The sequence below is a fragment of the Oreochromis niloticus genome, linkage group LG3, assembly GCF_001858045.2.
Source record: "Oreochromis niloticus isolate F11D_XX linkage group LG3, O_niloticus_UMD_NMBU, whole genome shotgun sequence".
Taxonomy (NCBI): domain Eukaryota; kingdom Metazoa; phylum Chordata; class Actinopteri; order Cichliformes; family Cichlidae; genus Oreochromis; species Oreochromis niloticus.
In genome coordinates, this window is record NC_031967.2 from 54,153,601 (window position 1) to 54,208,244 (window position 54,644).

The following is a 54,644-nucleotide window of genomic DNA, read 5'->3' on the forward strand; positions in this document are numbered from 1 at the left end:
GATTCAATTAGATTAGATTAGATTCGATTCAATTAAATTCAATTTGAATCTGGGAAATTTTGACAGTCAGAAATATTATAATTCAGATCAGTACATTTACATATTTTTATATCTATAAAAAGGAAGCTGACACACGCAAGACTTTATCAAAGGTGTGAGCGTCACATCAGATGCCTTTGTGTCAAAGTAGCTGAAGATAAAACACAGAAAAACATGAAGGTGGTTTTCCTGGCCTGGGATTTTATAAAAATATTCTGTAGTACATCAAAAACTGAAAGAAAACCATTAATGAACATATGAACGTTACCTCTGATGTTACAGTGGTTTTATTAGAGACACGGCTGAGTGTTTTGCATTTTGCATAATTTTAAAAAGTTTAAATTTGTTCAGTATTGAACGGCAGAAATTAGGTTTTCTTTTTGGAAGTATGTAAAACGAAAAAAAAAAAACAGCGGGCGACAGCGCTGTAAACAACATTAGACTTGTGCGTAACAAGCAAGCGAATAATGCAGAAAACGGATTTTTAGACGGGAAACTGTTCTTGAAGTACAGAGAGAGAGAGAGAGAGAGAGAGAGAGAGAGAGAGCTGTGCATGAAGTGTGATTTTTATCGTGGTGGAAGCAAAACAGTAAAAGTCAGAGTGATTTCATGACGATGTTTATGTGAAGCGTAGTTTGGATCTTCTTTTGCTGCTGGTTCGGTCAATATTGTTTGGAGAGAGATCAAACTAACAGCTTTAGAATCAGCGCAAAAAGGGCGTGAACACATAGCGCGGACCCGCTGAAACATCAGAATCAGCGAGCTGTCGGCTTTCAGCCCCTACCGTGTCCGTGCAGTTGTGCCAAAAAGTGATTGTCTGCCAGAAAGTGATTGCCGTCCGTGGGAGCGCGCGTAGCCGCTTAAAGCGGCAGCGCCCGTTGGGTGAGAAAGGCGACATTCTGATCCGCGGGCCGTGTGTTTACGTCCTTGTACAGAATCCGTGTACCTGCTCTCATTTACTGTCTTAGCTGTTTGGTGGTTGTTGAAATTGACTGACCACAAGCCGTTGATAGCCATAATCAAGAAAAACTTAAGTGAAATGTCTCCACGCATTCAAAGATTGATGATGAAGCTACAGCGCTATGATTTCAACTTGATCTACACACCAGGTAAACACATTGTGTTAGTAGATGCGCTCTCTAGGGCCACAACCCCAAACAAAGAGCAAAGCTCCACAGAGATGGATGTAAATATACATGTAAACCTGGTAGCAGAGTCACTTCCTATGTCAGACAGAAAATCACATCAGATCAAGGCTGAAACACAAAAGGACTTTAGTCTGCAAAGAGTTATAACACTGTTGAATGGGAAATGGCCAAGAGGTGAATGCAAAACATACTACAACATAAGAGCAGAACTAAGTGTTGTGAATGGACTTCTGCTAAAACAAAACAGAGCAGTAATTCCACACTCAGTTAGAGGAGACATCCTGAAAAGACTGCATGAGGGACATCTAGGCATAGAGAAATGCAAACGGAGAGCCAGAACAGCAGTCTATTGGCCAGGTATGAATGCAGACATTGAGAAAATGGTTTCAACTTGTGATACGTGTATCAAACACCAGGCCAAACAACCTCTGACCATAACAGACATACCGGAGGAGCCATGGTAGAAAGTCGGACATTTTCCACCTTGGAGAAAAAAAAACTACCTGCTGGTTATTGATTACTTGTCAAACTATCCAGAGATGGCATTATTGTCCAACATGTCAGCTACTTGTGTCATAACGCACATGAAATCAATATTTGCTAGACATGGGATACCACAGATTGTTCATAGTGACAATGGACCTTGCTATAGTTGTAGAGAATTCCAACTATTTGCTCAGGAATATGACTTTAAACATGTGACCTCAAGCCCCCTGCATCCACAGTCCAATGGGAAAGCAGAGAAAGGTGTGCACATTGTGGAACAATTACTAAAGAAAGCACAACATAGTAATGCAGATCCTTATTTGGCACTACTGAGCTACAGAGCATCACCACTGGAGCATGGCAAGTCACCAGCAGAAATATTAATGGGAAGAAAACTACGGACCACTCTTCCTTACACAGCAACCAGGAAACACAAACAAGTGAGAGACAAAATGAAACAGTTGCAGAAGAGACAAAAGGTCAACTTTGACAAGTCCTCAAAAAGTCTAAAACCACTCGCACCCAATGAAGCAGTCAGAGTGGGAGATGCAATCACCTGGACAAAGAGAGCAACTGTACTGGAGGAGGTAAACCCAAGAAAATCGGAGGAGTTTACTGTACACTCAAAAGACAATGGGACCATCGGAAGGACAGTGTGATGACAACAACACACCACCTGAACCAACAACACCTGTGAAGGACAGTGTGGAGCAAAGAGACCAGTCACCCATTGTCAGAAGATCAGCACGCTCTATCAAGCCACCTGATAGACTAAACCTTTAGGTATATATATAAACATATATATAAAAAAAGGAACTTTATTGTGTGTTCAGTAGTTTACACTGTCACAAATGTTTGTGATGTAATTCAAGCTATGCAATGTTAGGTATGTTTCCACAGTGTTGTTCAGTAGTTAACATCTAAAGAAAAGGGGATGTGTTGATAGGAGTTATGTCGGTTAGTTTAGCTTCACCACTAGGGGGCTGTCTAAACCAAATTGTGATTTATACTGTGTCGTAGAAGCAGCGGCAGGTTATGTTTACATGCATGGATGTGAGCCACGTTAAAATAAAGAAGCTTGCTCACAACTACCGATGTTTTATTAAAAAACACAATAACCAGTAGAACCACAACACAGACTGATTTAAGAAATAACACAATTAGAACAAGAGAGAAGAGTGATGGAGGGACACAGATGGAACCAGGAGGAGAGGTGGATGACATCGTGATATATATTTGTGCGTCATCTGCAGTGTTGGGACTAACGCGTTATTAAGTAACGCGTTACAGTAACTACGTTATTATTGTGGTAACGAGCACGGTAACTAGTTATTATGCCAAAACCAGGAACGCGTTACTCGTTACTGGGATTGAGATAGGCTCGTTACTCGTTACTTCGTGTGGTGGATATCGCGGAGCTTCCACAGATTCAGTAACATTAGCAAGTGGTGGAGGCCAGCAGGTGGATGAAGGAAAAGGGAGGCAAGAGGAGAGACCCGAAGCGGCCGCCGGTCCGCGTGTCAGGTGAACTGAACTTCAGGTAAGAAGTTATGACCTGCAGTCTATCTGGGTCAGATATAAACCAAGTTTAGGTGGAGTTTATTTTCGTTATACTGACTTTTTCGTACTGCGTACTAGCTAGCATGACAGAGTTTCAATACAGCTGGGTGGGTGCTATGTTACTGATGTTGAACTTTATTTTGTTCATACGGTTAATTATTAGAGTTGCCAACCGTCCCGTAAAAAACAGAATCGTCTCATATTCAGAGAAAATATTACGCGTTTCGTATTGAAGTGAAAAGGAACACAGTTTGTCCCGGACTTCAGCTACAATGAAAAAGACACAAAGGAGCTGCACAGCTGCCTCTTCTTCTCTCATTCTAGCCCCCTCCCTCTCCTGTTTCTACTTTAATTATGAAACTGATCAACGATCAGCTGATCGGCTTTTCTCTCTTTGCGCCAGAAAGAGGAAACCAGCGGATGTCGCGCTAAACAGCAGCACGTTTAAGCTTGATCAGCTGTTGTTAGAATTTATTTAATATTAATTTCTAGTATCAGCTGATGTTTGCTGGAGCCACAGCTGTAAAAGCTGCTGGTCATGATATCGGTTTGGTTATCTGGTGAGAGGGAAACATGAAGATGAAACCAGGAGATGTCCTTACTGAATCATCAGAGCTGAACAGGTGATGGAGAAACAGGTTTACCTTTTAGGTGACATGAATGAGTTGAAGGGAAGTTATAAACTGTTTCTGAGAGACAAATAACACCAGCATCCTTTTCTATGTAGCTGACAGCTGGTAACTGTGCAGGGGCGGATCTAGCAAAGTGTTGCCAGGGGTCCATGTGGGGCATTAACAGAGAAAGGGGGGCACAAGGAAATACCTTTCTTTATTATTCTCATTTAAAATGTCTCGCTTTTAAAAATTAATTATCTGAGTCTTACAACAAACGATTGATAGATTGATACATATATACCATCAGAACAGTGTACATCACTGTCACAACAGTGTTTATTTTCATTCAAAGGCTTTATGATTTTTCCTATAATGGTGGGCCGGTGTCTAGTCAAAATGCCCGGGACAATTTTTTTTGTCCCAGTCCAGCTCTGTATGCAGCTCATCTGCAGTCTGGTGTTACCTACATCTTCCTATTCAGAAGGCAGAATTTCCGAGTTCTGAGTACAATCGAAAGCACCACGACTGCAGTTTTTGTGTTGGATGTAAAAAGCAGGCTAGAATCATGCGGCGGTCAACGACGGTCCAGGCGTGGGATTTCTCTCGTGGAAATGTGCACATTATTTTTTTCCTTTCTATTGGTAGGTGGCACAGTGCACTTGTGGCAAGTAAGCAAGCTAGAAGACTGGCAATCTTGCTGGGTATCCAGTTACGGAAGCAACACAATGATATGAACACAGTAAGAATTCTGAGTAAAACCAAAGTTACTTTCCCTAGTAACTAGTTACTCTGAAAGTAACGAGTAACTTGAAGTAACTGAGTTACTTTTCATAGAAGTAACTAGTAATGTAACTAAGTTACTAATTTAAAGTAACTTACCCAACACTGGTCATCTGCATAGCTATGATAGTTTATTTTGTTGTTCTTTGTAATCTGTGCCAGTGGGAGCATGTAAGGGGTCCCAAGATGGAACCTTGGGGAACTCCGCATGTGATACTTGTCTGCTCAGATGTGAAGTTACCTATTGATACAAAGTATTTCCTGTTTTCTTATTATGTTTTGTTTGAGTGATATGTTGTGGTCGACTGTATCAAATGCTGCACTGAGATCCAGTAAAACTAAGATGAGATTGCGGGCACTCTAGTATAAACAGGTGTGAGTCACAGAGTGAAGAGACAGTTTCAGGAATTTTACATATGAGAAAATCCCTCAGACTGTACATGAAGGCAGCTCACTGATTTAAATTTAATCTAGTGTTGAGGTTTGATTTGATTAAGATTCATTAGAAACCCCAAATAGAAAAGCTGTGATCAGAAAAAGTACCTGTTTAGGATTAAAACTAATTCAACATTAGTCTTGGTGAAGTAAAATCTTACCAATTTGATTGACTTTACACAAATTGATACTCAACTCTTCAGACAAACAATTTCTTCGGAGTCATTTCAGCCACTGAATGATGTTCCTGCTGTTTTTAATCTGTGGTTGAGGTTAAGTTGTGTGTCTGTTCTTTCTTATCTGCTCTGAATAGAGGTGTGTATCAGTTAGAAACACAACTCACATTTTCCATCAGCAGTACTTCTGAAACCCACAGAACCACACGACAGGAACAACACGTGACAGCAAAGTTTATTGATGCTGCAGAGAAGGCAGGACACTGCTGTGCAGATGACATTTATATTTTAGTTATACTATATACACTCATACAAACACTGAGAGTGTATATTATAATGAGAAGACACTACAGAATATATGCAAATCAACATTGTGTGGCTGTGTGGACCAGTTAGAGACCAGCAGCTGGACGTCAGTGGTTGGACTGGTGGACTAGTTCAGTGAGGAGTAGACGACGTCTGGCTCTGGTTTAAAGTCTGAACACAAACACACACAGTTCAACATACGAAGAATAAACAGCTCTGCAAACAAATCTGCTATATTTATGTAAAGTAAATGAACACAACAGGAGAATCTTAGTGAAAGTATCAGAGCATCACAGTTAAAGTCTGAAGAAGAATAAAATAAAATCTTTATGTTAAGGAGAAGTTTATGTATCTGACATCTTCCAGACATAAACTCAGTTTCATGCTTTGCTGTTTCCTGAATCAATAATTGATCAGAAGAGCCACGTCAGCTGTCCCACTGCTCCCTGAAAAACATCAAACAGCGAACAGTTTGATGTTGTTCAGAACAACATTCAAATTAAAAGTGTTTAGTTTGGTAGTTTGTATCACAGAGAGTGTCAGCAGAATGAATTACAGTGACTTGGTAATAGAAAGAAACTTGTTGTTGAGTGTTTAGACAGTGAGACGGAGACATAAAATATAAGTATTTAGTTAGTGTTCAGGATGTGTGTTAAAAGAACAGTTATTGTTCTCATGTAGCACAAAGATGATGTGATCATCATCTTTTTTCTCACCCACTAGTTATATTTGGTCACTGCTTATTAACACTAGAAGAGGAAAAAAAAACTAATTTTACTACAAGGTACAAAACAGCCCCACACTTTGAAACACACGATCATCAGCACTGTGATGAGAGATCCCAGTTTAGCTTCAGTCCAGGTCTGAGGGCATGAATGTTAATGATTCGGCAAAGCACAGAGGCAAGCACAGACAATAAATACAGAAGGTCAACAGGGCAAAGAGGGAAAAGCAGGGAGACACAGCTGAGGATAATTACACATGATGAGAAAGGAGGACGCAAAACTGAGCACACTGATTATTAAGACTAGTGCACAGAGGAGCTGAGGGGGCAGATAAACATAACGGCACAAACATGAGGGTAAACACAGCACAAGAACTCACACAACAATGTACACACATGGAACCAAAACCTAAGAACTAGAACAGGAATACTTAAGACAGAAACCAAAACCAAGAGACTCACAATGAGACATGAAATCAAGGAATAATAATACAAACAGAAAACACTGGGTCACTGAGCCTGGACCATGACACAAAGAGCTCACTTCACTTGGAAAAAAAGAAAGAATGAAAGAAAGAGAGGGAGAGAAAGAAAAATAGAGGGGAGAAGAGATGGTGAGAAAGGGGGGAAGAAAGAAAGAAAAACTAACAAAACACCTGGATCATCTGTATGGAGAAAAAAAACAGAAGAGAAAACAAACAAACAAAAACAGCAACATAATAAATACAGCACCATCACAATAAACTAGCTAGCAGTAGATAACAGTAGATACTAAATATTAAATGTTATTGTGCAGCACGCAAGAGGTAGCAGCCAAGAAAGGTGTAGTTTGTGTGTGTGAACACCCGTGTGTATACCTGTGTGGATCAGCACGCTTGTATTCCAAAGGTTTCTCCATGTAACGGTCTGCTAGGGAGTGTGGGGAGCCATAGCCCCGTCCCCCAGGGCATGAAGCAGGCATGGAGGAGATCCAGGCCCCAGACATCCAGAGGCTCCAGAGTACGAGGACCCAAGGAGGACCACCAAAGGGGGGGAACCGTGCCACCCTCCTGGGAAGAGCTGAGTAGAGCCCTAAACGAGATGTCACCCAGCAGCCACAGAGCAGAGGCCAGAGGGGGTTGCAGTGGCGTGCCCGCGGGCTCTGCCGGCAGCCGGCTGTGCCAGAGAGGACCGAGCTTCAGGCCCAGAGGCCTGAGGGCACCCCAACCCCCGGAAGGGGCCCAGCCGGGCCACAGGCGCCAGGCCCCGCCAATCGGCCACTAGGAGTGAGCCGGTACATACATGAGCGCCCAGCCCCAGTCGACAAGAACCCCCAGCACACCAACGTCTGAGGGGATCAGCCACCGGCAGGGAGCGTGGTGAGGGGAGATAGGCCTCCGTACTTTGGAGGGCCTGAGATGTTCCCAGAGAGGTCGAGTCTAAGACCCAACCTGACATATAGACACAGACGAACAGGCGCACGCAGACTCAAACGTGCATTCCCACCCCCATATACACAACCAAATACTCAGCACTTACCCAACGTGTAGACAGACACAAATAGACACTGCACAGACAATCACACTCCCCAAACATACTCTGTATCCCAGGTCCAGGTACCCCCGCCCCCACAGGGGCAAGCCGCACCTAGACCTAGGAAGTGTAACCCTTCTCTCTGGGGTGGAGGCAAGCGGACCGCCTCCTTATCTGCAGTAGCAGGGAGGCCCCGCATCCCAGATCCCAATCTGACGGCCAGCACCTCCTCCCAGCCCCCCAGCCCTGACGGCTAACAGAACCGGGGTGAGTGAAGACCCCAAACCTCCCTCCGCCCGCTCATATGTAGTGTTGCTGTGTGCTGTTCTAAAGTGCATTTAAAACACAGGAGGGCATGGTGCTTCCTGCCAGAGAGCAGCACGGCTCCTCCCGAAAACCCTCAGTGTCTATATGCATTAAAATTGAGGGTAGGGCACCAGCGCCAGAGGTGGGTTGGAATACACCGACCATCCTCTGGATGCTGTAAAACGTGCCCATCCCCAAGGCCCTATATGTATGTGTTATGTGAGAGTGTGAGTAATGTGGATGTCTAGGTTGCAGAATAAAATTGAGGCACAGGTGGCCATCCCTCTGCATTTCTATATCACCTTCCTACTAAGCTACACACATACAAAAATATACTGGAAGCTGCTCAGAGACAGCTTTGAATGCACAACAGCTCCTGCGTCTCTGCCTCATCTGACTCTATGGAAAATTTACAATGACTCTAGACCAGAGAGCAACTGGAAGGTTGGTTCACATATTTTCAGATTAGGTCCTCTCATGTTCAGTGCTGCATCCCAGTAATTTGCCAGTGAATTTGTCTTTCACAGATATATATCCATGAGTAATATTTCTTATGTACGAAAGGCATGTAAAGAGATTTTATGTGTTTAAGTTTCTTATTTCCTATTCCCTTTCCACAGGAACATTTACTCAAATCAAAGGTAATTTTAATGACCGCTTTCTAATTCCAGTGCTGATTCACACACATTATATTGAGTCTGTTTTTTGATCAGGTGGAGAGCTGAGAACCAAAACATCAGCTTTCGCCTTCAGTAAGGAGATGGAAGAGCTTTTTCTCTTGCCTTGCCATCGCAACCAAATTCATTTCCAAAGCAGATTAGGGGGGCTTTGCCTGTGACACTGATATCTGTATTTGTAATTGTTAAGTTATGCAAATGTGTAATTTTCACATGTTCAGACTTGTGAAAATCTAAAACAAAGAGTGAAGGAGAATCTTAAAAATCCTTCATCAGATCTGTGGCAGCACACAGACACAGCACATGCTCAGAGCTGGGCTCAGAGATGCTCATTTTGTGCCCATGTGGTCTGTGTTTAACACGCTTTAAGGATCAAGAAGTCACGGCTTACTGCTGGTTTTCCAGACAAGAAAGAATAAATTTGTGTGTTGTACTCTTTCTTTGTGTAGTGTTCCCAGTGTGTAGAGGTCAGTGTCTGTCAAAAGTGGTTCGAGAAGCAACAGTGATGAATCAGCAACAGGGTCATCAAGGCTCACTGATGCATGTGGGGAGCAAATGTTGGCCTGTGTAGTCTGATCCAACACATGAGCTGCTGCAGCTCAGATTGGAAAATAATAATTTTTCAATCTGAGCTCATGTACTGAACCATGTGTCTGTTCATCTCAGCCACTATGATGCCTGACATCGTAGCTTCCAGGTTATTAGCCGGTTGTTGGATTGGACCGTTCCCTTCTAGCAATCTGTGGGGATTAGGACTGTCCGGCCTTCAGTTAGCCAATTTAGACGTGCCCCATTTATTAGCTGCTGGTTCATTTGTGCTAAAATGTTGGAACACTAATTTACTAGTTTTTTCACCATTAGTCTATACAGGGGTCACTAACAGGTGGACCGGGGTCCAAGTCTGGACCCAGACGCCATCCTATATGGACAAAATATTAAATTATATTTAATTTTGATGGGGCGATTCAATATTAAGCGGTAACATTACATTATGTTAGACCAGGGAACATACAAACCAATTGTGTGCGAGTTAAGCCACCCACGTGACACTATTTAGCCAATCAAATCTGTGCATTCAAGGCAATCGTGATGCTGAATGGAGACACAGACAGACAGAGGAAAGAGACGGTGAGCGGCGAATGACAGCGAGACGATTAACAATACAGGGAGACAAGACGTGAGTGGGAGTCACAAGAGGTAAAACAACTATGGAGCTTTCAAAAAAGAGAAAAGTAGACACTGAAAATAGAACTTTCAAGACTGAATGGAACGACGCATATATGTTCATTCTTCCGGCCGCAAGCAGCAAACCAGTGTGTCTCATATGTTCAGAAACCGTGGCACTGATTAAAAGTGGCAATGTCAAACGCCACTATGAGACAAAGCACAAAGCCTTTGAACAATCATACCCACCCAAGTCTGAACTCAGGTCCAAGAAAATTAGCAGACTCAGAGCCCAATATGATCAATCCACAAGGATCTGAACCAGTTCTTTCACCGCCCAACAACGTGCTCATGAATGTTCCCTCAGAGTTGCTTGGATTTTAGGTCAACACAAAAACCCATTCACAGATGCAGGTGTTGTCAAAGAGTGCATGAGTGCAGTAGCAGAAACATTACTTGAGGGTAAACAAAAGAGCTTTGTGACAAAATAAAGCAAATACCTATGTCAGCATCAACAGCCACAAAGAGAAGTGAAATATTAGCTCAGGATGTCCCAGCTGGAAGAAGCTATTCATAAGACACCATGTGTAGGTTTGGCTGTAGATGAGTCCACTGATGTGTCTGACAATGCTCAGCTGTTAGTTTATGTAAGGTTCTTCAATAATGATAACAAAGAGTACTTTGATGACCTGCTAGGTGTAACTTCCCTTCACAGCACTACAAGAGTATATTTATTGGTCATTGAGGAAATGTTAACAAAGCGAGGAATAGAGCCAAACCAAGTGGTTTCAATAACCACAGATGGAGCCCCTGCTATGATGGGGAGAGAGAAAGGAGCTGTAGCAAGAATGAAAGAGGACAATCCTGAGCTAATCTCTTACCATTGCATTATTCATCAGTCTGTCTTATGCTGCACCCTGTCAGATGAGTATGCTGAGGTGATGAAAACAATGAAAATGATACATTTTTATCAGGGCATCTTCTTCTTGTCAGCATCGCATGCTCAGGGAATTCCTCAGAGAAGTTGATGCACACGCTGATGATCTTCTGCTTCACAACAATGTGAGATGGCTCAGCAAAGGCAGGGCATTGGAGTGATTTTGGTCCATCAGAAGTAAAGTAGCAGCTTTCTTGGAAGAGCTGGAAAGTCAGAAAGCAACAAACTTTTCTCTCTTTTTAAATGATGGGAAAAACATGGATATTATGGCCTTTTTGGTTGATATCACTTCACACCTGAATGAACTGAAGCTGCAGGTCAAGGACAATTCAATTTGTGATCTGATGACAGCTGTCTGCTCCTTTCAGAGGAAACTTGAAGTGTTCAAAGAAGACGTGCAAGGAGACTATGCACACTTCCCAACAGTGAAGGAACAGGTTCAGGGACAGAGAGATGTGTCCTCTTTTGTTGACTTTGTTGATAAGCTGATTGAAAACTTCAGCAAACGTTTTGATAGCTTCAGCTTTGGACAGCAGCTCACCATGTTCATAAAGAACCCATTTCTCATCACTGATGTCAGAGGGTTCTCAAAGGAAGTCACACAGCACTTCAAGTGGGCAAATGCTGGGCCTCTTCAAATGCAACAGGTTGATCTCCAAACAGATGTGGCCCTGAAAGAGCAGTTTGGAAGAACTGAACCTGCCACTTTCTGGCTCCAAATGGTCTCTGAGACAGCTTTCCCAAATCTGAGGAAAGTAGCCCTGTACATCTTGACCATGTTAGGCTCCACATACAGCTGTGAGGCAGCTTTCTCCACAATGAACATAATAAAAACTACATATCATTCCAGGCTCACCAATGAGCACCTGTGTATGAGAATGGCCCTGACACCATTCCAGCACAGATTTAAAATCCTAGTAGAGCAAACTAAAGCTCAGTTATCTCACTGAAAAACAGAAAGTGGTGAAGTGGAATATAAGAGGGTGAAAGAAAGAGAAACTGTAAAAACTTTTTAAACGTTTTCATGTTATCTGTTGAAAATGTATTGAGACTGTTAAGTCGAGATGTTAAAGGTAAAGAAAAAGGGAAACTCAAGCTGCTGCTATTTTTTTCTGAAATTAAGCACTTTATTTTAAGATGCACAATTTAGCCATTTTATTTATTTTCTCTAATTCATTTTAAACAGCAGCCCTGTATCTAATGTAGGCCTACTGTGTGTTTCAGTGTTAACAATAAATTTTGTTGAAATGTTTTTAACTTGTATTTTCATTGATTTGACAGTTTATTTTTCATACGTTCAGATATTAATTAAAAAAAGGCTGCTTCTCTATCACAATCATAACATAAGTTAGACATTATGATGTCCTGGACCTCTGTTTGAGAAGATTTTCTCCTACTGGACCTCCTCAAATTTTAGTTTAATACCTCTGGTCTAGATGTTGAGTATCAAAGATTCCATAGATCCTCACATTCTTCATGTAACACCTTCCTTTGGGATTTTCTGTGTAGTAGCACCCAACAAGTGTCCCATTCTCATCCCTTGCCCACTTGTGCCTTCTTGTTCCAGTAACCTACTTTTCATCAGTGCTTCCTTGTACCTCAGTGGCTTCAGTTATAAGTCTCTCACTAACTGAGGTAGGCTTGATTTGTGTGGGATACCTATCCTGGGGATACAGACTGGATATTTATATTTTATTGTTTTCATCTAATATCTCAGCAGCTAAAATAAATAAATATGACATAACTGGAATAAAAACTTGTGAAACTCACTGGGATCTCATCGCCTGGCTCCACCTCACACCTCTAAGGCCTCAAGCCTCAGTATACTGGCTGTAATGGTCACTGCAGCAAACTTGTTTCACATACGTTTATCGTTATGGTGCAGGAAGCCATGTTCTCCTAAACAATGGGTGTTGCCATTAAGACAATATCGCCACTTTAGCGCTGCTTTAGGAGAAGATGTTTTCTTCCCATTTTCAAACTTTTGTATGTCTGCATGTCTCTGATCCCCTGTAGTGTAATATCATAAAACATTATGGTAAACACATACATGGTTGCACACTTGTGAGTAAAACACAGCTGTGGCGACCGCGGCTCAACATGCCAAGTTATAAAAATCCAGAAGTGACAACCAGCCAATGTGCCACAAAGATTGTGTTACTTGATGTAGGATGTGACGTCAAAATTGGCTTGCGACATCCACGACACAAGCGACTCGTCCAGCATAATGGCACCGTCAGCACGCAGCCATGTTTAAAGAACAATGTCATGCCAAGCAACTTTCCACTAGTGGGCACTTTAGCACAAACAGGTGTGACTCACAGAGTGAGGAGACAGTTTCAGCAATTTTACATATGAGAAAATCCCTCAGACTGTACATGAAGGCAGCTCACTGATTAAAATTTAATCTACTGTTGAGGTTTTGATTTGATTAACATTCATTAGAAACCCCAAATAGAAAAGCTGTGAACAGGAAAAGTGCCTGTTTAGGATTAAAACTAATTCAACATTAGTCTTGGTGAAGTAAAATCGTACCAATTTGATTGACTTTACACAAATTGATACTCAACTCTTCAGACAAACACTTTTTCTGAGTGATTTCAGCCACTCAATGATGTTCCTGCTGTTTTTACTCTGTGGTTGAGGTTAAGCTGTTTGTCTGTTCTTTGTTATCTGCTCTGAATAGAGGTGTGTATCAGTTAGAAACACAGTTCACATTTTCCATCAGCAATACTTCTGAAACCCACAGAACCACACGACAGGAACAACACGTGACAGCAAAGTTTATTGATGCTGCAGAGAAGGCAGGACAACGCTGTACAGATGACATTCATATTTTAGTTATACAACATACACTCATACAAACACTGAGAGTGTATATTATAATGAGAAGACACTACAGAATGTATGCAAATCAACATTGTGTGGCTGTGTGGACCAGTTAGAGACCAGCAGCTGGACGTCAGTGGTTGGACTGGTGGACTACTTCAGTGAGGAGTAGACGACGTCTGGCTCTGTTTTAAAGTCTGAACACAAACACACACAGTTCAACATGAGAAGAATAAGCAGCTCTGTAAACTCATGTTTATGTAAAGTAAATGAAGACAACAGGAGAATCTTAGTGAAAGTATCAGAGCATCACAGTTAAAGTCTGAAGAAGAATAGAATCAAATCTTTATGTTAAGGAGAAGTTTATGTATCTGACATCTTCCAGACATAAACTCAGTTTCATGCTTTGCTGTTTCCTGAATCAATAATTGATCAGAAGAGCCACGTCAGCTGTCCCACTGCTCCCTGAAAAACATCAAACAGCGAACAGTTTGATGTTGTTCAGAACAACATTCAAATTAAAAGTGTTTAGTTTGGTAGTTTGTATCACAGAGAGTGTCAGCAGAATGAATTACAGTGACTTGGTAATAGAAAGAAACTTGTTGTTGAGTGTTTAGACAGTGAGACGGAGACATAAAATATAAGTATTTAGTTAGTGTTCAGGATGTGTGTTAAAAGAACAGTTATTGTTCTCATGTAGCACAAAGATGATGTGATCATCATCTTTTTTCTCACCCACTAGTTATATTTGGTCACTGCTTATTAACACTAGAAGAGGAAAAAAAAACTAATTTTACCACAAGGTACAAAACAGCCCCACACTTTGAAACACACTATCATCAGCACTGTGATGAGAGATCCCAGTTTAGCTTCATATGTCAGCTCACTGAAAACAACAGGAGGAAGTAGCTGATGTTGGTGAGGATGCAGATAAATTAAATGTTTACAGACAACATCAGCACCATTTATTATTAATACATAAAATCAAAAATCTAAATAATAATCTGTACCAAACTGCCCATAAGTTGTGGTTGATATTTCAGCTTCTGGCTAGTGCAGGGGTGGGCAATCTCAGTCCACGAGGGCCGGTGTCCCTGCAGGTTTTAGATCTCACCTTGGGTCAACACACCTGAATCACATGATTAGTTCGTTACCAGACCTCTGGAGAACTTCAGGACATGTTGAGGAGCTAATTTAGCCATTTAAATCAGCTGTGTTGGTTCGAGGACACATCTAAAACCTGCAGGGACACCGGCCCTCGTGGACTGAGATTGCCCACCCCTGGGTTAGTGTGACTGAAGAGGTGTGAAAAAAAAGAGAGTAGGATTTTTTTAAATGACAAGTACTTTCTAATGTAACGTTTCAACAAACGTTCAACACTCAACGATCATCAAACACACAAACAGTTTGTCTCACAGTGTTGTAGCTAAAGGTTCAGCTGCTGTATTTGACAGGGAGAGAAATGAAAGTGTTATGACCGTGTGCAGGCAGGCATAAGTCAAAAACAGAACAAACTAGGAGGGCTAGAAACTGAACTAGAACCAAAACACAGGCAGGTCTGAGGGCAAGACTGTTAATGATGCGGCAAAGCACAGACAATAAATACAGGAGGTCAACAGGGCAAAGAGGGAGAAGCAGGGAGACACGGCTGAGGATAATTACACATGACGAGAAAGGAGGACACAAAACTGAGCACACTGATTATTAAGACTAGTGCACAGAGGAGCTGGGGGGCAGATAAACATAACAGCACGAGGGTAAACACGGCACAAGAACTCACACAACAATGTACACACATGGAACTCAATAAAAACTAAAGAACTAAGGAGCTAGGAATACTTAAGACAGAAAGCAAAACCAAGAGACTCACAATGACACATGAAATCAAGGAATAACAATACAAACAGAAAACACTGGGTCACTGAGCCAGGACCGTTTCTTAACTCAGAAAAACCAGAACAGGAGAGGAAGAGAGGTTAGATTGAAAGGAAGAAATTGAGGATGGACAAACTCAAATAATGTTCACTGTTTAAAGAATTAAAAATAAACCAGTGTAGGCAACAGGAAGTAAGATGATCTGTGTCTGTGTATTTTCATGGTAAAAAGCTGTTAAAGTGGAAATTCGGCATCCAATTTATGTTGCTCTGGATCACAAACTGTCAAAATATAAATGAATGAATCTAAATTAGATTCAGATGTTTCCACAGTTCTGGGGAGGGGCAGAATAAAAGTAATATATTTAAATTGTTTATGAAAAGCTGTGTGTGAGGGAAAGTGTTTTGGGCTCAAGTTAAACCAACTCAAAGAGTTATTCTTCAGTCTTTAACAAATGTTAAAGACTAAACCTGAAAGAGAAACGTCTCAGACTCACTTTCAGTTTTCCTTTGAACTTGTCGTCTCACCAGCAGAACCAGTAACACCAGTAGAACCAAAACACAGACTGAACTAATAACTGACACAGTGAGGACAAGAGAAAAGAGTGATAGAGGGACACAGGAGAAGTCAGGAGGAGGTGTGGATGTAGGTGGAGGTGTGGATGTAGGTGGAGGTGTGGTGGTGTTTCTCTCTAAAATAAAGCAAACACAGTCATTAAGTTGTCACATTGTGAATGTTGAAACCTGCAGAAACACAGACAGGTGAGTGTGTCACCTGTGACAGTGATCCAGCTGGATGGAGACTCTCCATGACCGCTGATGTCACACTTGTAGAGGCCTTCATCAGACCTGGAAACATGGTGGATGGTCATGTGACCTGTAGGCTGCTTCCTGATGAGGGAGCCATCTTTATAGAAAGCAGCTGGGAGGTTGGAGGGAGTGGTCTTTGTTTTACAGAGCAGAGTGACGTCATCTCCCTCCATCACAGGGAGGACAGGACTCTGCAGGATCACTGATCCACCTCAACACAGAGACAAACTACAGCATTTCATCCATTTACACACAGCTTCATCAACACTAACTCCACACACTCAGCTTACCAGTGACTGTCAGGTTAACCATGTTACTGATGGGACCCTCTCTGGACTCACACCAGTAAACTCCACTGTCCAATGGGAACACATTGATGTCACAGGAAGAACCAGCTGGTTTCCCCCACCCATCTCCACACTGAGTCCTCTGTTGTTTGCTTGTGTTTCTCCTCAGAGTCCATCCAGCAGAGCTGTCGTCCTCCTCACAGCTCAGAGACACAAAGTCTCTGATAAAGAACTGAGAGCTGCTGGGACTCACAGTCAGACGAGCTGTGAGGGTTAAAAGGAAAAACTGATGATCTGTTGTACTTTACATTGTGAAACATGAACACAATCAGGTCATATCAGTGAACATTTATCAGGTTTAAACTGTGACAGAAGAAGGTTACTGACCTTGGTGTGTTGTGCAGCTCAGCAGTGAGATCAGAACTAAAGAGAAAAGGTTGGTTTGAGTTTTCACAAACAAATCAATTTGTCATCAATCAGTCAATTAGTGACATCATAAGTCATATTTTCTTCTGTACTGCTGTGTCCAATAAAGAGATTCTTTGGTGTCAGTGTTGCTTAAAATGTTCCTCTAAAGTCTGATTTATGTTTCATGTCAAAATTTGAAACTTGTGATTTGTCAAATGTGATGACTGCAGTCAGACATGAATCACGTCCACAGACATAAACACAAACAGTGATAGAAAAAAAAACTTCACATAAAACATGTTTATTTTCAAGATCAGACAAAGTCTTTAACTTCAATTATTTTTATAACAAAGACAACAGAAACAAGCAGTCTTGATCTTAATCTGAGGATGGAGGAATTTTTGTATTATTGTCAAACAGGCAAACAAGCAATTTTTCATTTTTTTAATATCGTTCCACTTTGTTTTCGTGCTGTAGACTTTCTGCATGCATTGTCAAAAAGACATCACAAGTAATAGTAAATGTATGTCCACAGTACAGTTCTGTTTTTAAAATCACTAAATTGCTAAATTCAGTTTTTCACATCCTTTTTTGTGTAAGATGCTCAAACTTCCTCTTCACAGCTGAAATGTGTCTTCTTTGTGTTTTAAACTTTCTTGAAATACTGTTTCATTTGTTGTTGTCATTTTCTTTCATCTGTCATCAATCAACAATCAAAAAATCTGTAAAAATAAACTTTAGGTAACCTTAAGAGGTTTTTACTTACTCAGCAGACATTGCAGAGATGTTTCCTTCATCGTTCCTCTCAGTGATGTGACGTCTTCTTCATTTACGGGAAATGAATCCCCGCCCTCTTTCTCTGTGCACTCTAGCTATTTCTTTTGGGCTTTTTTTTTGTTTGTTTTTTTTAAAAAATCTTGAAACTACCTGTGCAAACACGTTTTCATAACAAAACCAACATTTTAAAATCAAATGATCTCTAGCAGTCATGCACCAAAAGAGATGTGAATAACGTGTTCTTCAGGATGTTTGGAAATCTGGATTTTCTCCACTCTGTTTTAGTCACTTTGTGTCAAATGAAACATGAAACAACATGTGCAGCTTTCTTCAGGACATTTTGAAAAATATCTCTTGGTGACACTGTACGATTGGAGGGGGGACTCCCAGCAGCTGGAAACCATCAGCAAGCTGGAAGCAGCAATTCTAAGAAGCCATATCTATAGGCTCCTCCTGAATTTGAGTGTGGTACTATAATAGTTTACCCAAGTCCATGATTAACTGAAAAGTGGAAGTGGAGGAGCCACAGCAACAAAGACCACATAAAGTTTCACAGCAGGGATGCGAAACGCTGATGCACATAGTGTGTGAAAGTTGCCAACGCTCAAGAACGGTTCCAGACTTCCTCTAGCATTAACATTATCAGGAAAAATGGGAGCCATGACTTAAAAATAACATTTTCTTTAGATGTAATACAGTGTTGGACACTAATTTTGCTTGTTTATCAGTATATTTGGTCAGTAAAACACTGTGATGATCCAACATTAAAATACACACACACAAACACACGTATATATATATATATATATATATATATATATATATATATATAAACTCTCTTATTACTTTAGGTCTCTTGGCTGCTGTTTCGCATCTCAATGGTTCAGCTCCCTCCACAGAATTTCTACAGCACTGAGGTTGGGAGACTGGCTACTTCATGACCTAAAAGTGTTTCTCCTTAACCAAGCCTTTATTGCCATTATGTTTTTGGACTTCCTCAGTCAGGAGCTCGATGCAAGAGATCTTGCATCGAGCTCCTGACTGAGGGTGACTGATGTCTGTTACCACCACGTCACAATGTGCGTAAAGTTAAAAGATTCAAACTAATAAAACACATTTTAAAAAGAGAATTTTTCCATTTAATTACATTTTATATGATGGATTATGCATAAAATCCCTGGCTCCGACAGTCTCGGCCGTTGTGTCCTTGGGCAAGACACTTCACCCGTTGCCTACTGGTGGTGGTCAGAGGGCCCGGTGGCGCCAGTGTCCGGCAGCCTCGCCTCTGTCAGTGCGCCCCAGGGTGGCTGTGGCTACAACGTAGGTTGCCATCACCAGTGTGTGAATGTGTGTGTGAATGGGTGAATGACTGAATATAGTGTAAAGCGCTTTGGGGTCCTTAGGGACTAAGTAAAGCGCTATACAAATACAGGCCATTTACCATTTCCAAGTTTCTTATTGTGATACAAATCTGCAGCTCTGCCGTAGTACACCTGCATTACCAGTAGACGGTAGCAGATTTCCACTGTGAATCAAAGTCACGTAAAGGTTCACTGAGAGTTTTCAAACTCTGTGGGTTTGTGCTGATTCAGGTACAGGTGAGAAAATAATGATCCAGAAATCCAGTCTGACTCACATGTTTATGAGTTTGTAGTTTTTCAAACAGCAAAACACCTCAACTCTCTGTTTTAATGATAAAGTATTGAGTGACACACTGAAGACAGACAGCAGTCAAACACTAATCATCTGATTAATTCAAATTTGGTTGTGAATGAATGTAACACAAACAATAATAAATGAACATTTAAAAAGCATGTGAGCAGTTATGTGTGTGTCACTTCCTGTGCTGCTGCTAAAGTCTGTGGATTCAGTTCTGCTGCTGAAGCTCAGAGAGCTGCACGCTGTCCTTGGTGCTGAAACACCCGAGCTGGACAAAGAGCTCCAGAGAAGCCTCGTCTGACCAGCAGCCCAGTAAAGTACCTGCAGAGTGTCAGGAGACATTTGTATCAGCTCACTCTGTGTGTCATAAAAGTCATAAACAGTCATACATGCACGCTGCTACTAATGATTTCAGCTGTAATGACTCATGTTGTGTTCATTTAACCAGGAGAGTGACGGAGGGCTCTGTGATTGGTATAAATATGAGTTATTGATCTGAATAAAATTATTTTCGGTTAGGAGTTTGAATAAGTGTTAAGAGATTAATATATTTAACTCGATATATTTCATCTCATTCTTAACATGCTAATCTTAGGTTACCTTATATATTCATTTGATATACAAGATTTAATTTCAGTCAACATAATATGGAGTGGAAAAGCTGTTGTGTGTCTTTTGAGTGTAACTGTGTGAAATGAATGAGCTGTATACTGTCTATACTGGCCCCAGCACTGTAGACAGAATATATGTAATACAACATAAAAGTCAGTGAGGAAAGAAGACACAAGGAGCAGGGAGTAGGCACCTCTGAGAAGAGATGCTGTGAAGGTCAAAGGTCAGATGAAAACCATCACTTGTTGTGCAAACTGAAGCTCCTCTGCTGCCACCTACTGGCTCTTATTGTTTTGTGACTGATGCCTTTATACACCATGCAAACACCAAGCGGCCACTATATTAGGAACACCTTGCTAGTACTGGGTTGCACCTACCTCAGCACCTGTGTAGCTCAGCAGAGAGATCAGAACTAAAGGAGAAAAACAAAGTTGAAAAATGAAGTACTGAACCAGAGGACTACTAAAAGACACATAAACAAAACTTAGTTAAAATTTGTTGATCAAAGTTACCAAGATAAATCAAAACCATCACCAAAGCCTCAGTGCTGATGAAAACATTAAAGAGCAGCTGAGAGAAAAACCATCTGCGGTTGGCACAGTACTGCAACCTCATAAATTCTCCCTGCATCAAATAATTACACGTGAGAGCATAAAGAGATGTTAGCAGATTGTCGAGTGGACTTTGGATAAAAATGTAAATGTAAATGGACTGGTTCTTATATAGCGCTTTTCTACTCATCTGAACACTCAAAGTGCTTTACACAACTTGTGCATTTACCCATTCACACCCATTCGCACAAGCACATCTTTCTAAGTGCTTCATAGCTAACATTCACACACATTAATACTCCGATGGATGCATCGGAGAGCAATTTGGGGTGAGTATCTTGCCCAAGGATATTTGGCATGGAGACTAGGGGAAGCCAGGAATGTCTGTGAAGGTTCTCAGTCATCCAGGTCATCGTAGACTAAGGAGCTTGGAAAGAAAAGCGTCTGGACTTCTTTGAATTGCTTGAAGACCCTTGGAGAAGAAGCTTCTTCAGTTCTAAGGGTCAATTGGTGGGGAGTCCCAGATGGACAGAGAGGGACAAAGGACCCCCTGATGATCCTCTACCTAATCACATGAGCCAAGGTGTGAAAGCGGGTGTGGGACCTAATCAGCCAGGGTTTCGGGTGAGCTCGTTGTTAAACCTGGCCCCACCCTATCATGTGATTTCCTGAGGTCAGATGGCCCAGGATGTGAGTGGGCGTTAAGGCGTCTGGGGAGGGATCTCAAAACTGGATTATAGATGGCAGACAGTTGGTGTCGTAAACCACCGCCTCTGTTCAAAGATGGTCGCTCAGAGTGGACATAGATGGCCTCTTTCACTCCTCTTTCAAACCATCTGTCCTCTCTGTCCAAAATGTGAACGTTGGCATCCTCGAAAGAGTGACCTTTGTCCTTTAGATGCAGATGAACTGCTGAGTCTTGTCCCGTGGAGGTGGCTCTTCTATGTTGTGCCATGCGCTTGTGAAGTGGCTGTTTGGTCTCTCCAATGTAGAGGTCTGGGCATTCCTCGCTGCACTGTACAGCATACACCACGTTGTTCAGTCTGTGTTTTGGAGTTTTGTCTTTCGGGTGAAACAAGTTTGTGTCTGAGTGTGTTGCTGGGTCTGAAGTACACTGGGATGTCGTGCTTGGAGAAAACTCTCCTGAGTTTCTCTGATACACCGGCCACATAGGGGATGACAACGTTGTTGCGTCTGTCTTTCTTATCCTCCCTCGCTGGTGTCTGATCTTCTTTTCTGTGCCTCTTTGCTGACTTTATAAATGCCCAATTAGGATAACTGCATGTTTTAAGTGCTTCCTTTACGTGTGTGTTCCTTCTTTTTCCCTTCAGGCTTAGAGGGAACATGTTCTGCCCGGTGGTGTAGGGTCCTAATTACTCCAAGTTTGTGTTCCAGAGGGTGATGGGAGTCAAAGAGGAGGTACTGGTCCGTGTGTGTGGGCTTCCGGTAAACTTCAATTTTGAGGTTGTCATTCTCTTCAATGTTCACAGCCAGTCCAGGAAAGGCAAACAGTTATCCTTTGTGTCTTCCCTGGTGAACTTGATGTTTTTATCCACGGCGTTAATGTGCGCAGTGAAGGATTCCACTAGGGGGATACTCCCACTGGGTTTAAATCTGGGACTCCCCACCAATTGACCCTTAGAACTGAAGAAGCTTCTCGGATGAGAGGCGAAACGTCTTCAAGCAACTCAAAGAAGTCCAGAAGCCAGGAATCGAACCACCAACCTTCCGATCAGTGGATGACCTGCTCTACCACCTGAGCGATGTGAATGAAATGTGAATCCTAAAGATTCATCATTCACAGATAAAATACAACTCTCTCACTTACTCTGAAACATCAAAACATAAAATGGTATTGAAAAAAAATGGAAACTGTTGTGTGAAAAAGATGATGAATAATTGACTAATCACATTATTTCAATAATTTCAGTTAAAACAAAGTGTGAGATAAAGGCTCGAGGCATGTTTAAATCCTTAAAATAAAGTGCACTCAGTGAAGCCCATAAATTACCTGAATATGATCCTTGAAAGGCTTACCATAGCTGCACATCTACAGTCTAACTGCACCTACACTATAACATCCTCATGATTTTAATACGAGTAAATAAATGAACATATTCATATAAAGAGAAAACACAGATGCTGTTGAGTGGTTGCATTCCTTACGTGTGTGCAGGTGATGTTTGGCTGTAAAAGATCTTGTCACGGTTCTGGGTCCGTTGGACCCAGTATTTTGAGTTTATCATATTTTGGTTTACTTTTGCATCATGGATTATTCTTTATGTTTCTCTGGTACTTTGTGTTTCAGTTATGTTGGTGTTTTGGATTGTTTTCTCATTCTATGATGTTGATGATGATTAGTATTATTAGGGTTTCATGTTTCTGTTATCCATGTTTTAGGAATTGTGGTTTCACTTATAGTTCAGTTCCATGTGTCCTTTTCTGCTCCGTCTCTAAGTGTCAAGTCTGCGTTCTTGTTTAGTAATTCTTGTTTCCTGTTTTACTTTGGAGGTTCATGTTCCTGTCTAATGTCTGTGTGTCTAGCTTCGCTCCCTCTGTCTCGTTAGCCCTGACTTCTCCCTGGTGTGTTGCCCTCCTGTCTCTCATCCCCTGATTGCGGCTGTGTGTATTTAAACCCTGTGTGTTCTCCTGCTTGTTGCCGGTTCGTCTGTGTTCCATGGTGTTTCGTTCCTCTTGCTGCGTCTCTCTGCCTCGCACCCCGTTTCGTATGTCCTCAGGTTTGTTACTTAGTTTTCCCAGTTTAGGTTTCTCGAGTCATTTGTCATTCCTCACTGCCTGTTCTGTCACTGCCACTTCTGTAAATAAAACGTCACTCTCATCACAAGTCAACTGCCTGCATTTTGGGTCCTTTTCCTGCTTCACCACACGGCTCGCCCCGGCGGCCGTGACAGATCTTCTGTTTGTCTGCTGTGACAGAGAACGACCTGCCTTTATGTATGATCAGTGGGATTGCGAAATCAACACGGGGTTGTGGTTTTCTCAGGAAATTTGAACGAGGATAATGAAAATGGTATCCACCCTCCGAATTTGATTTCTATTTTAGTCTATTTTCATACACAGAATGTTGTGTTTACCTCGGACTGGCGATCCTGGCGGTCGTCCTGCATGGGGTGGGGATCGGTAAATGTGTTCGTTTCTGCGTGTGGTGTTTTTGTTGTCTCCCTCCTTTTTCTCACATTCCTGTGTGTGTTTATGTTTGTTCAGATGTGTGCTGCACTGCAGGCTGCCACACCTTCCGTTCATCAGCCGTCACCAGCTGCAGCGGGTCTTTTCCCAGCTTCCACTCTCTCCGTCTTTCTCTTTCCCATTCCTGTCTGTTCTGACTGTAAGAACTTAAATATTAACAAATAAATAAATAATAAAGAATAAAAAAAACTATGACAATCAAGTGGCTCGGCGTAGCAAAAACCATATTCACTATTCACTTGGGGAAATAAATGTGTTGGGCATTTTTCTTGGCCTTCAGAAAATAATTCTGACGTCTTCTGTCAGGATCCTGGGTCTCTCGACCCAGTGTTTTGAGTTTTCTTGTGTCTCTGTGATTTTGTATTATGTTTTTTGTATAAAGTTCTCTTTGTTAGTCTTCAGTTAATGTCTTAGAGTATAGTTATGCCGTTTTGAGTTTCTTGTGTTCCTTAGTTCCTCGGTTATTTAGTAGCTCCCCTCCTCTCCAGTATGTGTCTGTGTATTTCCTGTTTTATTGTGAAAGTCTGTGTTTTATGTCAGTGTGTTCAGGTTGCATTTCCCTTGTCTTGTCAGGTCAGTTAGGTTCCGCTGTGTCTCCCTCTGTGTGTATTTTTAGTGTGTGTCCTCTTGTGCTCGTGGCTGGACTGTCTGTGTTATCTCCCTGTGTTCTTGATGGCTGTTTTCTCTGCTCGTTGTCTTTTGTGTTACCACTCATGTTCAGGTCTTAGTTTTCCCAGTGTAGATTATTTCTAAGTTCTGTTTCTCACCACCCTCGCCTTTTGCTTTTAAGTCACCCAGTCTCAATAAAGCCCACTCACTTCACTGCAGTATCCACATCTGGGGTCCTTTATTAAATTCCACACAGCTCGCCTCGCTCGCCGTTAGGGATGCAACGATACCAATTTTTTCAAACCGATCCGATACCGATACTTGGATCTAAGTACTTGCCGATACCGAGTACAAAAACCGATACTTCTACCACACACAAGATAAACTTAACCGGTAGTAAAGAAACGACCCCAGACAACTCTTTAACACAAACGAAACGTTTTCTGAACGTAAGGGCAGAGACAAATACTGTACAACACATCCCTTTTTTATGATATTGATATTCCACTTCCTTAACCAAATGAAATACACTGTATAAATGAAATAATTCCCTTTCAAATTATATTAAACAACCCAACTTATGTTATCACCTTTTGGTAAGTGACTCACTAATATACACTCCAAAACACATTATATAAATCCACTAAACATACAATATTCACACATGGGCCCCACACACACTCACATTCACACTTGTTGCAGGCCTGTTTGCTGCTCACGCCGGACGATGGAGAAAAATCCTCTTCTCCCCAGTAAGAGCACAAAAGTCTGACTTACAGTTCCGTTGCTCGGTAGGTCGCCGTTCACCAGTCCCACACTAAATCCACTCCCTGCGGACCCGATGCTGTCTCTGCTACAGCGCGTTAGCCAGTCACTGTCCAGCTCTCCGACAGTCCATAGCAGCTGCCTCCGTGGCGCAGCCAAGCAGTCCGGGCTAGCCTTTAGCCTCGGCGGTCATGGCTGGAAACACAGTTTTCCACGGACGGTGGTGCGACCGTTGAAACAAAAAGTCACTTCACCCACACTCTGTTGCGAAGCTCTCACACGGTTAGCTTTCTAGTCACACACTCTTTTGTGCAAGTTAACCTCAGTAAAACTAGCCGAGTCTCTCACTTTGGTTCAGCTAACCTCGTGCATCTCTCCATGCCGTTCTCTTCTGTGAACTGTGAACACCTTATGTGGCGTTCAAGTCCATGGGAATTATGAGTATCTACTCCCAAATTCCCATCCGGGCTACATAAGTATCGGTTCATGGTATCGGTTAACTTTTACGAGTACGAGTACCCACACATTTTACAGTATCGGCCCCGATACCCGATACCAGTATCGGGTATCGGTGCATCCCTACTCGCCGTGACAGCTACAGTGCTGGACAGGAGAAAAAAACAACACAAATATAAATGATGGTAATAACTGCATAAATGCTTCTGTATTCTTTGTAATATATGAACTAAACACACAGTGAGCTCAGGTTTCTGCTAAATGAAGTCATGTATTAATCCTTCTGAGCTCACTTTATTCTGTTAACAACTATCAGATGAAGCTTTGACACAAGACACAGAGATATTTCAGATGCTAAAGAGACTTTATTGAAACAGAGACAATCATCAGAATAAAGTGAAACAGAGCTAATCGAACAGATTGTAGGATCAATCAAATGTTTCACTCTGTTCTCACACACTTCTCTGCATTTAATTATTAGTTATTATTATTAATACTTGTTTCACTTACACACAGTCTTTGTCTTGTCTTCCTCTCCTCACCACCAACCAGTTGCCGTTTTTCTCACTTTCTTTGAATCTACACCCACTACGCCATATTGACAAAGTCTAATATATCGTGCGGTTGATTAATCATTCACTAATTTGACTTTAGAGATACCTGAAACTTTAGAGACATTATAGGTACATGTTTATATGATGTGCAAGAAACAGCACAGTTTGTGTATTTGTGTTTCAGGCCTTTTGCCTGGAATCAATACTGTCAGGTCTTAATGAACTCTATATGTCTGTAAGCGTGTGCAATCCTTCAATAACTCAGGTCATTCTCACAGTAGATTGGCTAATCATAACGTTAACCAAAAGTTTATGACCCTCAAGAGACGACTCTCTGAGCCACAACTCCGTCAAAGGCACAAAAATGCAATGTGTATGAAAAATCATTTCTACATATATAATCTCCAATATTATTCATTTGAGTCAGCGAGACTTTTAACATCCTCATAAAAAGCTCTCCTCTACCCTAAAAATAAATCTATTTACTATCTGTTTCTAAAGCCTACATTATAACAACATTCTAGCATTATGTCACTGTTACAACTTATCCTAAAAATCAAAAAGAAATCCCACATTTTCTACTCATAAAATCTTCACTATTTTCCCCAAAGCATATCCTTTATTCCCACAGTTTCCCCTTTAAATTTGGTGTACAACTTCTTATTAACCCCAGCAATTTATCTTCTAAACAGAATTCAGTTCATTTTAATCCTTTCTTTTAACAAGTCCTCAGTTTTACTATATCTAGATTATCAAACAACCCCAATCGTTATAAAATCCTAGTAAAACCCCTTTCAAATTAAACAAATTAAATCTTAAATCCCTCTCTTTTTTGACACATCTCATGTGGCAAAAAACTCAAAATGCTCCACCCAAGCTTAACAAATTAAAAGGAAAAAAGGTTAGTCATTTCATTTCTCAGAACAGCTCAGCAATTCTCCTCTCCGGTGTTTTGCTCCAGCCCTGAAAACCTGTGTTTAAGGAACAAAATCAATTTAATCATCATGTCAAATCTCCTCCAACTCGTTGCTCCATGCAAAGTCTGGATCCTTGGAACTTCCTAGAAACAAAACCTGTACTTTACATTTCATACTCTCCCTCTATGATCCAGTCTGTGTCATGACAAAAACAAACTTAAACAAAACAGTTATTAATCATGAGTTACCTCAGTTAATGGTAACTTGAATCTCATCAAACAATGTTTCCCTTTTAGCATTTTGCATTCTATAATGTAATAACATGGTCTAACCCAAATCAACAAAGCAGAAATTCACCCAAAGGAACATCAGCATCCCCAGATTTAGGTCTTCCACTTCTCCTGTTTGTCAACCTTTTATTTATTTCCCCCCTTGGTCCAACCACTCACATTCACTCCCATGCATTCACACATGATATTTTTCGTTTTCCTTTTTAGGAAAATAGTTCTCTATACTTTTGACTGGATTGAATCGATACAATCCATTTTTAGACAGAGACTTGCCGCCAATCAGTCACTGATTGTAATCAATTATAATTCTGTAAAGCCCACCTGATCTTCGTACTTGGTAATTTTGTCAGCGCCGTCCGTTCACTCTCTTCCAGGCCTGCTTAGAACAAAAATGAAAAAGAGAGCTGATTATTAGCTCATCAAAGTACAAAACAAAATCACCTGACAGGTTTTTTCCTGAGTGCACTACTACAAAAAATTTTTGGGGCCCCTCTCAGACATATCCATGTCTTAATTAAACACCCTCTCTGGAAATAAAACAACAGCCTCAAAATCTGAAACAATCTTAAATTTCACCCGTTCAACACACCGAAAACCTCGTCAAAAGATCAAAGACCGTTTGCACAATGTCTCCCTTCCTCACTTTACCATGTGTTCATTCAGCACAAGATAAAAACCAATTTCAACCACATATCATCCTTAAATTATAAATTTCCTGTCCAAATCTGCCCCTCTGAACAGACCTGACCACCGTAATCAAATATCCTGATACTTTACCATTATATATTTCTCCAAATACTCTTCAACAGCCCCTGCTCTCTCTTGAACTGAACAGAAAGCCTCCAACACACACACACACAGGAAGTGTCTTTGTCACTCACTCACTCCAGCTAATTTGCATAAACCCACAGCTCAACAGCCAACTTAACAAGAGGAATACATGTTTAAACCTTATCACATTATTGAATTATTTTCATTTTCTTTCTATACTAATCACTTACTTTGATAAATCAGTGCAAGAGCACTCCTGAGTCACTCTTATAGACACTTTTCTTTTGTTTTTTTTTGTTTTTTTCCATAACTCACTCCCTTGTCATACAGCTTCGTTTGAGTTATTCCACAACAACTCTATTTTATCCAAGTGTGTTTTAAGTGTATTTTCTTCAACATTCACACCATTTTAACCCTCATGAAATTAACAGGCTGATTTAATTACATATGTTTGTGTTCTTAGCCAAGTTTTAATCACTATCCATGCATTACTCTTCATGAGCTTATCTCTGTAAGGTTAGTGCATTTTCTGTTTGTATGTGTGATTTTTATAAATGTTTCTTTATGATCTTTGTGATCTTGTAAATGTTTCTTTTGCAGTGTTTCAAACTCCTTTAGACAGGGTGTGTTTTCTCTCTCTGGCTCATCACTGGTCATTGTTAATGACCTTTCCCCTCGCCTGTGCCCAGTGGCCTTACCTGTTAAATCCCGTCTCCTCCAGTGACTCCAAGGTCACTCCGGGACTTAGGTTCGAGCAATCGTGACTGCGCCTTGCCTTAGGTTGTCCCAGGGTTTCGAGGTGGGATCTTACCCGTCATGGGCTGTCCAGCCTTCCATGCCCGCCTACTACAGGAGCCAACTGGGCAAGGGTGTTATCAGATCTAGGGGACACACTGGTTCTGGAAATTAAAGGAGTGTAAACTGCTTTCTTTATTAAACTTTCCAACAATAATTTCACATGTAACAGTTTGTGTATGTGCATTTTCAATTCATTAATGTAATTGTTAGTTCCTGTATTTATTTCTCTCAGTCTGTCTCTTTTCTAAAACCTGTAATTAATATAATTTTATTACCTTATTACTTTTTCTTAAAACATGCATCCGCTTCATCTTCTTAGAATTTAACTCTGTCTATTTCTCTGGGTGCTCCCCTGACATCATCAGTCACACACACCTTCCTCTCACACACACTTTTAAATATTCTAACCTCTTTCAGACGCCATGACTCGTCTCACACACACTGCCTTCTCTCTCTCAAACTTCCATTTTCCACTCACTCAGACAAATCATGCAGAGTCACTCAAATCAAATACTGACAGCATTCACACAGTTAAAATCACACAAAATACGCTTTCATACGAGTATTTTGGACATGCCTTCCATGATCAGAAAGAGCAAGTCAAAAGAAAAAGAAAAAGAAAACTGAAACCTCTCATCGTCTCGCAGCTTCTCCCCACACACACATAACTGAAAAATAAAACACACCAACATTTATGGCTCACGAAATATACATCTATCAAAATTCAGTCATTTTCTAATCATCCACACTAATATATTCACACTGTATTTACACTCTCATAATAAGCAAAACCAACCTCTTATATACAGGCATTTAGCAAAGCGCTCAGTCCTCTCGAGAACTGAAACCACCCTCTCTGCGCGTCACTGCTGCTCATTTGCATTTACACACCATCCGTGCACATCCGGCTGTGCATTACTGACACAGAGACTGATCTTACTCATAGATCTCATATTTTACATTACAGACGTCTTATTAATTACAACTGCACAGATTTTTTAGGCCTTTTCAACTCCTATGTAATTTCGATAATAGAACATAACGGCTCCAACCGATCAGTCCCAGACTTTTTGTGCTCAATTCACCAGGGCGGTCCCAGACTGTCCTGTCCAGATCTCTAAACCTAACTTAATTTGCCAGCATACCCAATAAGCGCAAAAATAGGAGACTCTAACTCCTAGCAATTTTGAAGATTCCCCAGTCCTTCCCGGCTCGTCGTGCCGTACTAACCCTACTCTTCAGGGTAGGTCAAGGATAAACGTCTTTATCCAGGAGGGAGCGTTACCTCCGAGAAAATGCGCTTCTTAACAGACGCCGCTGTCGTCCTAGAAAAATTTATAATAATTTGAAACAACAATCTACACCCGAAGCAGGATTAAGATTGAGGACAACCCTCAACAGTTTTAGAGATTCCCCAGTCCTCTTCGGATGTTGCCCGAAACTATCCCTACTCTTCAGGGTAGGTGAAGGATAAACGTCTTTACCCAGCAGGGAGCGTCACCTCCGAGAAAGTTCTTAAGGGTTGCATAACCAATGGGACTTGAACCCACAAAATGACCAAATTCCCTATCCTTCTAAAAGTTCACTTCGCAGTCCAACTGCTTTAATTCTCTTTTCATTCCTTTATTCTCATTACTCAGTACTGTCACTTATAAACTTCCATTTCATAATCATTACTTCAACCTTCAACTTTTCACCAAAATCAAAACAGACATCTACCAGTAGTTTCAGTGAGTAGACTTTCAATTTACACAGCCCAATTTGACACACTTTGGTTCATAAGATCAACAGGTGGTGCCTACCTTTTGTTATATGCCGGCTTGTCACTCACTTTGACCACTGACCAATGCCTGAGCGCCTGACGCCTCGGACCTTTCTCCATCCTGTCTCACTTCCCCCCTCGGACGAAGCCCCCAAATGTTAAGGGTCAAAAATATAGGGAAGGAAACACAGGAGGAATGCAAGTAATCACACTGGTCCAAAGGGTAAAGACGATGATTTTAATGAAATGACACGCGTGGGAGAATGAGCGGACTCCGTAAGCAGACAGCCCCACAATCTCATCCTCCTAACATCAAAATACAGTTTTATATGCATCAGAGTATATTTAGTGACGCCCCCTCATTGCGTCATCACATACATCAGCTTCAAAACCACAAATGTTCTATTTGACAACTTAAGGCACAATTAAAAGTACACTGGCTTCCATCTTCTCCCCGGTGGTTTCCCGTAAGCCAGCTCAGCTCTCGCATCGTGCATCTACTGCTTCATCAGTCAACTCTCACCTACACCCTAACAGTGTGTGTGTGTATGTGTGTCTGTGCGTACACGTGCGAGGGCGCGTGCATGCTGTGTACTGCATGACCTCTCACTATTTGTCTGTCTGTGCGTGCAGAGTTTGCATCTGCTTTTCTGAACCTTAGTTGACCTTAAACTGAACTTTCCCCTATCAGTGATTCCTCTAACTAAGTGTGCGTGTGGTTACGTGTATGTCCGAACCAAGACTATATATGTGTACTCTACTGAATTAATGTTTTGATCAAAAGCCTCTACTAAAAGCTTAAATCAAAGATAAATGCATACTAACTCTTTGGCTCTTTGGCTTGCACTCGCTCTGCTTTCGGTTTCGCTTCTGCAAAAGCACACCGTTTCCTGTCAGCCTGCAACTCAGCTTCTCCCCCACTGAAGACTATGTATAAGAATATAAAACATTCGAAAACCTTTAAATTATAGATTCAACCTGTAATAAACCTGTTAATATTTGATTATGATAACCCCTGTAATACAAATTATAACCTAATGCCAGCACTTCAATAAATGCTTGGATGAAATGATAATTAATGCAATGATAAAGATGATGGTTATGAACAGTAACCCTAAAATAATTCCTATAATTCTACACTTCCCCCTCTTGACCTCTTGACCACAAGAGGTCACCATACTGTGTGTTGGGTCACTCCTTGGCCCATTCAGCTGCTCCCCTGTCCATCCCAGACATCATGGACATTAGGATCACTGTCCTTAGCTCTGACCCTCTCTTGGCATCCTGTGACTTAACAAATCAGACAACCTCATGTCATCTAGGTGGTCTTAGTTATAAAATGCCCGCTCCCACTTGAGAACACTTCATGCTTAAGTGGTCTCCGCTCCTCTTCTGGGTCCCACTCTAGTGGAAATCTGGCCACCTGCAAAGGAAACAAAACACTTTCTCCCTAGTACGGCTTCCCTGCCTTATGTCCCTCAGTTGTCTTCTTTATCCAAACCTAATGTTACTCAACCTAATGTTACTCAAAACATGAACCTAATTTCATATTTGGTTTTTGACTTTTATTTTCAAATCTTAATCAACCGTACTCAGCATTTGTAAAACTCTTCAAGCACTGCCTTCAAGAGAATCGAAGGAAGCACGTCTCTGCATATGCTTCCTCTTTGCTCCTTATCTGATCATCAACATCCTGTGCACAAACTGTCACTGCTGCAAGTGCCTCTCATCTAAAGTCACCTTTCACAAGAAAAATCATCATAAAATCATTATAAGGGCTTATTCTACTAAAAGGATCAAAGAAAAACAATCACTTTAATCACTCAGTGTAAGCACATAGTTAATTGCTCCTAGATAAACTTCATCATAGCTAAAAGCTGAACTCTAACAGTATTTTGAACTCCCATTTCCTGGGTGATAACCTGTTTGAATCTATCATTTTATTTCATTTTGCTGCTTTTAATGTAATGGTACATTCTAATTATATTTTATCAGTCATTATATTTTATCAGTTTTAACCAAAATACATAAGCTTTTCCCCCCTTGGACCTGGTTTAAAGCAAAAACTTGATCCCTTCAACAAGTATTTGTTATCCTGTAACTGCATTTTATATAAGAGGACTAATTTAGAACTGCATGTGTTATCTCCATATTTTACATGTCACCCAATTTAGTTACAAACGAAACTCCTATTCAGTTAAATGCTAAATGGAAAAGAAGTGTAGAATTATAGGAATTATTTTAGGGTTACTGTTCATAACCATCATCTTTATCATTGCATTAATTATCATTTCATCCAAGCATTTATTGAAGTGCTGGCATTAGGTTATAATTTGTATTACAGGGGTTATCATAATCAAATATTAACAGGTTTATTACAGGTTGAATCTATAATTTAAAGGTTTTCGAATGTTTTATATTCTTATACATAGTCTTCAGTGGGGGAGAAGCTGAGTTGCAGGCTGACAGGAAACGGTGTGCTTTTGCAGAAGCGAAACCGAAAGCAGAGCGAGTGCAAGCCAAAGAGCCAAAGAGTTAGTATGCATTTATCTTTGATTTAAGCTTTTAGTAGAGGCTTTTGATCAAAACATTAATTCAGTAGAGTACACATATATAGTCTTGGTTCGGACATACACGTAACCACACGCACACTTAGTTAGAGGAATCACTGATAGGGGAAAGTTCAGTTTAAGGTCAACTAAGGTTCAGAAAAGCAGATGCAAACTCTGCACGCACAGACAGACAAATAGTGAGAGGTCATGCAGTACACAGCATGCACGCGCCCTCGCACGTGTACGCACAGACACACATACACACACACACTGTTAGGGTGTAGGTGAGAGTTGACTGATGAAGCAGTAGATGCACGATGCGAGAGCTGAGCTGGCTTACGGGAAACCACCGGGGAGAAGATGGAAGCCAGTGTACTTTTAATTGTGCCTTAAGTTGTCAAATAGAACATTTGTGGTTTTGAAGCTGATGTATGTGATGACGCAATGAGGGGGCGTCACTAAATATACTCTGATGCATATAAAACTGTATTTTGATGTTAGGAGGATGAGATTGTGGGGCTGTCTGCTTACGGAGTCCGCTCATTCTCCCACGCGTGTCATTTCATTAAAATCATCGTCTTTACCCTTTGGACCAGTGTGGTTACTTGCATTCCTCCTGTGTTTCCTTCCCTATATTTTTGAACCTTAACAATATCCATGAGTAATATTTCATATGTACGAAAGGCATGTAAAGAGATTTTATGTGTTTACGTTTCTTATTCACCTTTCCACAGGAACATTTACTCAAATCAAAGGTAATTTTAATAACCGCTTTAGAATTCCAGTGCTGATTCACACACATTATATTGAGTCTGTTTTTTGATCAGGTGTAGAGGTGAGAACCAAAACATCAGCTTTCGCCTTCAGTAAGGAGATGGAAGAGCTTTTTCTCTTGCCTTGCCATCGCAACCAAATTCATTTCCAAAGCAGATTAGGGGGGCTTTGCCTGTGACACTGATATCTGTATTTGTAATTGTTAAGTTATGCAAATGTGTAATTTTCACATGTTCAGACTTGTAAAAATCTAAAACAAAGAGTGAAGGAGAATCGTATAATCCTTCATCAGAGCTGTGATAGCACACAGACACAGCACATGCTCAGAGATGCTCATTTCGTGCCCATGTAGTCTGTGTTTAACAAGCTTAAAGGATTAGGACTGTCTGGCATTCAGTTAGCCAGTTTAGGCGTGCCCCATTTATTAGCTGCTGGTTCATTTGTGCTGAAATGTTGGAACACTGAATTACTAGTTTTTTCACCATTAGTCTAGATCAGGGGTCACTAACAGGCGGACCGGGGTCCGAGTCCGGACCCAGTCGCCATCCTATATGGACCCGGACCTATGGTTAACAAAATATTAAATTGTATTTCATTTTGACGGGGCGATTCAATATTAAGCGGTAACGTTACATTATGTTAGACCAGGGAACATACAAACCAATTGTGTGCGAGTTAAGCCACCCACGTGACACTATTTAGCCAATCAAATCTGTGCATTCAAGGCGATCGCGACGCTGAATCCAGACACTGACAGACAGAGGAAAGAGACGGTGAGAGGCGGATGACAAGCCAGACGCTTAACGATACAGGGAGACAAGACGTGAGTGGGAGTCACAAGAGGTAAAACAACTATGGAGCTTTCAAAAAAGAGAAAAGTAGACACTGAAAATAGAACTTTCAAGACTGAATGGACCGACGCATATATGTTCATTCTTCCGGCCGCAAGCAGCAAACCAGTGTGTCTCATATGTTCAGAAACCGTGGCACTGATTAAAAGTGGCAATGTCAAACGCCACTATGAGACAAAGCACAAAGCCTTTGAACAATCATACACACCCAAGTCTGAACTCAGGTCCCAGAAAATTAGCAGACTCAGAGCCCAATGTGATCAATCCACAAGGATCTGAACGAGTTCTTTCACCGCCCAACAACGTGCTCATGAATGTTCCCTCAGAGTTGCTTGGATTTTAGGTCAACACAAAAACCCATTCACAGATGCAGGTGTTGTCAAAGAGTGCATGAGTGCAGTAGCAGAAACATTACTTGAGGGTAAACAAAAAGAAGAGCTTTGTGACAAAATAAAGCAAATACCTATGTCAGCATCGTATGCTCAGGGAATTCCTCAGAGAAGTTGATGCACATGCTGATGATCTTCTGCTTCACAACAATGTGAGATGGCTCAGCAAAGGCAGGGCATTGGAGAGATTTTGGTCCATCAGAAGTGAAGCAGCAGAAAGTCAGAAAGCAACAAACTTTTCTCTCTTTTTAAATGATGGAAAAACATGGATATTGTGGCCTTTGTGGTTGATATCACTTCACACCTGAATGAACTGAAGCTGCTGGTCAAGGACAATTCAATTTGTGATCTGATGACAGCTGTCTGCTCCTTTCAGAGGAAACTTGAAGTGTTCAAAGAAGATCTGCAAGGAGACTATGCACACTTCCCAACAGTGAAGGAACAGGTTCAGGGACAGAGAGATGTGTCCTCTTTTGTTGACTTTGTTGATAAGCTGATTGAAAACTTCAGCAAACGTTTTGATAGCTTCAGCTTTGGACAGCAGCTCACCATGTTCATAAAGAACCCATTTCTCATCACTGATGTCAGAGGGTTCTCAAAGGAAGTCACACAGCACTTCAAGTGGGCAAATGCTGGGCCTCTTCAAATGCAACAGGTTGATCTCCAAGCAGATGTGGCCCTGAAAGAGCAGTTTGGAAGATCATCAGTGCTTCCTTGTACCTCAACGCCAGGTGACTCCAAAGATTCAGTGGCTTCAGTTATAAGTCTCTCACTAACTGAGGTAGGTTTGTTTTGTGTGGGATACCTATCTTGGGAATACAGACTGGATATTTATATTTTATTGTTTTCATCTAATATCTCAGCAGCTAAAATAAATAAATATGGCATAACTGGAATAAAAACTTGTGAAACTCACCGGGATCTCATCGCCTGCCTCCACCTCACACCTCTAAGGTCTCAAGCCTCAGTATACTCGCTGTAATGGTCACTGCAGCAAACTTGTTTCACATACGTTTATCGTTATGGTGCAGGAAACCATGTTCTCCTAAACAATGGGTGTTGCCATTAAGACAATATCGCCACTTTAGCGCTGCTTTAGGAGAAGATGTTTTCTTCCCATTTTCAAACTTTTGTATGTCTGCATGTCTCTGACCCCCTGTAGTGGAATATCATAAAAATTATGGTAAACACTGACATGGTTGCACACTTGTGAGTAAAACACAGTTGTGGCGACCGCGGCTCAACATGCCAAGTTATAAAAATCCAGAAGTAACAACCAGCCAATGTGCCACAAAGATTGTGTTACACGACGCAGGATGTGACGTCAAAATTGGCTTGCGACATCCACGACACAAGCGACTCGTCCAGCATAATGGCACCGTCAGCACGCAGCCATGTTTAAAGAACAATGTCATGCAAAGCAACTTTCCACTAGTGGGCACTTTAGCACAAACAGGTGTGACTCAGAGTGAGGAGACAGTTTCAGCAATTTTACATGTGAGAAAATCCCTCAGACTGTACATGAAGGCAGCTCACTGATTTAAATCTAATCTACTGTTGAGGTTTTGATTTGATTAACATTCATTAGAAACCCCAAATAGAAAAGCTGTGAACAGAAAAAGTGCCTGTTTAGGATTAAAACTAATTCAACATTAGTCTTAATGAAGTAAAATCTTACCAATTTGATTGACTTTACACAAATTGATACACAACTCTTCAGACAAACACTTTTTCTGAATCATTTCAGCCACTGAAAGATGTTCCTGCTGTTTTTAGTCTGTGGTTGAGATTAAGTTGTTTGTCTGTTCTTTGTTATCTGCTCTGAATAGAGGTGTGTATCAGTTAGAAAAACAGTTCACATTTTCCATCAGCAATACTTCTGAAACCCACAGAACCACACGACAGGAACAACATGTGACAGCAAAGTTTATTGATGTTGCACAGATGACATTGATATTTTAGTTATACTATATACACTCATACAAACACTGAGTGTGTATATTATAATGAGAAGACACTACAGAATATATGCAAATCAATATTGTGTGGCTCTGTGGACCAGTTAGAGACCAGCAGATGGACGTCAGTGGTTGGACTGGTGGACTACTTCAGTGAGGAGTAGACGACGTCTGGCTCTGCTTTAAAGTCTGAACACAAACACACAAAGTTCAACATGAGAAGAATAAGCAGCTCTGTAAACTCATGTTTATGTAAAGTAAATGAAGACAACAGGAGAATCTTAGTGAAAGTATCAGAGCATCACAGTTAAAGTCTGAAGAAGAATAAAATAAATCTTTATGTTAAGGAGAAGTTTATGTATCTGACATCTTCCAGACATAAACTCAGTTTCATTAAAACACACACAGAGGACATCACTGCAAATACCACAGCTTATAAATGCACTGTTCGTGTTCAGGATGTGTGTTAAAAGAACAGAGTTATTGTTCCTCATGTAGCACAAAAATGATGTGATCATCATCTTTTTTCTACTTTGGAAAATCACCCTCTGGTTATATTTGGTCACTGATTATTAACACTAGATGAAGAAAAAAAACACACCTTTTACCACAAGGAACAAAACAGACCCACACTTTGAAACACACGATCATCAGCACTGTGATGAGAGATCCCAGTTTAGCTTCATATGTCAGCTCACTGAAAACAACAGGAGGAAGTAGCTGATGTTGGTGAGGATGCAGATAAATTAAATGTTTACAGACAGCATCAGCACCATTTATTATTAATACATAAAATCAAAAATCAAAATAATAATCTGTACCAAACTGCCCATAAGTTGTGGTTGATATTTCAGCATCTGGCTAGAGTGACTGAAGAGGTGTGAGCATAAAGGGAGTAGCATTTTTTAAATGACAAGTTCTTTCAAATGTAACGTTTCAACAAACGTTCAACGCTCAAAGATCATCAAACACACAAACAGTTTGTCTCACAGTGTGTTGTAGCTAAAGGTCCAGCTGCTGTATTTGACAGGGAGAGAAAGTGTTATGGCAGGGTGCAGGCAGGCAGGAAAAAGACCCAACTTGCAGACTCCTGGAGGCAGAACTTAAACTCAAGGACCACTGCTTTACTGCAGGCATAAGTCAAAAACAGAACCAACTAGGAGGGCTAGAAACTGAACAAGAACCAAAACACACAGGCAGGTCTGAGGGCAAGAATGTTAATGATGCGGCAAAGCACAGAGGCAAGCACAGACAATAAATACAGAAGGTCAACAGGGCAAAGAGGGAAAAGCTGAGAGACACAGCTGAGGATAATTACACATGATGAGAAAGGAGGACGCAAAACTGAGCACACTGATTATTAAGACTAGTGCACAGAGGAGCTGGGGGGCAGATAAACATAACAGCACAAGGGTAAACATGGCACAAGAACTCACACAACAATGTACACACATGGAACCAAAACCTAAGAACTAGAACTCAGTAAAACTAAAGAACTAAGGAGCTAGGAATACTTAAGACAGAAACCAAAACCAAGAGACTCACAATGACACATGAAATCAAGGAACAACAATACAAACAGAAAACACTGGGTCACTGAGCCAGGACCGTTTCTTAACTCAGAAAAACCAGAACAGGAGAAGAAGAGAGGTTAGATTTAAAGGAAGAAATCGAGGAAGGAAAAACTCAAATAATCTTCACCATGTAAAGAATTAAAATTAAAAACTACCTCTGCTTCCTCTGATTGGCTGTTGTTGATGACTTGAGCCTTTGCTGTACGTGATGTCATCATCTCCAACTCCTCCCCTGTCAGATAAAAGAAACCAGAATGAACAGCAAAGTAATTCATTCAAGTTTCATAACACAGTAGGAAACTGTTTAAACAATTTGTGAGTATGATGTTAAAATAATTTACAGAACTTTACTCTGAGAAACTAAAGCTGAAAGAGAAACGTCTCAGACTCACATTCAGTTTTCCTTTGAACTTGTCGTCTCACCAGCAGAACCAGTAACACCAGTAGAACCAAAACACAGACTGAACTAATAACTGACACAGTGAGGACAAGAGAAAAGAGTGATAGAGGGACACAGGAGAAATCAGGAGGAGAGGTGGATGTAGGTGGAGGTGTGGATGTAGGTGGAGGTGTGGATGTAGGTGGAGGTGTGGTGGTGTGTTTGTCTAAAATAAAGCAAACACAGTCATTAAGTTGTCGTCACATTGTGAATGTTGAAAGCTGCAGAAACACAGACAGGTGAGTGTGTCACCTGTGACAGTGATCCAGCTGGATGGAGACTCTCCATGACCGCTGATGTCACACTTGTAGAGGCCTTCATCAGACCTGGAAACATGCTGGATGGTCATGTGACCTGTAGGCTGCTTCCTGATGAGGGAGCCATCTTTATAGAAAGCAGCTGGGAGGTTGGAGGGAGTGGTCTTTGTTTTACAGAGCAGAGTGACGTCATCTCCCTCCATCACAGGGAGGACAGGACTCTGCAGGATCACTGATCCACCTCAACACAGAGACAAACTACAGCATTTCATCCATTTACACACAGCTTCATCAACACTAACTCCACACACTCAGCTTACCAGTGACTGTCAGGTTAACCATGTTACTGATGGGACCCTCTCTGGACTCACACCAGTAAACTCCACTGTCCAATAGCAAGATGGCACTGATGTTACAGGAAGAACCAGCTGATTCTCCCCACTCCTCACATTCAGCTCTGGTGTCTCTGCTTGTGTTTCTCCTCAGAGTCCATCCAGCAGAGCTGTCGTCCTCCTCACAGCTCAGAGACACAAAGTCTCCTTCAAAGAACTGAGAGCTGCTGGGACTCACAGTCAGACGAGCTGTGAGGGTTAAAAGGAAAAATTGATGATCTGTTGTACTTTCCATTGTGAAACATGAACACAATCAGGTCATATCAGTGAACATTTATCAGGTTTAAACTGTGACAGAAGAAGGTTACTGACCTTGGTGTGTTGTGCAGCTCAGCAGTGAGATCAGAACTAAAGAGGAAAGGTTGGTTTGACTTTTCACAAACACATCAATTCTTCATCAATCAGTCAATCAATCAAGTGATAAGTCATATTTTCTTCTGTACTGCTGTGTCCAATAAAGAGATTCTGTGGTGTCAGTGTTGCTTAAAATGTTCCTCTAAAGTCTGATTTATGTTTCATGTCAAAATTTGAAACTTGTGATTTGTCAAATGTGATGACTGCAGTCAGACATGAATCACGTCCACAGACATAAACACAAACACTGATAGAAAAAAACTCCACATAAAACATGTTTATTTTCAAGATCAGACAAAGTCTTTAACTTCAATTATTTTTATAACAAAGACAACAGAAACAAGCAGTCTTGATCTTAATCTGAGGATGGAGGAATTTTTGTATTATTGTCAAACAGGCAAACAAGCAATTTTTCAGTTTTTTAATATCGTTCTACTTTGTTTTCGTGCTGTAGACTTTCTGTATGCATTGTCAAAAAGACATCACAAGTAATAGTAAATGTATGTCCACAGTACAGTTCTGTTTTTAAAATCACTAAATTGCTAAATTCAGTTTTTCACATCCTTTTTTGTGTAAGATGCTCAAACTTCCTCTTCACAGCTGAAATGTGTCTTCTTTGTGTTTTAAACTTTCTTGAAATACTGTTTCATTTGTTTATGTCATTTTCTTTCATCTGTCATCAATCAACATTCAAAAAATCTGTCAAAATAAACTTTAGGTAACCTTAAGAGGTTTTTACTTACTGAGCAGACATTGCAGAGATGTTTCCTTCATCGTTCCTCTCAGTGATGTGACGTCTTCTTCATTTACGGAAAATGAATCCCCGCCCTCTTTCTCTGTGCACTCCTGCTATTTCTTTTGGACTTTTTTTTTCTTGTTTAAAAAAAAAAAAAATCTTGAAACTACCTGTGCAAACACGTTTTCATAACAAAACCAACATTTTAAAATCAAATGATCTCTAGCAGTCAAGCACCAAAAGAGATGTGAATAACGTGTTCTTCAGGATGTTTGGAAATCTGGATTTTCTCCACTCTGTTTTAGTCACTTTGTGTCAAATGAAACATGAAACAACATGTGCAGCTTTCTTCAGGACATTTTGAAGAATATCTCTTGGTGACACTCTACGATTGGAGGGGGGACTCCCAGCAGCTGGAAACCACCAGAAAGCTGGAAGCAGCAATTCTAAGAAGCCATATCTATAGGCTCCTCACTGAATTTGAGTGTGGTACTTTCATAGTTTACCCAAGTCCACGATTAACTGCAAAGTGGAAGTGTTTAGGAGCCACAGCAACAAAGACCACATAAAGTTTCACAGCAGGGTTGCGAAACGCTGATGCACATAGTGTGTGAAAGTTGCCAACGCTCAAGAACGGTTCCACACTTCCTCTAGCATTAACATTATTACGAAAAATGGGAGCCATGACTTAAAAATAACATTTTCTTTAGATGTAATACAGTGTTGGACACTAATTTTGCTTGTTTATCAGTATTTTTGGTCAGTAAAACACTGTGATGATCCAACATTAATATATATATATATATATATATATTAATGTTGGATATTTTCTGCAGTTATTTTGGTTTCAAATATGATGCATTTTTTTACGTTTTGGTTTTGATATTTGTTTTTATGTTGACTCTTGGTCAACAGAAAACTCTGAGATAGATATCACGATAAGGGAACAAGTCGAAACAAAGACAGTGGAATCTTACAAAGCTCAAATGTTTTCCAGAAGACATTCGATAAAAAAAGAAAGTGAAAGAGTTGCATTACTAATATTTGTTGAGAATGAAGTCTGCAGGTGGGGATTTTTATTGCTGAAAGCTCCCCTTTCGTGCAATGTTAAACTCAGAGACAGATGAAAAAGAAGGAGTGAGTTGAATGATGGACACAAAAATGTAAAAAAAAAAAATAACTACATGAACTCATTTTCATGTGTGTTAGGCTTAGCAACAAAGAGACGGTGCTTCACATGCACATACTTATAATTAATTTTAAATTCATTCTGGAAGAACTCTGGTACTAGGTTTTGGTTAGATTTAGAAAAACATTGTTTAGGTTAAAACAAACTTCTTCACAACAGTAATGCTGCTCACTGATAGATGACATGTTTAAATCCAACTCACTACCACTCACTAACAGTATAACCCACTCGGTCAGGTCACGGATCTCAAAAGCTTCCTTAATGAGCCAGCCTACTCTCTTCATGCACTAAAGGAAGAGAGCAGGCTGGAACCATTTAATACAGAATTGTAAACATATGCCAACACAGATCTTAAGCTTTCATTCAGTGTGAATAAAAGAAAAGGAAAATTATAAGATTTTTTTTATTTGCAAAAGTTTTCCCACTAAATATAACGGACTTAAAATAAGAACCTTAATTTAACTTTATAAAGATAAAGTCTGTACACCAGAACATTCATGTTGTTACATGCCTTAAGCAAGAAAATAAAGATAAGGTAATCACATTTTGGTTCCTAAATTCATTCTTTAAACTGAGTCAAATATGTGCATTTTCTTTTATTTGAATTTATTAGAAATTAAATTAGAAATAATACATATTAAAATTAGAGTCAAAAGTTAAATAGGTGAAAGTTATTCATGGATTTTAGGATACTTTCAAATTTCTTTTGCGCAACTTTTGGTTTAATGAATGACATCCCTGCGCAGACACAACTTTAAGCCAGTTCAGAGCATTTGTCATGTCATGTCTTTCTCAGCCCCCACTTAAACTTTGAATGCACTTGCAAATCACAGGTGCTTGACTGCAGCATTTACATGTTTTTGCCGTGTATAATAATATTTGGCTTAATGCTGTGGACCAACATTTCCTTTGGGAGACTCTGTAGATACACATGTGATCATGAATGAACAAAAATTAGGTGCAGGACATATTACAAAGTGATTCTGGAAGAGTAGGGGATGGTGAGAAAACAGCTTATAAGGACAAAAGCAAAAGAGAAGCTGACTGCTGACTGAAATGATAGATGGTGGACGATGGGAACAGTTTTTCAGTGCTGCAGAAGAACTAATTAAAAGAGAAGCCAATTCCCCATCTGATGAAGTGGAAGATGCTGGTGCAGCACAATTACAGGTAAACATGCTAAAACAGTAGAGTCTTTATTACAAAAACAACTGGAGGTGACTGCTGTTGGACCTGGTGTTTTTAAATCAAACTGAATTAAATGTTTGTCTCTTTTATTCTCTCTGTTCATCAGTGTAGGAGCCATTTTGGGGGGTTGGTACCTTATGTATGCTGCTATGGGTCACTTTTTGTGTTTTACGATATGGTGTGTCTATGGGAAGCTATTTAAGGTACACGCAAGACATTAGCAGCAGGTGCTGTTGTTTGGGAGGAAGCAAACAGTCTGGAATTATTAATATTGAAAAAGCATACTGATGGAATAAAGATTTTAAACAGAAAAGATAAGTGCAGGTGAAGTTACTGGACTGTAACAAGTTTAACAAGTTCATTCATACCAGTGGCATCTCCTCACCCCTGCCAATGAACACCAGTCTCGGCTTAGACTCTACAATCAGTTTGTTTGTAAGCTTGAAAAACTTGTAATCTGTGTTTGCAGTCACTATTATCGACTCTTTATCTTGCAATATGAAGCACTGTGATGGATAAAGCTGGGTATCACCTGCATAGTACTGAAAATGTATGAAATCCCATTTAATGATACTCCCCAGGGGAAGCATATATAGTGTAAACTGAATTTACAACAGAAAGTATGAACTAAACCAAAATCTAAACTACTTAAATGCAAAATCATGCTGTTTAATTTAATTGTGCAACTGTGTTCATATTTCTTTTTTTTCTTTGCAGGACATCAGGACATCCAACTCTGAGCACCAACGCTTAGTAGAGGAATTTTAAGCCTGACAAGATAAATTTATGAACAAGTTATTGTTTTCACTTTTTCTTTTTTCCCCCTGTTCATGTTTAGAAATGTACCATCAAGATAATATTACTGGAGCATGACCCAAATGCTTTAGCGCAATAGGCAGGGTACATGATGGACAGGTTATCACTCTGTTTCAGGCCAAACACAGCCAGACAAAAAAATCATACCTACAATCAACCACTGATGCCAAAGGGAGAACTATGCAGACCCCACACAGAAAGACCTCAGCCAGCCACTGGATTTAAAACAAGGACTTTCTTCCTGTGAAGCAAAGCCATTAACTGCCACATGACTGTGTATAGCTTTGCACTGTTTTAATCATTTTTTTCATGTTCAGCTGTCATTTGACTTCAAACTGTATAAGCTCACAAACACATGCGTGCAGATGTAAACACTGGTTTCTTTCCACTAACTGCAACTTAATATTCTGTACTCATCCCAGCACCTGTTTAATTTAGATATTAGTGTATAGATTTATTCATTTAATATAATTTATTTTGTAATGACAATATTGGTATAAAAGCTATTATTCTTATGGCAATTATTATCATATTTATAATTATAGGTACCGGTTATAGTACTACAAGCATTAAACATCAGGTTATATATTATGTTTAATGCTTGTAGTACTATTAGTGGATACTTCTGCCTCTTCTGAATAAATAATCAGTAAATTTAGAAATTTAATTCAAAAAAACTAAAAAAGGGAATACAAATGAAATTTTCGTTCTCCTTCCTACTCTCTCATTCATGTGTTTATACAAATGTGCCCTTATACTGTATACAGTGGGGGGAATAATTATTTGATCCTCTTTGTATTTTTGCTCACTTGCAGTGAGAAATCCAAGAAAAAAGAAGAAAAACAATTGAGTCATTGAGTGAATTAAGAATTTGTTCTTCAAGCAGATGGTGAGGCATTTCTTAGACCCACTTCTCTTTATAAAAACTGTTTTACTTCTTTAGGTTTCTTGGCTGCTGTTTGGCATCTCAATGGTTCAGCTCCCTCAACAGATTTTTTTACAGCAGTGAGGTCTGGGGACTGGCCACTCCATGACCTTAAAGTGTTTCTCCTTAACCATTACTTCACCGTCATTATGTTTTTGGTTGTGTTTGTTTGACTGTGGTCCTAATTGCCTTCATATCAAATGCAAACCTACCCATGAGTCAAGATCTTGCATCAAGCTCCTGACTGAGAGTGATCCATGTACGTTTTATACTTAAAAAAAAAAACAAACAAACAAAAAAACAGCTTGTGAACAAGTCGTAATTACACTGCAATTAAATGTCATTTCAAGGCAATTCACTTGACATTACAAGTATATTACTTGAAAGGAGATGCACCATAAGTAATATAATAAGTAGTTTTAAGTACAATGTAATGTCATGGTAATTAGAACAATAATATTTCCCTACGGTTCCGTATTTCCCTATTACCTTAAGTATGCTATACGTTTTGGTGTAAAATAATAATAGCAGATAATAAATAAAAATATAATAATAAGGATCAATAATATCTAACATTATTAGTAACTTTAATTTCATTTAATGATTACCCTTTTATATTATATTTTGGACACTTTTAAGTCATTTCCAAGTTTCTTATTGTCATACAAATCTGCAGCTCTGCTGTAGTACACCTGCATTACCAGTAGATGGCAGCAGACTTCCACTCGATATATTTTATCTCATTCTTAACATGCTAATCTTAGGTTACCTTATATGTTCATTTAATATACAAGATTTAATTTCAGTCAACATAATTTTGAGTGGAAAAGCTGTTGTGTGTCTATTGAGTGAAACTGTGTGAACTAAATGAGCTGTGCTTTCTGGCTCAAGGAATGTACACAGAATATATGTAATACTAGATAAAAGTCAGCAAGGAAAGAAGACACAAGCAGCAGGCATATCAAGCAGGGAGTAGTCAATCCTGAGAGGAGATGCTGTGAAGGTCAAAGGTCAGATGAAAATCATCACATGTTGGGCAAACTGAGGCTACATCCACACGTACACGGGTATTTTTGAAAACGGAGATTTTCCGTTTTCGTTTTAAAAAATAATCCCGTCCACACGTAAAGACAGAAATGAAGGAAAACGCTGCTAGGAGCATGCCAAAGCAGCAGGTGGCGCTATATTCCTAACCGTGTAGAAATGTTGGCCAATCAGAAGTCTAGAAGCCTCGGTGGGAAATAGTAAACAAAGCTGGGGCATAGAAGCAGAACCGAGTCGTATGTGTGGAGGGACAGTAACTGTGTGTGTATATGTAAGCATTTAAACACTGCAGAGAGTACAATTAACAGTAACAGTACTGTAAAAATTCATTTCACCGAAACAACAACGTGGCGCACACTGTGACGTCAGAAAAGGCGCACACCTTTGACGCTGCGTTTTCTCCGTTTTTCTCGTCTACACGTAAATGCAAAAACGGAGTTTTAGAAAATATCCACCCTGGCCGGAGTTTTTAGAAATCTCCGTTTTCAGTGACCGAAAACGCCGTTTACGTGTGGACGAAAGGTGCAAACGCATAGAAAAATCTGCGTTTTCAAAAATACCCGGGTACGTGTGGACGTAGCCTGAAGCTTTTCTGCTGCCACCTACTGGCTCTTATTGTGACTGATGTCTTTATAAACCATGCAAACACCAGCTGGCCGCTGTATTAGGAACACCTTGCTGGTACTGGGTTGCACCTGCCTCAGCACCTGTGTAGCTCAGCAGAGAGTTTAGGACTATCAGAACCAGAGGATTTCTAAAAGACACATAAACAAAACCTAGTTAAACTTTGTTCATCAAAGTTGTTGAGCTTAATCAACACCATCAACAAATCCTGAGTAATGATGAAAGCATTAACGAGCAGCTGAAAGAAAAACCATCTGCAGCTGACACAGTACTGCACACTTACAAATGGAAAGACCAGGCAGGTCTGCTACTAATATTAAACTTTAACTTCAATTATTTTTAGAACAATGTGTCTGAAATCAATGATTCCAGTCTTACATTTAATGTTCTGGTTCTGATTATTATTCTATAATTATTCTATAATTATTATTATTATTATTATTAATAATAATAATAATAATAATAATAATATAATAAATGCTCATAAACTTGGGTGTCCTGCCCAACACCTGACCACCTGGTGAGCTGACAACCAAGCTTTTCAGGCTAAGTGGTTAGAATTCAAAGTAAATAACTGATGTTGAATTAAAATCAGTGTATGAAGTGAGTTTGTCTGATTGTGCTAAAGTCTAACGTCTCAGCTTCTCTCTCCTTTTGTTTCTTCATTACTTTCTCTGGTTGTATCTCTGGTGGGAGGAACTAAGACACAAGGAAAAGAGGCAAGGAAGGACAAACTGGAAAAATGAAAAGCCGTATATAAGGGAAAGTGGTTTGGGTTGAAGCTAAACGGACTCAATATTTAACAAACGTGAAAGTGGACAATACATATTTTACAAGGAATATTGAAGGAATTTTAATTGTGTTTAACATATTAGTTTAAGCTCAGTGAGTTCTGTTTTACATTTCCTCTGAATATCAACATGAACCCTCAACACACATCACATTAAAATTATCTCTGCTTCTTCTCATTGGCTGTTGTTGGCTTCAACTTTTTCTGTCACTGTACGTGATGTCATCATCTCCAACTCCTCCCCTGTCAGATAAAAAGAACCAGAATGAACAGGAAAATAATTCACTGTTTCATAATCATACTGTGAGAATGTGTTTAAATGATTTATGAATATCACATTAAATAAATATCACTTTAAGGTCATGGAGTAGCCAGACCTCACTGCTGTAAAAAATCTGTTGAGGGAGCTGAACCATTGAGATGCCAAACGGCAGCCAAGAAACCTAAAGAAGTAAATATCACATAATTTCACTCTGGGAAACAAAAACCTGAAAGAGAAAGGACTCAGTCTCACCTTCAGATTTCCTTTTAACTTGTCGTCTCACCAGCAGAACCAGTAACACCAGTAGAACCAAAACACAGACTGATTTAAGAAATGACACAGTGAGAACAAGAGAGAAGAGTGATGGAGAGACACAGGTGGAACCAGGAGGAGAGGTGGATGTAGGTGGAGGTGTGGTGGTGTGTTTGTCTAAAATAAAGCAAACACAGTCATTAAGTTGTCGTCACATTGTGAATGTTGAAAGCTGCAGAAACACAGACAGGTGAGTGTGTCACCTGTGACAGTGATCCAGCTGGATGGAGACTCTCCATGACCGCTGATGTCACACTTGTAGAGGCCTTCATCAGACCTGGAAACATGCTGGATGGTCATGTGACCTGTAGGCTGCTTCCTGATGAGGGAGCCATCTTTATAGAAAGCAGCTGGGAGGTTGGAGGGAGTGGTCTTTGTTTTACAGAGCAGAGTGACGTCATCTCCCTCCATCACAGGGAGGACAGGACTCTGCAGGATCACTGATCCACCTCAACACAGAGACAAACTACAGCATTTCATCCATTTACACACAGCTTCATCAACACTAACTCCACACACTCAGCTTACCAGTGACTGTCAGGTTAACCATGTTACTGATGGGACCCTCTCTGGACTCACACCAGTAAACTCCTCTGTCAGACACAGCCATGTAGCTGATGTTACAGGAAGAACCAGCTGATGTTCCCCACCCATCTCCACACTGAGTCCTCTGTTCTTTGCTTGTGTTTCTCCTCAGAGTCCATCCAGCAGAGCTGTCGTCCTCCTCACAGCTCAGAGACACAAAGTCTCCTTTAAAGAACTGAGAGCTGCTGGGACTCACAGTCAGACGAGCTGTGAGGGTTACAGAATACTTTTCAGTGGGCTGAAAGTAATGTCAGTCAAATAAGTAAGTTTCTGTGCTCAATGCTATTAACTGGTGGAACTGTGTTAACTATAAATGCAATTAATTGGTTTTCCCTTTTACCCATTAAGACCAAAAGTATAAATCCTAATGGGAAACAATATTAAACATTAAAAGAACGTTTACAGACAGAGATGTTGTTACTGACCTTGGTTTGTTGTGCAGTACAGCAGTGAGATCAGAACTAAAAACAAGTTGTTGAACCAAGCGATCATTACATTACAAAACAAACAAACAGATTAAGCATAGTTAATTATGCCTGCACTCTTTTTAAACTGTGCCTGTATAAAAGTGATGTTTGATGTTATTATTATTTTATTGTTATACAGATAATGTTTCATTTGTATATATTACTTTTTACTTTTTTATATTGTAGAGTTTTTCTATGTATTGTGTAAAAGGCAGCAAAGGTAAATGTCCATCCATTGTACAGTTCTGTAGTTAATAAAAAGTTTAACTTGACAGTTTTTCACACACTGTGTGCACTGGTTAGGTTGTTCAAAGTTCCTCTTCAGACCTGCAGTACAGTTTTAACTTTGTATTTTGTTGTGATTTGCGCACTGTGCTGCTGCTATGGAGCGTGTGTCAAAAAATTGAGGAAGTCTTTTATGTAGCGTGTATTGAGTGTTGGTGTGATTTATGAACATGAAGTTCAATTGATTCCTGCAAAATTATCATAATCATAATATTAGTAATAATAATATTATTGTTCATGTACGACTTTCACCTCTGATAAAAAAGAGGTTTTTATTGAATTAAAAGGAGAATGGTTTCCCCCTGTATGACAACACTTTTGTGTTAATCTGTGAGTTAATCTCTATGTGTTACCTACAATAACATTCAGGTAGGATTTGGGGGCTTGTTTTTTAAAAAAATTTTTTTATTGTCTTTCATTCCAAGGTGAAGTCTTTGTTTTCTGCCAAGCACAATCACTGCAACACTTTTAACATAACATAACTTTTAACATTAATTGAAAAAAATATATAGAATTAAATTAAATCAATGAATGAATCACAAAAAAGGTCAGATTAAGATGATTATTTGATATGACAATAAATAGTTGAAATTACAATAAGCTTCGAGAAATGAAGCTTTTTCTGAACCAATTGAATGAAGCATTTCAGTATTTCATCAGGCTTCATCTGGCCTCACTAATAATTTGTAATTCGGTTCAACTTGTATTTCATGTCATTTTTTTTCACATCTGTCATTACTTAGTAGCCAAAAAGTATGTAAAACTAAAGTTTTCTGAAAACAGAGGTTGTTTACTTACAGGGCAGATATTGCAGAGATGTTTCCTTCATCGTCCCTCTCAGTGATGTGACCTTTTATTTAATTTACAGTGCGAGGAGACAAGATATGCAATTCTGGAGTTTTTGTTTCTTTAATCATTAAACAAAACAGTGAAAATAAATGATGAAATGAAACTTTCTTACTTGAAAAATAAGAAATAAATCCCTCATAGTTGTTTGTGCAAGCACTTTTCGAAATTAAATCATATCTATAGTGGCCTTGCGCAAAGGAGCGTGAAACTATAACAATTGTCTTTCTTTGGGACATTTCGAAGAAATACAAAAATATGAATTTTCTCAGACCTCAGTTTTAGTAACACTGTGTCAAAATGAAGTATGCGTCTGTTTATTTTGGTGAACAAATAAACAGAACCACGACACTTTGTCCATCAAACAACCATAAAAAAGAAAAACATCAGCAACAAGTTTCCCAAAGAAACTCCCAGTCCTCTAATAGCACGAGGTGATGCCTATTTACTAATAGTTCAACACATTTAAAGTAAAACACACTACTGAAGCATGCACATTATTACACACCTTCAACACTAGTCCACTGAGAGAGACTGAGCAGCTCTTTCTTCCAGCTATTCAACGGCTGAATGATGTGCACTGTCCACTGGCTTGAGTGGAAGCTGATTGAAGGACACACGAGAAAAAATTGTTACAGAAAGTCTCAAGAAACACTACAAACTATAAATGCAAAACTGAGTAGTGCATATGTGTGCTTATGACCTGAATGACATAGCAGTGGGTTGTTTCACAGTGTTCCTCAGCGTGAGTGCCTGCAGAGACGTTTTCTGTCTGTTTCATTGTCCGTTGCAGTCTGGCCCTGTCTTGCTTCATGGCTGTGCTGAACCAGAGAGCGATTGATGTACACTGTGAGGCCTGGATGACTGCACAACTGTACTAATAACTGCCCCACTGAACTGGAATTGAAAGACCTAAATATGGTTTTATAAATATCATGTTCTTAACTTGCACCTGTGGCCTCAGCAGATTTTGACATATGGACTAATCTACATGAGATGACTTACATGATCTAATAATGCAAACATATTATGAAGAGTAAACCTGTCAAAGCTTGGTAAATAGGTTGAGGGGCAGACCCACACTTTTTAAACACTATGTGCCCTCAGCTCAGTGGAAACAAAAGGGAGAACTAGCTGTTATGGTTTTATGCAAAGTTTAAAACATACAACAAAGTTAAAGCCGTTAAAGAACAGTTTGAGATGCTGAAAACACACATTTGTCATTTATTCCTTTGTGTCACGGTCCTGGGTCGGTTCGACCCAGCATTTTGAGTTCCTTAGGTTTTGGTTTATCTTTGCATTATGGATTAGTTCTTATTCTCAGGTGATGCTGTTTTGATTGTGATTGTATTCTGTTTCTTTAAGCTATCTGGTGATGATGATGATGATTATTTCTGCTTTGGGTTTCGTTATCTTGCCCTAAAGTTTAGTTTAGGTTGACTGTGCTTAGTCTTCTCTGTCTGTCCCCCTGTCTGTCCATGATGTCTTTATGCCTGCTTATGAGTCTGCGTCTGTGTCTCTGTCTGTCGTGTGCTTCCTGTTTTATTTTGTAGGTCTGTGTCCTATGTCAGTGCGTTCAGCTTTGTGCTCTCCCTGTCTCGTCAGTGTAATCAGCGTCAGCCGTGTCTCCCAGCTGTTTCCTCTTCGCTCCGTTCACCTCTTGTATTTAGTGTCTGTGTCTTCCCCTACTCTGTGTTGCGTCGTTAACGTCTTCTGCCCTCAATCCCTGCGTGTTCTGTTTGCCGTCATGCCAGTCTAGTTGTTTTTCAGTATAGTTAGTTTTCTGTTCGGTAACTCCTGCAATAAAGCTGTTTGTTTGGAATTCAGTTTCGCTTCCGTGAGTCCTGCATCTTGGGTCCTTCCTCTCTGCCTGCCTGCACACAGCTGAGACATGACACTTTAAAGCTATGTCCGATCTGATTTTCATGCAGTGTTTTCATCTTGACTTTTTTTAAAGTAAAATAAAGGATTTCATTTAGAAACAATATTGACTACACACACACACACACAAAATCGCATATGTGGACATTCAGATACCAATTGGTCAGGACTAGAAAGTGTTTGAACATTAATGTAGATCAGCTGAAAGACTCCACAGACATAAGACAGACACAAAGTTTTTATTGTTGTCTGTGCTTTACAAAGTTTTAAATTATATGTTACCCTCTCTATCTGAGAACACCTTCTGTATATTCCCTGTTAAATGTTTAAGCCACGGTTTACACAGCATTATTGCCTGTTTTTAAATGTACATAATTCTTGCAGTGCATCTTTGTATGTGTTACTCCACAACTCTACACAGTAATTTAAATATGGCAATATAAAAGAACAATAAAGTATATCAAGTTATTCATGATTCAACAGATGTTTGGTTTACTTTGGGCTGAAATGGTTTTTGATCTTTTTAATTCAGTCATTTCTTGTTGATGACTTCCAAACTTAGACTTTTAAGGTGTCTTTGAATTTGAGGCTTGTACATGTTTCTGCATAATTAAACACAAAAATAAGTCACTGCTAAACAAATGATACCAGTGCTGTTGTTTACATATTTTAAATATACAAATACAAAATATACAAAACTATACTATACTATACTATACTATACAACTATACAAAATATACAAAACTACATGGAGGACCATTTGAGATGCTGAATAAACACATTTGTCATTTGTTGTTTTAAACTTACATATATATCCAGTCTGAATTTCAAGCAATGTATATATATATATATGTACACACACATATATTTTAAAGGCAGATAAAGGGTTCCATTTAAAAACATTTTCAACCATCACTGATTACTGACTTAATGTATGGAGCTTCATAAGAGGCTAGTTATTACGTAATTTCAACTCATTTTTAAACAGTTTGATTCTAAACAAATCTTTACCTGTATGTAAGACACATCCTAATTAGATAACTCTAAACAGTTAAAATAAATGTTTTTTTTAACACCATAATGTTTCTTGATCGTAACTGTGATGGTTCTGTATTCTAATGTGTTTAAATTGAATGTCAGAATTGTGCTGCTATTTCTGGCATTCTTTTGTAAAAAGAGAGAAATGTAGAGTCAATAAGTGATGTTTTCCCTCGGCTCTAGCCTGAGCTCCTTCCTGATGGCTGAACTCTTCACCTTATCTCTAAGAGAGAGGCCAGCCATCCTTCGAAGGAATCTCACTTACACCGCTTGTAGACACATTTTCGCTCTTTCTGTCACTAGCCACAGCTCGTGACTATAGGTGAGGGTAAGAATGTAGATTGACTGGTAAATTTAGAGCTTTGCTTTTACACTCAACTCAGACATACTTTCCTTTCCTGCACCCTAGTGTAGACCTTCCAGGAGAGGCTGAGCAGTGTGATCCCCTTATATTTAGTGCACACCCTCCGGTCCTCCTTCTTAAAGATGGGAGCAAACACCTTTGTCTGCCAATCCAGAGGTACCACCCTTGATCTCCACTCAACATTGTAGAGGTGCGCCAACCAAGACAGCTCTACAACATCCTCGAAGTATTCCTTCCACTGCCCGACAATGTTCTCCGTCGAAGTCAGCAATGCTCCACCTGCACTATACACACTGCAGGCAGAGCACCGCTTTCCCCTCCTGAGTTGCCTGACACTTTGCCAGAATCTCTTTAAGGCAGTCAAAAAGTCTTATTCCATGGCCTTTCCGAACTCCTCCCACACCAGAGTTTTTGCATCAGCCGAGCTGTATTCCACTTGACTTGCAACCTAGGGTGACCTAGTGCCACATGCACTTATGGACGCCCCTGTGTTCGAACATGCTGTTTGTTATGAACAAACTGTAGTTTGCCCAGAGGTCCAACAAAAAAGCACTATTTAGATTCAGATCCAGGTGGCTGTTCCTCCCAATCATGCCCCTGCAGGTTTCACTGTAATTGCTCACATGAGCATTCTTTCACTTTTCTAACTTTATGAAAATACTATGAGGTCTGATTTAAAAAAAAGTAAAACACTTTGAATTTGTTGAAAGAAGAGTTTCCCTTCATCATTGTATTATATATATACATACATACATATATACACATACAGTATATTTATAAATGTATACATTTATATATAATGTATTAATATATTATACATAAATAATGTATAAATTTATTTATAAAGACATTGAAACTGAATGATTTAAATAGTAAATAGTAATATGAATAAACAAGAGAAATATTACATTTATAAAGAGCTTTTAATTTATTTCAAAACCTTTAGGACAT

General features: G+C 40.0%; 2 long non-coding RNA genes across 2 annotated transcripts; both read right to left on the minus strand.

Moving 5' to 3' along the window:
- Window positions 1–5,453: 5,453 nt before the first annotated feature.
- Window positions 5,454–49,335, minus strand: LOC106097159 (low affinity immunoglobulin gamma Fc region receptor II). Its single transcript, XR_003218832.1, has 7 exons — window positions 49,325–49,335; window positions 48,755–48,966; window positions 48,430–48,675; window positions 48,316–48,343; window positions 39,291–39,457; window positions 39,054–39,130; window positions 5,454–5,715 (listed from the first exon to the last, which is right to left on the minus strand). It is a non-coding gene; the product is annotated as a low affinity immunoglobulin gamma Fc region receptor II (long non-coding RNA).
- On the minus strand, window positions 39,777–41,076 carry LOC112844232 (uncharacterized). Its single transcript, XR_003216974.1, has 3 exons — window positions 40,299–41,076; window positions 39,915–40,175; window positions 39,777–39,835 (listed from the first exon to the last, which is right to left on the minus strand). It is a non-coding gene; the product is annotated as an uncharacterized LOC112844232 (long non-coding RNA).
- Window positions 49,336–54,644: the final 5,309 nt, after the last annotated feature.